This window comes from Amblyomma maculatum, chromosome 10 (assembly GCF_055883805.1).
Source record: "Amblyomma maculatum isolate TAMU_Amacu chromosome 10, ASM5588380v1, whole genome shotgun sequence".
Classification (NCBI taxonomy): domain Eukaryota; kingdom Metazoa; phylum Arthropoda; class Arachnida; order Ixodida; family Ixodidae; genus Amblyomma; species Amblyomma maculatum.
In genome coordinates, this window is record NC_139353.1 from 10,975,676 (window position 1) to 11,029,432 (window position 53,757).

The 53,757-nt window shown below is 46.0% G+C and overlaps 1 protein-coding gene across 1 annotated transcript; it reads right to left on the bottom strand.

Moving 5' to 3' along the window:
* Positions 1-7,700: 7,700 nt before the first annotated feature.
* On the bottom strand, positions 7,701-51,851 carry LOC146175587 (protein Skeletor, isoforms B/C-like). Its single transcript, XM_084580831.1, has 16 exons — positions 51,791-51,851; positions 50,444-50,605; positions 49,481-49,553; positions 45,696-45,804; positions 41,900-42,062; positions 40,463-40,535; positions 35,779-35,959; positions 32,475-32,610; positions 30,802-30,944; positions 27,408-27,531; positions 24,135-24,254; positions 21,377-21,571; positions 17,285-17,484; positions 14,241-14,298; positions 11,996-12,156; positions 7,701-8,009 (listed from the first exon to the last, which is right to left on the bottom strand). The coding sequence occupies exons 1-16, from the start codon at positions 51,849-51,851 to the stop codon at positions 7,701-7,703; spliced, it is 2,268 nt and encodes a 755-aa protein (XP_084436957.1).
* Between the last annotated feature and the right edge of the window lie 1,906 nt (positions 51,852-53,757).

A 53,757-nucleotide genomic window follows, 5' to 3' on the forward strand; every position in this document is an offset into this window, starting at 1 on the left:
GAGGAGTGCGTTCGGAGCTCTTTGGTCGCCTCGACTGTTGGCTCGGTAACATTTTCAGTGGAATGATAATTTCGCTATATTTTTTTTGTTAATGCAAAATACGTTTTACCTCATAGTTTCAAATAATAATCACATACGTAAAACAATCTTCAGTTTTCACGGAATCGTCCTCGGTTCAAACAAATGGACATATTTTTTTTTATTAAAGATGGCACACAGGTCGCTGTTCATGACGGAGTGCTCTTGAAACGTCATCACGCGCAACTGAGCGATGCAAAAACCCGTATACTTGCTGTATTCCTATTAAGGAAAAGAAAAGCGAAAATGACCATAACTACGAGTACTTCCAGGTTAAAAATTTCCATGTTATTCATTTTTTTTTTAATCAGGTGGACATTTAGAGCAAGAAAAAATCCGCGTAGAACTAAGCGTGGGCATATCAAGAAATACAAAATACTCGACGAGCTAAGATCTGAAGAACTAAATTTGCAGTAAAGAAAAAATAGAAAGAAAGCAAGGGTCAACATTGAAACTATATCTACGAACTTGGGACAAGGTTGTCCTCAGAAAGAAGCGCGGTATAATCATCTTTCAGCCCGCGGAAGCAGCGCTTGTGAAAGCGGCAGAATATTTCACAAAGGAACCCTAATTCTCAATCATGTGTTAAATTCTTCGAGAGTGATGTTCTCTAAAAATGCCTCAAAACTGCTAAAGTAACGGACTCGCATTACTTTTAATATATATGAATTGCAATTAGCTGCCTGGTTGACATGATGGGATAAAATTATTTAGTTCTCTGAAGGGAAACGCCTTCGGTGCGGTGATTATATGGTTGGATAATAAGGCAATGAATGTTTGAAGAATAGTTTCTGAAGAATGCTTAAGAGAGCGCTGTCAAACGCTGTGGTCAAATGCATCATTATGAGCCATATATTACAGCTTTCGAACAAAAATAACTTCCGTAAAGAACATCGTTATTATGCAATTTCAATTTTGTTACCATATATGCTGGCGACACATGTGCGCGCATTCATTACACTGTAGGTAATTGTTTTAAATTTTTTTTTTCGTTTGCCTTGCCCCATGCAGTGCTGTTGATTTTTTTATTTATCTTTTACATGTACACTACTTTTTGGCAGTGTGCGATTTACGTCGCATTAGAATACGAACCATTCCAGGACAGTTCAGATTTGTTTTCTTGTCAAGTGAATTAGCTTGACATAACGTAGAATATATGTTGCTTGTATTTTTTCTTTTAGCTGAAATATTTTATGCGCTGCTGCACCGATGGCCAAAGTCGTTCAGTCTTTGTCTGTTGCTGAAGCCCACAGCAGAGCGCAAAAGAGTACAGTGCAAATTTGTGTTTAGTAGATATTAGAACTCGAAGGCCCTGAAAGCAGCCCAACATATCTGTCTATAAGAACAGCTAGTACTGAGGCGTGGTATAGTCGGTGCTTATGCTGAATGCCGGAAACAGCTAGGGTAATGGCGAATCATGCAGTGCGTGTTTGATTGGCTAGCGCGATCAATCTCTCCCACCTCTGCTTAGCTTGAACATGTTGGGTTTCTTTCCATCACGTAAAAAAAGACGGAAATAATGATGCTACGCGTGCGTGTTTCCAATCATGGACAAACGTTTACAGGATGTGGATTCACCGGATATATTCGATCGTTTCTGCGTTTCCTATCCAAGCGTGACCCCTGGTGTTTGTTCAAGCGACACACACACGTTCTGTTGCGTTCTTCGCATTTGAGTACCTTGCGTTTCTTGACTGCGCAGGATTTTTTTCGCGGACACGCATCTATTAAACATTTGCTTGTCAGATCAGATGTGTGCTCGAGCGTGCGCGTATGCTTGTAGTCGTATGCGTATAAATAGGCCCATGGAACGAAATCCCGTGCGCGAGAGCTGTGCGCGAGATTTGTTCGAGATCTGTGCATGGATATATCTGTGCATCGGATCTGTGCATTGATGTGTCAGTCACTTTCAATCATCCTGATTTGACGAGATCAGAAAAACAAATCGTCTCCACCGGGAATCGAATTCCTGCCTAGTTAACGCTTTAACCAACTGCGCTAAACCCTGGATCGCGAAACTAGCACCATACGTAATTCTCATTGTCTACCGTGAGGATAGCGACGAGAATGACGCTCCAATTAGTGATAATGACAATGATGACAGTATCAATGGTAATGACGCTGCGTTTAGTTGATAACGATAACGATACGTGATGCACCGTATGCAGTAGCATTAATCTCGCCTTCGCTAATTTCTGCAGTGTAGATTCCACGTGCTGTCAGAATTTTTTCAACACTTGGCTAAAGTTTGGAACACTATCTGTGTTAGCTACGTCCACGCGTGATCGACATCCGGGCCTCTTGTCTGCAGGAATTGTCTCGAAGATATTATATGGAGAATTTTGCATAACAATTAATCGTGCCTAAAGTCGTAAATAAAAGAGTTCTTTACCAAAATTGTCAAGTATAATCGCAGGTCATCCACAACAATTAGCGAATCACGAAAAATGTATTCAGAAAAATATATTCTACATTTTCCGTGATGGGCACTTCTGTTCATTTTGTCTGGTCAGCTCAGTCAAACATATTTAGGACAATCTATACATTAATCCCAATAAACATTATATATATGGTGGCCCAAATTACGTATGGCGTATGAATATCTTCTACAGTTGAACGTAAACTGACGTCCGGGCCAGCGAAAAATTTAGCTGCGACGAAATTAGCCCCAACACACTGTCATATTGAGATGCAAGCATTAGAAATGTCTCTGTCGGTCAGAGCTGCTTCTACTGTTTTTTTAGCGCCGCTGCAGCCTGAAATGTGCAAAGGTGGCCAGCCATCAAAGCTCGTTAGACAATATCGACCACTAGAAACCATGATATATACAATGTTGGGATGCCATCAAAGCTGATGGGACAATATTGACCAATCTATGTCAAGATATATGCAATGTTGACAAGCCATCCATATTGGCAGAACATTATTCCCCAACCTATGCCATTAAGGTGCAATGCTGGCTAGCCATCACAGTCCATCGAACAATATTGAACAATATAATGCATATGTATACATTGTTGGCAGGCCGCCATGACAGGCGGGTCACTATTGACCAATATATGCCATGATTTATTTATTGCTGACAAGACAACCATAATGGCCGGACAATATTAACCTATTTATGCCATTATATGTGCAATGCTGGCCAGCCATCAGACCTCTCTAGGCAATATTGACCACTATAATCCAAGATATATACAATGTTAGGATGCCACCAAAGCTGGTGGGGCAATATTGACCAATGTATGCCAAGATATATTCAATGTTAACGATGCAACCATAATGGCAGGACAATATTAGCCAAGCTATGCCATGATATGTGCAATGCTGGTCAGCCATCAAGGCTCATTAGACAATATCGACCACTAGAAACCAAGATATTACAATGTTAGGAAGCCGGCAAAGTTGGTTGGACATTATTGACCACTGTATGCCTAGATATATTCAATATTGAGAAGCCGTTGTTATTGACCGGACAATATTTACCAGGTTATACCATGGTGTGGAAAATATTGGCAAACAATTGCAGCTGGTTGGCCAATAATGACCAGGCTGCCTCATTGTGTATACGATAATGGCAAACTGTTCAATATGAATGGGCATTATTGACCGCTCTTAGCCGGTTGAATGCCAATAACGGATATGGGTGAAGTTCACTGGGCCAATAATGATTATGGTATAGCGTGGCTGCACATTATTGGTAGCTCAATGGCACCATTGGGCCACTTGTGGGCCAGTAATCCCCAATCAATCCCCATTATTGGGCCGATGAAATGTGCTGCCTGGGTCGGTTCAACATTGCGTGCTGCCTTTTGCAAACGACTGTATGGAACGTTGGTTATCTGTGTCAAACTCTCAGTGTTTCGTTGTGCTGGTCGTGGTAAAGCTTTACAGCAAGGCGAAAACGGTACATATTCATTGGAAAAACAGCGCGACAGACGAACACCACTGCAAAGGAACACAAGACGAGCGCTGTTTTCTTTTTTTTTTTTAACACTTTTAAGCTTTTAGGTGCAGAAAAAACAACCTCTATGCCATATCGTTTTGCCACATTTTTAAGATTTGTGACAGGCGGTGTACATAAGGCAGAACGGCAAACGTTTTCCTTTCCTTTCCTTTTTCCGCACAAGGTATACCAAGGCTGGACTTTTAAGCTTTTTGGCTATCTTGTTACAACCCAACAATAAAACATCATCCGGGTAGCCAGATGCCTCGAGTCTTCCAATCTGATCATTGAAGATGCCGATTACCCTATGCTCACAAGATTTTGATAAAGCAGACATCAAAGATGAAACCACAATTCCTATTTTTACTATCTTTGAGTGATGCGATTTAAAATTTAACAATGATTTCTCTACCCTAGGTAGGTATTCCCAGCAGATATGGCCCGTCTCGTCAAACGCATATCCAAAAACTGTAGCTTGCTATCATTGGTGACCTCAGTGGTGAAAGTTAGACCTCAGCGCTCGTCTTATGTTCCTATGCTGTGGTGTTCGTCTGTCGCGCTGTTTTTCCATCCAATATGTTCTACCAACTCGCCCGTTTGGCTATAGGGGAGAAACCTGTACGTGCGGCTCGTTGAGAAATTAATTGCTGCTGGGTGCACTCATTTTCGGACAATATGCTACAATGCTTAGTTAGCACTCAGCCTCCCGGACACGTCGTAAAAGTGGCGGCTTGTTGTGCGGATACTCGTCTGCATGAACGCTCTCTGCATTGCGTTTTCACTGAACGGCGAAGATGATGTTCCATTACCCTTCAGACCCGTGTCACATTCTGCAAAGCCTTCGGTTCGCTCCGTTTTCTGCGTTTTTTACTTACTGCGTCACATTACCGCCCCAGTGATAGCTGAATGTGTTCTGTCAGGTATCATAGTGAGGTTCTTATTGTCAGCGGCATATTTCTTTGCAGATATATCGAAAGCTGAAGTTGGGGGTATGAATTAGTATACTCATATTGACACCTCTCAGCGACACACGAAACGCGAGCAAATCAATAGAATTGCGCACACCGCACTGGCTGATATACACACAGTGAGGAGGAAGAAGTTGCGCGACCATAGCATTGAGAAGTCGGAATTACGCTAGCCAACAACCATCCACCGTTCACAGGGCACTCGGCAAGAGTGCTTCCAGCATCTTAGTACTATAGACATATTGTACACGCTTTAATGCATGTAACATCTTGATACGCACGCCAAGCAGATATATGACAAAGCAGCAATGGGGGCTAGTTGTTTTAACATGTCAAGAATTTTCGCGCTGCGCTATACACAGACACACACACACAAAAAAGCAAGAACCACGTACACAGGACAAGCGCTATACAAAGACACACAAGAAAGCCAGAATCACGTAAACAGGACAAGCGCGCTTGTCCTGTGTACGTGGTTCCTGCTTTCCTGTGTGTCTATGTATAGACGAGCATCAGCCCGTGACGTCAGTGGAGATGCGGCGGCGCTGGCGACAGCAGTGACTTTTGTGGTGCAGGCAAAAGCTCGGGTAGTCTGCATTGGATGCGCGGCGCTTGCTGTGTTTTCGGACATAATTACCGATATTCCTGCAAACTGTGGTGCGGTTGGTTGCGCCACAAGGAACAAAAAAACTAGCACCTGTTTTCACATCTTTCTTGCAGTCGGATAAATATGAGAGTGAAGAAGTAGCGGCCTTCGCGGCTAACGTGTGTTGCACTTCTGCACTGAAACTTCATCAGTTCATTTGCAACTCTTAATTGTCGTAACTCCTTTTTGGCCGCACTACGAATGGCGCAATAACAAACGCCTGCAGCTCGAGCACGTTTTGTTGTATATACTATATCAAGTCATAAGAAGCCGCGCTGTGAGTTCCGTTCACCTGTGTCTGTGCACATGTTCGCACAGAAAAGGACAACAGCTGCTGCGAAGGTAACTGCAGTTACCTTGAGCGGTCACTCCAGCGCGATATTGCCGAAACAGGCCCGGTCTTGTGAAGTAGCTAGCTTTTCTCTGTTTTTACTTTCGCGAGTTTCAACGAGTGACTCTTCATCACCGGCCCTAGAAAGCGAGTAAACATCGTTAGGATCCTGCCAAAGTTAAGCAGCGTTATTTCTCAGATTATTAAATTTTCTTTTGAATGTCATTAGAAACCCGAGGAACGAATTAAATACCCACGTAAACTATAGCTCTGATCGAGCAGGATATTTATAAGTATAGTATACGTTTCAAAGTGGATTAGGCTATGAGGGGTTCAAAATAAGCAGTATAGATGACGCGCGTTTGAATAAAAATGTCCCAAGTATATTATAAAAAATCAGAAGATCGCTTAATTTCGCGCGATCGTGGAGAACGTTACATTTGCGTTCTTGCACTCATGCACCTCTCCTATAGAGCGAAGAGAACAAAAAGCATTTTTAAAAGCCTTCATGTATATATATTAACCATCTTGACGCGTCTACACACGTGAAACGTTTTTTTTTTGTTTTTGTTTTATCGACCAGGATAATAGTTGGCACCGCACTATATAAGCGAATGTTACAAAGAACTATACGATGAAATTCTGTCACTTAAGTTGCAGGTACAGTGGGCTAGAAATATGATTTCTAGTTCCCTATAGTTGCCGGCAGTTTGTTCGTTAGAGTGAAGGTGCTTGGAGCAGCCGAAAGTCCATCAAAAGAGTCGTCGTATAAAAAACACACTTCCAATCACCCATATTGCTGTCCTTTCATGTGCTAGCAATAGGCCCGCGAGTTCAACAGTTTTGACTATTAGATTTTCTTATAGAGTCACTACAGCCGCCCACCGTAGCCGCGCGCTATTGAAGCCACGGCGAAGGAAGCCAGTGCAGCTCTTCGCCGGATAATTCCAGCAGTAACCGCATGAAAAAGTGGTGAATTACCCTCCAGACATAACCCAAACCATTTCTACGCACAAGCGAAACTTATCGCTTCAGAATATTCGCACGCGCGAACTGATTTCGAAGGCAGCGTCGCTTGGCGCTGTGTAGGTGCACGCTGCGTTTTTGCCTACACCACATGACGCTGCCGATCGCAGCGCCACCTTTGTTTACAAACATGACGCTTAATGAGATATATGACGTCACAATATAACTGACCGAAGCCACTTCACCAGCCCCCATACGCTTCTCGCAAAGCGCAGCTTAGTCTGGCAAACGACACGTTATATAAAGCAAGAGAGGTTTCTGAAATTTTTATTATACATAGCATAAGCTTCAACGTCGCATTATAATTACCTTACTCAGTGTTCTATGAACCATAGCCGTCTTCAAGAATGGCCTGTCACAGCCTCCAAAAAATGCATCAGCTTTTTGTTATACGTTCTCCGAGGCATCGGCTGAGCGTTTGACCGTGTGACTTATCTGCTCATCGTCGATATTTTTTTTTTCGACAATGCGCTATGAAAACCTGTCATCGATCAGCGTTTAGCAAACGTCGTAACCTGATACGCATGACGTCATAATAGGACACCACAACATCGTTAACATTTATTGCGCACTGCTTCCGCTGCGCCAGATCACCTTACAAAGCACAGCTCAGCTAGCGAGACGTTGGATAATCCGCCAGTGCAGTCGCACACTGTCACGGGCGGGATGACCCGCCTCCCTCCACCGTGGTGCTAGGCCAAACTTTCACTCAGGAGGGTCATTCCAGGGCCCTAGTAGGAGCAAGAACAGCGGCGGAACGAGCAGGGCAGTCAGCGACACCAGGCTGGTGACGCTCCACGACCCTCCCTTCGAGCCTCCTCCTGCCGGTCGGGGCGCCGGTGGCGGCGGAGGTGGCCTTGGCTGTGGCCTTGGCTGTGGCCTTGGCTGCGGCCTTGGCCTTGGCCTTGGCCTTGGCCTTGGCCTCGGCTTCGCCGTAGTAGTAGCCAGTGGTTTGTCCTCTTGACCCGGGTTAGTCACCGAAATCTTCCACCCGAGGTAGTTGTGGGTCCAGCACTGCGAAATGTGAAGCGCGAGGCGAAAGTATACAGCTGCCCGCTCTTAACGGGACACAGAGGACAGACTTGAAGCAAGCGCGTGAGAAGAAATTAATAATAATAATAATAATAATAATAATAATAATAATAATAATAATAATAATAATAATAATAATAATAATAATAATAATAATAATAATAATAATAATAATAATAATAGTAATAATAATAATAATAATAATAATAATAATAATAATAATAATAATAATAAAAATAAAAATAATCATCGCCCCCATCAGCCCGACAGGTCCGCTGTCGAGCAAATGCATCTCCCATATCCCCCTGTCCTCTTGATTACTCGGACAGATTACTTCAGTTTAGTATAATGGCCAGCGGTTTCCCAGAACCTACTAATAAGCCAGCAACGCTAAAAAAGGACTGAAATACTCGTACCGGCACCCCTGGTTGGCATTTCAAGGAAATTGCGACGAGGGCTGTACGGTATAGTAGATTCCTGCATCCTTGAGGCTAGTCTATACCACCGTTAAATTTTAGCAGTGATGACAGAAATGATTATGGCCTCAAAGTTTGGACTGCGTGACGTGGGAAATGATGCCCTATGTTAGTACGAATATTTTCTGAGCCGCAAAAATGAACACTTTGATGCCAAACAAACGTCAGCATAGACACAAAGAGGCACACAATCTATTTTTAATAAGAAAGAAGTTTGGAATTAATGCTCTTGATTGCTGGTGACAATTCCGGAAGGAACGAATGCGGCTTTCCAATAGTATTTGGGCAACTGCGCTCGAATCAGCGGAAGTATGCCTATGTAGAAAAAGTGGTTGTGGTTTAGCTCTGGTCCTGGTAGAGTAGCGAGAGCATTAAGTCCCCGCGCATTGCACATGCGCATGCGCACAACTGACGAGGCGGGTGGCGTCGTTCTGTGCAGCGGCGCACGGTGCAAACACCAGCTGCGGGCTATGACGTCACTCCGCGCATGCGCACAGCTGGCAGAGCGGTGGTGCCACGGCTCAGCAGCAGTGCCCGCAACCGTAACGCAACACTCAGTCAACGCCATTTTTTTTTTTGAAGAAATGGACTGGGAGGCCCTAGTATACCGATGTAGAAAAATTGGCTATGGTTTAGCTCTGGTTAAACCTGGTAGAGTAGCGAGAACTAAATACCCCTGGTTAAGGTTAGGTTCCGCTTGAAAGTAAGACACACGGTTTATGTAACGGCTTGAACTTTATTGTTTATACCGATGGAGACGCTCCGGTGGTCAGTAAAGTAGTGTTTTCACTTTGTCGATAGCATGGTTTGAATCAGCAGTTTCGCTGGAGCAAATTAAGTCTCCGTGCATTGCACATACGCATGCGCACAACTGACGAGGCGGGTGGCGTCGTTCTGTGCAGCAGCGCACGGTGCACACACCAGCTGCGGGCTATGACGTCACTCCGAGCATGCGCACAGCTGATGGAGCGGTAGTGCCACGGCTCAGCGCGCAGCCACGCTACCTTGAGAAGCGGCTTGCGTAGTGTAGCTCTCGCTACAAATGTATCCCCAGCGCTAAAAATAAAATTGTGCGGACACTCAAGTCACTTTCAGGGTGGTTTCTTTCGTTCCATCCAACGTGCTGATTGTCGCTCGTTGTGTTGTTTTATTTTTAAACACTTATGGGAGGTCGGGGATCCAAGATAGCGTCACTGATCTCGACGCCTGCGAACTTGGTCATGTCACTTGGCCTCATGACGTAATAAGACACCGCCGACCAATTTGCGGTTGTCGCTTGTTAGCTGACACCTGCGAGCGCCCCTACCAACTCGACCATGTGTCATATCTTCTCACGACGTCACACAATTATTCAGTAAATCGCCGCCCGGCCATGTCACCAGCAACTACACACTACACAGCAAGTACCCAACAGGGGATTTCCTGTCCTTCCCTTTGCCACTTGACAACCGGGGCAGACAAAGAATGGCTTATTTAATTCAAATTTCATTCACTTCAGTGACTGATTCAATTGCGTGTAGCTGGTGGTTTTAAGGCGTAACTTTTTTATGGGACGCTAGCTTTCTCTGCCAATGAGGCTAGTAATGTTTTCGACCTAAAAATACAGCATAGCGCAGCTGTAGGCAGCTTTCCGCATATGGTAAACTGCGCGATAATGTCGAGCACTTTTTGACTGATAATCTCTGCCCGACTGCACCGACCATACAAACTCCTAGCTTCAAACCCTGAAATCCAATTATCTCATCAATACCGTCCAAATCATCAAATACCCCAAGTTTGACCAATGGCAGCTGGGAGAATATTCTGTTTTCAACATAAGTTCCTCACCAATAACTGGGTTAATTGTGCCCCAAGAACATCCAAGAAAACCGCAAAAATCTAACATTATTTCGTTTTACAAAAAAAAATAGTAGAACTAGCTATCGTTTCAAGATTTTTTTTTTCCAGGCCTCAAATACTCTTACAAGTTTCAAGCCATTTGCCGCCAGCAGCAGTAAGGCGACAGACGGAGAAAGCCAAAACTAGGAGTAATTACCTCAAAAGAAATAAGTAGACGTATTATTTAACCAATCAGATGCATCGACAACAGAGCGGACACACGCGTGACTTTCTATTTAACTGCGATCCTGTATTATCCGAGTTAAGGATAGTTTATAGTCTGTAGGGTTTAACGTCCCAAAGTGACTTGGGCTATGAAGAACGGCGTAGTGGAAGGTTCCGCAAATTTGGCCCCTTAATGTTCTTTAGCGTGCACTGACATCGCACAGTGCCCTGGCACCTTGCTTTTAGACTTCGTCGATAGAGGCCTTCTGTCTTTTTTTGACTAAAGATTAGCCATTTCGGGACTAACTGCGCTGCCACAACTATTACTACTTTTCCGTATGGATTGTTGACCGTTAGTCTGCTATGAATCACCCATTTAGGTGCTACTGTTAGTCCGAGGATAGCGACAAAGCAGTGCAATCTTTCAACCATTCTGATGTCAGTTTATACTGCTGCTGGCGTTGAACGGCTTAAAAGGATACTTGCGTTTTAGAAAAGGATCCTCACGAAAAGACAGTTCTATCCGAGTTTAATACCCGTGTGTAGCATCAGCTGTTGAAATACACCATGGAAACCCAGCTAACCCGTCAGCTTACCCTATTTAATGCGAAACCATTTCTTGGCTCGTTAGTGGCGCGGATAGCAAAAGTAAATAGTGTGTGTTCCCATGAACTGTCAACAGGAAAAAACAATGCCGCGACTGGGTTTCTAGAAGTGCCAGAAGGAACAGAGCCGCTTCTCTGGGCCAGGCACGAGATCACTATACTGTCGCCGCAGTCGATCACGCCTCGTGTAAAACTGCAACACACTCTCGCGTTGTGCAGTAAGCATCGTCGTCTTCATTAAGTTCCATCTGCACCTCTGCTTCATTTAACCTATGTAAAACGCCATACAATTCCGCCGTGCGGCCGAGCGCGGTCGAGGTCCGCTAGCCTAGTGTCGGGCGAAGCCACCAGGCGGCGTGAAAGAACTCACAATACTTTCACATTCCGGGATATAAGGAGACTGAGAGCACCCTCTGATTTTTGTAGCCATAGCTTCACTCTGATAGGTAGGGCCGGGTATCGCCGTGTGTCCAACAATCAGGAGCATGACGCTGGCAGGCGGTAGCTGGCAGCTGACACGACCGAACGCTAAATAAGCGTGGTTGCCTGACATTACGTTTGACAGAAGCTGCCAACTCGGGTCTCTCATTTCGCAAGGGAGGATGATATAATCAGCCTGCCAAGGTCCTTGCATTCACGTTACCACGCAGTCACGTTCATACAGCCTGGTTAAAGTGGGGCTTTATATGTTGGGCGGTAGCCTACGCTCTCCCGTCATACTCTGAAGGCGGAGCTTAAGTGTCCATATTTTTTTTTAAACGAAATATGCTGCATATTCGCGGCTCTCCCATTTTTTAACAGCACTGCGTCGCGCATACGAGTGTCTGCAGCCGGCATGACGTACCTGATAGTAAACTAGGTCTGGCGTGTCCTGGTCGGGAGTCCAGGTGAAGTTGCCGGAATCCCCCGGCTCACACTCCTCTGTGAGTGCATCTATGTACTTTTTTCTGGACTTGGCTTGCTCAAAGGTGATCCCTTGTTTGTACCTGCACAGCCGTCCCACTCCTGCGCCGAAGTGAAAGGGGAAAGTCCAAATATACAACGGTTGCGAAAGTTACTCAAAAGTTGGAAACTTTTTTTTTTCGTTGAATATAAACGCAAATAAATATGGACTATGAAAGCACTGGAACATGACAAGGATCATAATGCGCCTTCCTTCAATATGGAAGACTGATAAATCTATATTCAGTTCAGTTCAGGCGTTCAGTCGTGTCCGACTCTTCGTGACCCTATGGACCATGTCACGCCACGCTTTCCGGTCTCTCACTATCTTCTTAACATCACATAGCTTCATCTATATTAGGTAGGGTCTTTATGCTTTATTAACTCGAATATAGGCCATTGGCCTCGATTCTGAGCCGACAACCGCAAGTTGGAAGGCAGAAAACTAAAATTTTAGATATATGAGCCGACCAAAAGATAAGAAAATTTAGAAAAACAGCTGTTAAACGCAAACGACGTTTGTTTGCAGCACTTGCCCTCGTTCACTCATCGTCGTCAGTGTCTTTGTCAAGGCCCTCCTAATTCGAGTAAATTCGAAATACACAGTTTCAGGACTAGTCGACCAAATTTTAACAGGATGCGGACCCAGCCTGCGGCAATCCAGCTGGCTTCTACTCCCAGCAGTGCGGATTTGATGTGGCCTGTTGGGATTAGCTCCCGCGTTTCAATCACGTAGTCTGCACACAACTTGGCATTTCGGTAGTCCTAGCACTTTTTTTTTTCACTTCTTGTTGCAGGTGAAAAAAAATACTGAATATGAAATTTGGATTTACCAGCCTTTAAAAGACTTTTTTATGCAGACATCAAGGCTCAGTAGCTGGCCTCTCAAGCAAAAAAGTATGGTCGCGAAGTCTGTACGAGCTTTTGCGAGAGCAGCTTTTACTCGTCGATCACGTGTACACGGTAAAAGTCGGAGACGGAAGAAAAGAGCGGTGCGAGGCTTGTAGCACTATACGTGTTAAGGAAAATAATTACTGAGAAGTTCAAAAATTGCAGTCATACTTAAAGCACAGCGCTAAATCCTCGCATCGGTGCCTTTTGGAGTTTTAACCGTCGTCCTTCACTTCCAGCTCTCAGCGCAGGTTGCAAAGTAACATGGCTGAAGGAAGCTCCAAGATGCGCGGTATTCCGGCCTGAAATCGGTCGTGAAATCTTGCTTGTAAATCTCTGGTTGCCATAGTAACTGTGACGTCGGTCGTTGTCGAGTCGCCGAGGTGGAGAGAGGACGGTGGCATGATTGCACTTAAAATACCCCTGTGGCAATTCCTTCCCCCTCGTCGCATCTGCGCGTCATTTGGTCTTAAAACATCACTAACGGACCTCCATGTGGCACCAGGTTTAGCCTGCTTCGTATAATTATGATACAGACATTCTTACCGCTGCGTTCAGGGTGGTGTCATCATTTCGATTGCCGTTTAGCATCCATCTGCTAGCCAATTTGGAGGCCGGTTTGCGACAGAGATTTGAACTGACAACGTATGTAAAGGGTCGTCCACTTTTAGAATGTCGCTCTGTGCTCCCGGCCCTCCGCGGAGCGCCTGTGGCGGGCGCCGTAGTAATTATTGCGCAGGAGGGCAATCTAGCAGACGACACGCGAAGTTCCGCCTATGGCTCCAACTGCTCCTGCGCAATGGTTTCTACGGCGCCCGTCAGAGGCGTTTCGAGGAGGGCCGCCAGCACGGAACGACATTCTAAGAGTGGGCGACCCTGTACGTATGTGCCTCCAATTCTATAGAATGTAATAAAAATCACGAGCACTTTTCCAAACTCTGTACCTGTCTCTATGTGCTAAACTGCCAAGAAAAACATGCATTCCAAACCCTGCCAAGGAGTGCTTTTGTATATGTCTTAATCGGTTTAGGCAGAGTTAAACCGCGGCTAGTCATTTTTTATGCGCTTTGCTAAGACCTCCATGCTGTTTTTTTTTTTTTTTTCAGATTCAACATGTTCTCGTCGCGTATTATGAACTATATTTATAGATATTCTAATCTAAGTCAGCTTAAGAGTTTTGTATCTCGTCTCCTTGAAACAAAACCTATCGGCCTAGATTCGGACATGTATACGGAATAAACAAGGCTGGCACGTACCCTTCGTTATATCAGGACCGTCGGGGCCCATAACGACCCCTGCGTACAGCATGTGACCCTGTGTTTGGAGAAAAGAAAGCGCGTATGCGCGAGTCTCGTGAGGTCGAAATCTACACACAGATCTAAACAGAACAAAAACCTCGCCAGTGCACAACACTAGTAGCAGCGACAGCCGAACAGAAACAATGGCATCATTAACTTAAAGGGCTACTCCATTCAATATTTGTTTCTCTCTCTCTTTCTTGGGACGTTTGTGATCGTTCCGCAGCGAAATGGGAATTGACTGTTTGGAAAATGGCATTTCAAAGTTTCCTCTGGCCGATTCCGTGATCACTGTTTAAGAAAAAAAAATACTCCTTGACCAGCATTATGGCGGCGTAAGTTTAATTACCACTGGAATTCGTGCGAGGAAAGAACTTGCGAGATCAACCGATGATGGCGACACGGGCCTTTTGTAGCTCCGTTTTCAGATGACGTAATGTCCTGGCTGTAAGAAGGCGTCATCTGTCGGCATCGACCAGCTTTAGTTTGTCCTGAAGGGTACCTCGAAAACAAGCCCCGCGACCCAGTTTAAATATGTGGTTGTTATTCCCTGTTTCGTTACGCCACTACAGTTGCCAGCGAGTACTTCAAAACCATGATTACTGATACGTGTAATTCCCCCCCCCCCCCCCCTACTATGATTACTGATACGTGTAATTCCAAAAAGGAATGTCCATCAGAATGGTGGCGTCGAAATAGCGGTGGTTCTGGCAATAGATAAAGCGTGGCAAAAGTAAGTGACCTTAGTGGCTGAGTATGCGGAGCCTATACCATTAAGCCTCTTTAATTCCTTTCACTTTCTAGTCGCTCACATCCCCCCATTATTTATTTTAAAAATTGCATCGCACCCCCCCCCCCCTCCCCCCGCTTTTTTTTTTTAATTTACTGGTACCAAAAACATTATGGAGCATCAAGAAAGATGACAGGACTACGTGCCACTTTCAACTGCTTTCGTTATACAGACTACGCCTAAATATACCCGGCGATTTTTTAACTGTTTACAGATCGTTATTTTAAACCCCGCGAGAGATAGGTCGGTGTGGTTTGCGCAGGTTAAGTTGTACATCGAGACGGACATTATATCCGCCTTGCGTACAATCCACCTGCTCAAACCGCACCGATGTATTTTCTCGCCAGAGAGACAGCAGTGCAATGCAAGAAACGATTGTCTTTTAGAGCAATTATATCAATTATTTAATTAAAATAACGCCTTATTTCAGAAGCTTAAGTGTTACCGGAATTTATAAAATACCCAGCGTGCTCCAACGTGCCCAGTCTCTCACGAACTGCGTAACAACAGGAACGTGCATCAGGTTTCCGCTTTGGCTTATATCTGTCTAAATTAGATTTGTGCCACAGATAACCAAATACTCTCGAGTATCGCGCATTAAAAATTAATTTTATCGGGCATGTATTTATTTATAGGCCCAGCAGCGAACGAGACGAAAATTCGCAAAGGAAGAATGTTGGGCTCACTGTTGAAAAGGTGTATATCCTCAACGTAAACAAAAGGGGCACTCACGACTTCACAGCTGACTCGTCACATATCGTGAACGTCACGGTCGTGTCACATATCGTGGACACCCCCCGAACTTTCTCATCTAGAGTCCTCGACACCCACCCTACGGTCCCCAGTATCGCCGTATCGAAAATAGAAAACCGGCAACAGGAACCCCCAAAACCAGCAAAGAAACGCTAAATTCATAGTCAAAAAGAATTTTTTTAGGGATTTTATTTTGTTATTTGGTCTGCAAAAAACATAACCAATCAGTTAAATATAATAGAAAGCGCGTTTTTTCTTCTCACTTGACTAAAAACTAAGACTACGAGTGATCTTAGTCTCACAAATATCCGGCCTGCTGTTTGCGGGTGTACATCGAAGTTGCAAATTCACTTTATTTCCTTCCCTGACTATAAACTGATCACTGGAGGCAATTTAACTCGCGAAAACACGTCATTTGCTTCATTATGGTTTGCCGAGCACTCTGTGGGCGATTGCCCGCTCGCAGCGTCAGTGGTGTAGGGGGTATTCCCTTCCTGTAATGCCGGTCTTCTGTATCACACTTGCGAGGAGCTCGTAGTTTGAGCAGAATTTACTTAGCCTTCCGAAGTCAGGATCGAATATTTAGGTGGAATTCGTCATATCTGTTCACGTTATGTTCACTTTAACATTTGATTATCCTTAGTTGAGTGAACGCGCGTACAACTGTGCATTCTGCCAGCGCAAAATCGGCATGGAGAGCAAACTCGGTCAGCTCGAAGAAGGGAATTTTGTCGAAAGTATCCATCTACTCGTTCACTTTTTCGCAGAGTACAGCTACGCTCCGACGTTTGTTCCAGCTGACGAGACTGTGCTTCTTTCATTGCAACTGAATGACAGTCATTTTTTTTTTTTGTGGTCGCAGTGATGAATTTCATATGGTATGCCAGAAAACGAAGGTTTAATGCATCGACGCTGGCCTAGCGTCGACCCAGAGCGCCCAGACGACGACTATTTAACTACACAACGAGCGTTAATTTTCATTTGGAACTTCTAGCGCCCTCTCGCGATACAGAGTCCTGAAGCCACCTTTTCTTAAATTTCTGCGCGTATTTCACAGGTCCCAATCCAACGGACCACACATTAGGTAATAGAAGACTGCGTGATTGTATTGAGAAATGCCTCACAAATCAATTCAAGGCGTATTAGGCATTTTGAAATCTTCAAATGTAAGTGACGTCATGCGTTCTTGCAGAAAAAAAAAATATGGTTTCAAAAAACTTGCACCATTCTAAACAATGTATGTCGGACAATCGTAAGCCGGAAAAGAAAAAAGAAAAAAAAAACGAGCGAACGGAGCTAAAAACAGCTAAAAGAGCCTCGCCTACCGCAATACTACCCCCCCCCCCCCCACTTGCCAAACAATGAAAAAAAAAAAAAAAAAAGAAAAAAGAAACAACAACTAAATTTAACAAGAAAACCGTTAACTTGGCATCGCTGCAGCGGCCGCAGTTACAATCACCTTCTTGTTGAGCTTGTCAGGGCTTTCTTTTGAACCGCCGCCCCTGGGGCTATCGGTGATGTAGAAAGGGTGGTACGCGGCGGGTTTCGACGGATCGCTGCCGCCTTCCACGATGAAGGTGTAGGTCTTTCCCCTCTCGACGTGAAGCACTGGAATGAGCTCCTTGTTGATCCACCAGGCTATGCCCCAGCCGGCTCCACCTGGGCACATAACGTCGTTTTTCAAAACAAGCCCGTACGATCCAGCGCCAAAAATCACTACGAAGGCCAAGTTTATCAGCACATGATCGAGTTCCGCATTCCTGCATTCCATGCCCCTGTGGACAGGCATGTGACTCTTCTAGGCGGTAGATTTATGAACGCCTCTGATGACGTCCTCGTCCAGCCCCTTCTCCCCCCCCCCCCCCCCCTGAAATATCTTGCGAAGCTGTCTACAACATGGCACAACTTCTAATTATTTTTAGTGGGTTAGCACTAGGTTTCCATTCTACTAAAAAGTCGTTGTTCGTGGGTCCATGGCCGCTTGCATGTGACATAGCTGGCGGGTATTTAGAACTCGCATTCGCTGATTTCGCCGATAGTCGTCATCCAGTTGGCAGTTTATATGGCCAGGCGCTAATTGGTAGATGGGTTACGTTAAGTCACGAGACCTGATGACGTGGTACAGTTGGCAGGAGCTGCCAATTCGAGTACACTTTTGAGGTGGGAATGGAATACATATCGCGACTCTTGGAACCGTAAGACATGCTGTTGAGTTACGTTAAGAGGGCTCGAAATTTCAGGCGTTCTACCACTAAGGTCACTAATCAATTCCAGTTCAAACCGAGCAAAAACATAGAACTGGCCAGATAATTTAGGGGAATCCCCCAAGGTGGAGTAGATTTCTAATAAGCGAGTAATTACTCATTGTCATCCACCCAAGCGCAGCCATATGGCTACAAAGGAAGGCTATTTTCATTTTTTTGACTACGAAGGTTCTGAGAAAGCTGTATAGATTTCCTTTGTAGCCATATGGCTGCGCTTGGGTGGATGCAATGAGTAATTACTCCCTTATTAAAAACATAGAACGTCAATATATTCCATGAAAACCCAGGGATAACCATGGCACGATAATTTGTGATTTGCCCTAAACTAAATCTCTGCGTATATTTTTAAGACCTATACTAATTACTCTGAATACCGCTTTCCTAGCGCCTCACTAGGCCATTGATTCAAACCAAACACCTGTTAGCCTCCTCCAGATTATCAATTCCAAGTTCACACCTGACTATGGCACTGTCGGAACTGTCCCCATCATATCAAATGCTGCATTTCCATGAGCCCGTTGGTTCAGAATCCGCCACACAGTTTGTTCCTTCCAGTACTCCTAGCAATGCATACCATCGAGTCAAGTCTGGCAGCAAAATTAACTAGTAAGAATTTTACAAAGACAGCAAGAATTATCTATAACAAGAATATCTGAAGCTAGCTAACGTCAGAGATCGCAGCAGGACCATAGCGTCCGTATACGGTCGCGAACCATACGTAGCCTCTAACGAAAAGGCTAACGAAAAGGGTTCTACTTAAGTTGAGGACAACGCAGAAGACTATGGAACGAAAAACTGTAAGGGTAACGTTGTGATATAGGAAGCGCGCAGAGTGGGTCAGAGAAATAACCAGTGTTAATGACAATCTAGTGAAAATCAAGAGGAAATGACCATGGGCATGGGCAGGGCATGGAGCGCGTAGAGAGGACAACCGATAGTTACTTAGGGTAAGAAATTTAATTCCAAGGGAAGGAAAGCATAGCAGGGGGCGGCAGAAAGTTTGGTGAACGGATGAGGTTAAGAAGTGCGTAGGAGTCAAGTGGATGCAGCTAGCACAGGACTGAGTTAATATCAGGAGTATGGGACAGGCCTTCGCCCTTCAGTGGGTATAATCAGGCTGATGATGATGATGATTATTATTCTCGACCTGGAGTTCTGAAACCACTACACTACTACACTCGTAAGCGGCATGGCGGGTTAAGCTATTGCATAATAATGAGAGCCAAGGACGAACACAAGACAACAGTCCTATTGCCTTGTGTTAGTCTTTGTCTTATTCGCTCTGCCTATCGTCATTGTGCATTCTGACCAACAGGCCTAAACCAAGATTCTAGTCAAGCTATCGGGCCTACGACCTATCTAATCATACGAGACCGGTGTGACAAAAACTTGAGAAGGAAAATGTGACCCCTACCGGTAGCAAAAGTCATACGGTGACCCACATCAGGAGATATACACAACGTAGGAAGGTATAATATACCACTCCCTTTGCGCATAAATCATGATAAATCAATGACTTCCATGGAGGGAAAGGAGAGCAGCCGGTCTGCGTCAAAGCGTCGACGACAACACATAGACAGGGTGCGATTAGAAATAAACCGAGCCCAAGAAAGGAAGGCAACACTAACGTGGGAAATGCGCGCAACACTTTATCTTCCTTCTAAAATTTTGCAGTGAACACTGGCCTGTGGGGTGAGTCTAAGTGACAGTTGCATGCGGAAGTGTAACGCCTCCCCTAACTTCCCTTTTCCCGTTCAAGATGCGGACAATCTTAAAAGATTCATTCATTCTTTCAAGTGGTTGTGTCACCCTTTTTGTGGCCCCGAAACTTTTCTGGTGTTATGTTTACGAAGGCTCCCGTGGGTTCATTAACGCCAAGGGCACCTTAGAGCGATTCAGGATCGATCGCATCCGTGGCTGTACTGCGATCCGCCCGTAAACGAGGGCTGCCCTCACGAATTGCCCTATATTGAGTGCCAGTTCGCGCCGTATCAGATATTAGAACCCTGAAGATGCTACCGAGAAGACGCGGCGTGAGTGAGTTGATAACGCCTTGAAACGGCCATTTACCAAGATAGTTTATTAAGGCGAAAACCTTTAATGCCTCATACTGCCGTTAGCAGCCGTGTCGGCAAATGTGTCCGCGTTTAGGGTGCATGCCTTATATGGGCATATACCAATCATTACTTAAGCGATGGCATTCGAATGATATCGGAACACGATTTAAGGCAATTCTATGACAATTTCGTGATAATAAATGATTAATTGAGTAATAGTTAAGCAGTTGCCCATAGCAACACATGTATATGGAATGGCACTTCTAACTAGCACTAACCATGCACTTACTAGTTAAGACGACCTTAACTAATGCAAACCAAACATTATCTAGTACTCCACAACAATAATTAATTAAATCATTAATTAACATTGAATAGCTAAGCAGTTGCCCATAGCAACACATCTATATAGAATGTCACTTCTAATTAGCACTAAACATGCACTTACTAGGCTTTCGCCTTTCACCAGTTTAGACGCCAAAGTTTCTCGTAGTTTTTATCGACACACAAAAAGAATGAAGAAATCTCCGGCGGCCGTATATTTACCATTACCCGCCGGTTGCAGCAATAATACCAGCTGCGAGCAGGCGGCGTACACAGCTCCCGTCAAACGAATGAATAGGCCGCCAACCGGTCTTCAATTCCGTAGCGTAAGAAAATGTGATCGCCTCTGCAAGGACGATGGTGTGCGTGTCTGCATACTTGCAGTGGCGCACGTGCAACAATTACGGAGGCAAGTCTTCGTGGGGCCGTGCGCAAAAATGGCAGCTTATGCTTTACGGTTTGGCCATACCAAAAGTAAACAGGTGCCCGGTCTGTCTAGGCTCCCGGAAACACCTCGCAAGTATAGTGCAGAGGGCGGGGTAATTATGTAAGAACAATCGCTTTAAGAAATAAATTATTTCTGCATTTACTGCAAACGCACTCCTCGTCTCCGCAGTGCATTGGTTCAATGAAGCCTCACTGGTTTTTGCTCCCCACGGCTCCGGTCCTCCGTCGAGACCCCGTACCAACTGGCCCAGGTATCAGACCCCGTGCACTAAGCACATTGTTGCTGGCAATGCTCTTTCGATAAAAAAAAAAAAAAAAAAAAAAAAAAGAAAACAGGAAGAAGAGCCTAAAATCCAAAAGCCAGCCGGATGCGTGTTTGAGGCCATTCCAATGACGAGGCTGTGTATTAGAAATGAGAGTGCAGAGCAACAGGACACGTGACATCCTACAGCGACGCACCGGTGATCCTTTCGTAGCCGTTCCTTCCCGCTGTGGGGCCGATGCGAGCATGGAAAACTTCCACGTTCTCACTTTTCATGATGTCGCGGCCGCCGGCCTCTTCCCCGCCCGCGCTGACGGGCGCTACTGGCTCGCGGCTCAGCGAAGGGCAATTGCGCCTCGGAGCCCGATCCATCTGCAGCTTGACCGGAGGATCTGCGTAAAGAAAACAGCGGCAGTGAGTTGCCGCACCATGCGGTATTCTCTCAATGTCCACTTAAGTCAAAGCAATTAGTGCCAGTTTTCAAACCATTTACAGAATGCGAACTCCGAACTCCTTAATGTACTGTAATGAAAGGTAAAATGTGGGCCAAATAGTGACTTTCCTTTTCCTGAAGCTCATTTATTTCTCTCCGAAGCACTGAAATTGGCACAGAGACGCCCGACTTCTCGTTGTCAGTGACATTGAATGACAATTTGGGCTAGTTGGCTTATTGAATATAAAAGTAAACATTTGCGTATTGAACAAGGACGACAAAAATGACAGGGGTGCATTAAGTCTGCTGACAATTCGAAAATCATTGCGAGTTCCTCGTCCAGTTCTACTCTGAATTCTGCCTTTCATTGCTCAGAACCATTGCTCAATTGCTGTTTCTAAAAGGACAAATTCAGACGGTGTCAAATGTAAGGGGTGAAGGGGCGAAATATTTGGGGCTACCCACGCGTGTTTGAAAGCGAACATCCAGTTGGCCACATCCAAATTAGGTCAGACACCAGTTTTGGTCAAATTCGGAAGATGTAAATTACGGGGGTCCAGGGGAGGCCACATTTTGGCGGTGGTACGCCTAAATATTCATGTCATTACTGAGTTGGCCACACTCTAATTAGGTTATACACCAATTTTCGTAAAATTTAGACGAAGTAAAATTTCAGAGGTCCAGGGAGGCCCACTTGACTTTGGAGGTCGCCACGTCCATACTCGAATTAGGTTACAAACCATTTGTGGTCGAATTCTGACGAGGTCAAATTCTGGGGGTACATAGCACCAAATGTTTGGAGTGGCCCATCCCAATTTGGAGGCCACTACTGAACTGGCCATACCCGATTGGGTTAAACATCAGTTTTGGTTCAGTTGTGATGAGGTCAAATATTGGTGGGTGACCCATCCGAATTCAGAGGTCACCATCGAGTTTGCCATACTCTAAGACTGGATACCAAATATTATACTATTAATTACCCATGCAGTTAATTATTAACAGATCATGATGACACGCTCTTATGTTTTTGCAATTTTTGTTGGGTTACAACATAGGGCTCCAATTTTCGTAACGAAATATGGTCCCTAAAATAACTAGAACTTATCAAGCCTCAGTTCGCAGGTCGAACCAACGTTTCGACAAGTCGAAACTTCTCTTGTCGGAACGTTGGCTCGACCTGCGAACTGAGGCTTCCCCCCATCTACCCTTGTTCAGTGCTCTTTCATACCATGTAAGCCATCTTCTTCCTCTTGTTCTACCCAGAACTTATCAAAGCATTTTTGTTAACTGTCAGGCATCTTTTTCATAATGCGAGTTTGTAGCGGCTTTTAGGTCCGATAGCATGGAGTCGTGTACACATGAAAAAACCACGAGGGGCACTCTTTCTTTGAGAATTTGCTACATAAAAATATACTGCATACCTGCGACACACCTACACCTAGGAAAACAAGGAAGGGGGGTGTGAGTAGTGGCAGAAGGGAATGCACAGAGTAAAGGAACCTGTGCAAGCGCTCAGACATACTCCCTTTCTCCATCAAATACCTCAAAATACCGGTAGCATCCTGGGAACACTCTTTTGGTTTTATTTGGCATGATATTTAAGGTTTAACGTCCCAAAGCGACTCAGAATGAGTGAGCCGTAGTGGATGCCTCCAGTGATTCCCGTCACCTGGGATTGATTAACTTGCAATGACATCACACACGAGCGCCTTACTTTCTGCTTGCATCTAAAATCGGCCGACGCGGCCGGGCGGCTTCTTTCAGTTCGAGCTGCGAGCACTTAATAAACTTCAACAACAAATGTTGGCTAGGCATAGGAAGATTAAACCACTTATATCAATGTGTTTATAAAGGTGTTTTAATATATTTAAGAGTTCTCTCACAATTAGTTTAAAAAACGGAGCCTACAGTTGTGTGTGTGTGTGTGTGTGTGTGTGTGTGTGTGTGTGTGTGTGTGTGTGTGTGTGTGTGTGTGTGTGTGTGTGTGTGTGTGTGTGTGTGTGTGTGTGTGTGTGTGTGTGTGTGTGTGTGTGTGTGTGTGTGTGTGTGTGTGTGTGTGTGTGTGTGTGTGTGTGTGCGTGTGTGTGTGTGCGTGTGCGTGTGTGCGTGTGTGCGTGTGTGCGTGTGTGTGTGTGTGTGTGTGTGTGTGTGTGTGTGTGTGTGTGTGTGTGTGTGTGTGTGTGTGTGTGTGTGTGTGTGTGTGTGTGTGTGTGTGTGTGTGTGTGTGTGTGTTTCCAAACAGGCGGCTGAGGCCGTGGAACAACGAGAAGCCAGGCTAGTCTGTTGCCATTTTCTTTTTCCTTTTTCTCCCTTCTATTTTTTTGCAGTTAATGCCATGGTTTGCTCTTTTACAGGCTACGAAGAAAAAAATGTGCGACGAACTCCATACATTCCGCCATATGTGCCTCCGTAGCTGTGTATGCGCAACCTAAATTTGGCCAGAAAAATTACTGGAAGTTGCTGGTACCAAACTAGCCTGGTACTGATCTCGTCGTTCTTTTCAAGTTTGCCATATTACTCACCCCTGGTTACCACCATGGTGTGGTACAGCACCAGATCCGGCTGCAGCCTGTTGACCGGACCTTGGGCTGCTACCACGGTCAGTGACCCTGAACTCGGAAAATCTTTGTCCCTGTTGTCACCTGCGCAGTAGTAATAAAGGCAGTTTCAGCTCAGCGTTCGCGTCTTCTACTGCCTCTGTAATGCCGTCATCCCAGACATTCACCCATGTAGAAATCATTTAGAGGTAGAAACTTGAAGTATTTCCTTGCAAATGATACAAATAAAAGTTTTCGCTCTGTAATTGTTCGCGCACTACAATGATGACACGTACAAGGTCATCTACTGAAACAACGTTAAACATGCCAGCGTGCGGCATGGTGACCTCGGAGCGCCAATACGTGCAACCCGGCCGCACAAAACAGGCTACGCGAAGCACATCATCATCATCATCATCATCATCATCATCATCATCATCATCATCATCATCATCATCATCATCATCATCATCATCAAATATGGTGAGGCAACCAAAAAGACAATAAAATAATATGCCTCTGCCCGTGTCACTCTAGGTATAACAGGTTCAATCCAATCGAATATAAAAGAATTGGTCCCGAAGGACAAGCTTGGTCTGTGTTTGCACCCGTAGGCGAAAGAACCCGAAGGTTCCAAAAAAATGAGGGAATCTCTACGCAGCGGCCCACAGCCGGAGAGCGCGCCCGGGGAGATCCCCCGTGATCTCCCCTGGGAAGTAGAGGGAAGAGATGGGACAAGGGAAAGGAAAATGGGATATAGGGAAAGGGTTATGGGATTGTAGGAGGGATCGGGGCAGCTTAGGGATTTCTCAGTCTCGAATTCCCTGGCGCCTGCGCCATGTACTTCGCTTGAAGTGCGGCCTGGTCGGAAGCACTGGCGCTCTGGAAACGCCGGCCGCCGCACGCTGTCGTGTTCACTCTTAGAGCGAACGATATTGCGCATGGACCTACAAAGAGTCCGATACATAAGTTATTGTAACTATATGTTTGCTCCCGTCCGGTCTAGTTGTCTTGTACCACCTCAACGTATGCGCGTGTCTCTCTCACATTGGTGCCGACGCACAATCGAAAAAGTTGTAAGCTTTGCTGTTTTGCATGAATGGCAGTGAATAGTCATATCATTTTTTTTTATAACTGTAAAGATTACAGTGCGCAGTGAGTAAATTAGAAGTATAACTGTCGAATGTGTAGATGACGACGAATCAAAATTGCTCCAAAATGCTTGATATAGATACGTCTACGGAACTTTACCGGTGCAAACTGTATCAATGATTAATCACTTCTAACCATTCCCAACCAAAAACACCGGTTGGTGGGGTTTATCTCTGCATCGTATTACATAAACAGCAAGTTGTGAAAAGACAATATAAGAGATGTCTCCAGTCGTTGAGACCATGCCCGAGAAATGCGCAATGATGATTTCCCACATGTACGCCACAGCGAACGAAACGAAACGCAAAGGAGCATTCCTAGTTAAAAAAAAAAAAAGACATGAGATCACTGACACTGCCCAGCAGATAATTAGATGAGCTGGTTGTGACAGCTAGCCCGAAACTAATGTGGCGAGCGACGGTGCTTCATTGTAATGATGTTGTGTCACTTTCTGTCTTTAAGCCTTGTAAATTGTTGCCTGCTTATCATTACAGAATATTGTTACGTGGTGGCATGACAAGCGATGGAACACGGCGACACAACAGAAGCAGAACGACGTGATGACATGACGATGAAATATGCTTTAACGGCCAGCGGGCCTGGCGCGAGCGCTTCGCCCCGCGCCGCGCCACTGCCCGCTTCGTCATCTTCGTAGCAATATTGAATTACAAATGTGCTCGCAAAACTGCCGTATTCAATGCTTGCAGGTTGACTCACCGCGTTTGCTAACTTCCCTAAAATTCCAGTAACGCTCCAAAAATAATCTGCTCGCATTTTGGGACGTTTAACTGCTCCCTTATGATGTCAAGCGAATTTCCAGTGAACGTCAAGCACCCTTTCGGCAGATGGCCCCATGCGTCCCTAGAACATTCGAATATCCGCAGCAGATGTCCACAGGACATTCGGAGCAATGTCAGTTTGTATACGCATCTTACAGTCCCGTGGACATCCGGCGTAGATATTCGGCTTTACGCGGACGGATAGAGGATGTTCGAAATGTCCGGGACCAGTAGTTCATTGAACGTTCAAGGGAGTTTCAATGTCCATTAGGAGCACTAGGTCACGTGTTAACTCTCTGGTCAGGAAGGTAAAAACACTGAGTAAATAGTAATTAGAGGCAAGCAATTAAGTGAGCTGTTTTTCAAGATCTACAACTTCTGAAGTGGTTGTTTGCTGTAGTATTCAACAATTTAGTTGATTGCTCTTTACCTGCTTTCGACAGCCAATAATACTAGTACATATATACTAGGCCCCGCTATTCTCAAAAACCATCAGGTAGTTTTACAGGGCTAAGATACTACGTCTGTTTAGAGCGCACAAACCAGACGCCAATATTTGGCTTCAGCGGTATCTATAGAAGCCGGCGAAGAGGATGAGCAGCTACCATCTCTATTAAAATGATTTCACTCACTACAAGGCAAAGCCCTCCAGTTAACCCTGGCCTGTGCCAGCTGTATAGATTTGATCCCCTCGTCCACCCACCTAAATTCCTGCCGCCCTCTGCTACGATTTTCCTTCCCGGAATCCAGTCTGTTACCCTTAGAGGTCACCAGTTGTCGTGTCTTCGCATTACATGATCCGCTCATGCTTATTTATCCTCATATATTATCGCTATAGGCTTGCATTTGTTCACCACGCTTTCTCATCTCCTAATGTTACACCTACCATTTCGGTGGATAGCTAAAGTGTGATTCAAGGGGCCACCCTATCAGAACTGGCACTGGCCAGTCACGAGCACGAGGTTCTGCTCGGCATCCCTCAAACAGCCACGGTTATTCGGAACGCAGACGTCTCGGACAGTCTGGCAAATGGCAGCGTGTGGATCCGGAGGAACCCGTGTGAGACCGAGCGAGCGCGAGCTCGCACGCACGCACGCACGCACGAACGCACGCACACACACAGACACACACACACGCGCGCGCACACACGCGCACACACACACGCGCGCACACACACACACACACGCACACACACACACACACACACACACACACACACGCACGCACACACACACACACACACACACACGCACACACACACACACGCACACACACACGCACGCACGCACGCACGAACGCATACGACAGGAGAACTGGCGTGTTATACCGGTCCGCAACTTGCGCTCGTATTCCACGGTGACGATGCCGTTAGAGTAGCTGGACTTCTTGAGCGTCAAGTCATCTTTCCCACGTCCGCCTTTGTCGGTACACACGCCTTGGTCACCAGAGCACTGCACGCAACCGCGTAGATGAACAGATTTTTTTTTTTTTTTTTGCTGAGGTAAGCCAAATAAAGAAACCTACAATAAGTCAAGTTGAAGTAATGGAAAGAAAACCTAGACACCTATCCTTGGAATAACTATGACAAAGAAAACTGTCTCCTGGCGCGAAAAAAAAAATTACAAATCCTATATAAAGTAACAAATTCCAAGATCCGGCAAATGTATGGATGAAAATGAGCAAAATACGCTAGACAGTCCATTCTTCGTCTCCTTGAGTCCTATAGCTTGAACTACTTCGAGCGTATTTCATTCATTGTGCATTGCATCGACTTCGCATGATAGGGAGAGATCGGCGGAGGAACGAACGCACCGTTACATTGAAAGCAGGAACGCGCCTCTGCAACATTCGACTTCTTGTGTTTATTTGCGCTAGTTCATACTTTCTTTCCAAATGCATTGTTACTAGCGAAAGCATAGCCGCAAGCAGGAACCGACGGGACTATACTGGTCGCACTGAATTGCTTCGCACCCTCTCTGCGTCTACCATTTTACTACTAATCCACCGAAAAAGTGAGAAAGATACTGCGCTTTATCTTTTTTTTGCTTATAATCCAGTTTATAATTGTAATTAAGTGCAGTTGCCCACCGAAACGCAAGATAAATACGAGAAAAAATATCGCGGAATGAGAAGGCAGTGTTAAGGGCGCTATCGCGTCTACACTAAATGTGCAGCTTGAGCATCCCCTTAATTCAAGCCGTGTACAACCTTAATAAATTATGTAAATTCACGCATTAACCAGAGGTTTCGCTCGTACAATTAGGTTCAAGTCATACTTAAACACCCACTATTTTTTTCTAGTGTGTGTTTTGCTTTGGAATGATGTGTATGCCATTAGTAAACAATATGATCAGCATGTGGAATTTGCTAGCCCTCACCAAATAATCTGTAAATCATTTTTTTTTATTCTGTAGCACCAGTTCCAGTTTCAGGTTGCTGCACGATGGTTGCGGCGCCACAAGTAAGCATACGATTATGTGGTGAAGCGTACAAAAGCTGCAGTGAGCATAATGGCTGCTTTGTCCTTTTTCAGTGCATGCCAACATTTATCCTAGCGACAGCTACTGCAATGGACGAAATATTTGTTAATTTTGTTCAAGTTGGCTTTGAAGGAAAGGAACGTTCACTATCTGTCTCATTTCTCGTTGGATATCTACGCTTACAATTAATTGTGTACAATTGGAGGCAGATATGTCGTCGGTTTGAATTCGTATCGTAAACTAGCCCCCAATTTGACCATCAGGTGTATGCTAAATGGGTAGCAAAATGGTATGACGTCACCATGAACACTGCACAAAAACGATTGCGACACCAATTTGATACGAAATAACGCGTATTTTTTAAGACATGTTTTCCATGCATTTTATTTCTTTTTTTTTTTTTTAAGTGGTACCTTAGCTCTGGAGGACGGATTTTCAGCGGAACGAGTCCGATAAGCTAGCGCGCAATAGGTGCTGCATTGCAGGTACTGTATGCCCTCCGTGACCCCACATTCAATTGTGACGTCGCAACCATCGTTCACTTCCAGAAACTGAAACCGTATGGAACGAGAAATTCAAATATGTATTATCTACAAAGCCTGGGAAATTTATCTTTGCTAATGTATTGTGAATGATAGACGGCAGGAATACGCTAAAAAATATGAACCACCGGATCAGTGGTTACGGCGTTCGAGCTGTCGAAAAGGGAAAACAGCTCCAGAATCGTCGCCTACCCGTACTCTTAACCTGCACGGCGCTGCGGCAACAGCGGGTGGGCGAAGGTTGTGCGACACCACGAACACTGAGCGTCCATATTTTGCCGTTCGTGGCAGCGCCTGCCCAAGTGTAGCACGTCTGTCGCCCGCCGTAATGCATGCATAACGTCGATAAAAATACATCAGCTGGATGAATGTTTTTCTCGTGGAAGTGTCTGTACCGTTAATAGAAGTTTAGCTGCATACAGCTGATTTGAATTCATTACACAATGTAGCAGGCGCAAAATCAGCGTATGGTCTACGCCTTCGCTGTGGAGAACGAGCGCTCGCATGAAATGCTTGAGAATCCGACCTTGGGTGTTGGCGTGCATGCATGATAGCTCACACTGGTAAGATTTTCCCTTTAATGAATCGAATGAGACTACATTGAAAGTGTCATATGGCTCAGAGAAGCGCATAGAGTACTTCCTGACCAGCAATATGAATTGGAGTGCTTGATGAACTGGTGCTGTTGAAAATTTTTTTAAACCTTTCACATCAGTAAATGTGTTGCTGACGTGTTCTGCCATTACGTTTTGTACCTGTCCCACGCCAAAGTCGGTAATCATCATCATCATCAGCCTGACTATACCCACTGCAGGGCGAAGGCCTCTCGCATATTTCTCCACTTAACCCGGTTTTATGCTAGCTGCATCCACTTGACCCCCGCGAACTTCTTAACCTCATCCGCCCACCTAACTTTCTGCCGCCCCCTGCTACGCTTTCCTTCCCTTGGAATCCAGTTTGTTACCCCTAAGCGACCATCGGTTATCCTCTCTTCGCACTACATCGGTTATCCTCTCTTCGCACTACATGTCCTGCCCATGCCCATTTCTTCTTCTTAATTTCCACTAGAATGTCGTTAACTTGAGTTATTTCTCTGCAAAGTCGTTAATAAAGGAAACAAAAGGTGAAAGTGAATCCATGTGGTACTTATGAAATATTTCTGAGCGTTTTCCAAAGCACTTCCGCCTTTCCATTGCGCTCGGAAATGAAAGACCTCACGCTTGCAGCGCGCTCCATACGCTGGCGATGTGCATGCACGCATTATTAAACGTGCCTGAGCACATACTGGGAGCTGGGATCTGCGGCCACGCCCGAGAAGGTCCGCGAAGAGCATCGTAAAATAAGCCGAGGCTACGTACTCAACAGATGAAACAATTGGCTGTCTAATCCGTGCTACGCCTAGAATATTCCCGTGTAGGAATGCATGTGTGCTGGCCCATGTTCTGTTGGCAACTTAGCATAGACAAAGTGCAGATTATAAGGAAACCTAGTTTTAATTACGCGTGTGCTCATGTGCTATCGCTAAATACAGTTAGTAGGGGCATGTGATAGGTAACACAGCACCTGAGAAACAATTTGCAGAGCGAGTCATGGCGTTCTAATACTGCTGGCAGCCGCTGCCGGGGGCCCGGGCACCCATCTGACACGCGGCGAGTTGCAGTGCGCTGATGAAGACCGCGAATGTGCAACACGTCCAAACCTGCGCCTTTGCCGTGATGTAGTGGTCGACGAGAGACACCCTGCTGCTCCTTTGGTCGATGAAGACCACCGCCACGTCAGAGCCCTCCATCATGCTTCTGTCCTGGGATCCACTGATTCCAAACGCCGTCCACATGCCGGGCACTGCGCCAGGAAAGCACGTCAGCTCATAACATCATCATCATCATCATCAGCCTGATTATACCCACTGCAGGGCGAAGGCCTCTCTCATATTTCTCCACTTAACCCGGTTCTGTGCTAGCTGCATCCACTTGACCGCCGCGAACTTCTTAACCTCATCCGCCCACCTAACTTTCTGCCGCCCCCTGCTATGCTTTCCTTCCCTTGGAATCCAGTTTGTTACCCTAAGCGACCATCAGTTATCCTCTCTTCGCACTACATGTCCTGTCCATGCCCATTTCTTCTTCTTAATTTCCACTAGAATGTCGGTAACTTGAGTTATTTCTCTGATCCACTCTGCACGCTTTCTATCTCTTAATGTTACCCCTACCATTTTTCGTTCTATAGCCCTCTGGGTTGTCCTCAACTTAAGTAGAACTCTCTTGGTTAGCCTTTACGTTTCAGCCCCATAGGTGAGTACAGGCAAGATGCAACTGTTGTATACTTTCCTCTTGAGCGATACCGGTAAGCTGCTAGTCATAATCTGCGAGTGCTTGCCAAATGCGCACCATCCCAATCTTATTCTTCTTGTTATTTCCTTTTCATGGTCCGGATCTGCGGTTACTACCTGTCCTAAGTAGATATATTCGCCTACTACTTCCAGTATTTCGCTACCTAATGTAAACTGCTGTTCCTTCCCGAGGCTGTTGAACATTACCTTAGTCTTCTGAATATTGATTTTCAAGCCTACCTTTCTCATAACATATTAACACTTTATTACAGAGTGGCCTATTAGGCGCTGAAAATACAATGAGCATAGAGCGTCCGAGTGCGCATGGTCGTCTAATCGGTTCTGCGGCAGCAAGGCATTTCACATAGGGAGAGGAGAAGAAGTTGATTCCGCTGGTTACAGGGCACTGGAAGAGAGGGTGCTTTAGATGGGCATAAGGTGAGAGCCAGCGGCGGCAATAAGAGTCAGACCTCATGTAGGATAGGTGAAGGCTAACTGGGATTAGAATTGCGTTGGTGTGAAGCTTGAAGAGAATATGTGTCCGATCAACCTTTAATTTGGTCTCTGGAAGGTGTCTGAAGTGAGTCACGGGGCGGTGCATAGTTAGTATGTGCTTGGAGCGCTTTTGTAGCGTAGAACCTAGTCAGCGTTGGAAGGCTTGACCGGGGTATCGAAGGCGCTCGGATAGATGGATGCCACCTGCCCCTTGCAATCATGGTATATGTTCTCCGAAAAAGTATGAGATCGTTAAAATACCTCTAAGCGGGGAGGAATTCGCGCTGGAAAGAATAACTGCAGTGTCAGGATACCACACACATTTGGAGCACACACGGAAACTATTGGCTTGTATACAATCTCTATCGTAGGCGTTATCCACGCGGCCATTGTAAGCCTCGGCACATCAGCTGCTGCTCAGTTAAGCCTGTCATTGCATGCTTCTACATGTAGACTGTGCAACACATGTAAGGTGCCAATTACGACCACTGAGCCGGTTACGCGCCACCCCTGGTAACATCACAAACGCATCAATGAGCCAGACTCACTCGCATCAGAGGTCAGCTGGATGCTGATTTTGTCTCCTTGAATTTTCCAACCCACTTGTATCTTATCTGCGACGATGGTCTCGCAGTTATCATACTGGACGTTTTGTTTATGCATCTTCACCATGCTTTTTTTCGGCTAAACGAAAGAAAGGAGGAAATTACTGAAAAGGTTAAGCACCCGATACGGTTTTATCGCTACACTAAAACACACGCACTCACGCACGCACACATATACGCATGCAAATGAAGGCGAACGGTGTGATTTTTTATGCATGAAATACCGGGTGTTTCAGCGAACAATTTCAAAAATTCCTAAAAAGAGTGGGTTCAAAATACAAAATAAATATTTTCAGGAGCAAACTCACTGCCATAGAGCGGGCACAGTATGTGCTGCAAACTTCCTCTAATTATACCGCCAATTAACGAAAACCGGCTAATTCACTTTTCAATTATCGCAGTTCGGTGGTTCGTCCCAATGGGACGCTCGAAACCACGAACAAGACGACGCCATATCAGTTTCTGAAACGAAGGTAAACTCATTTTCCAAAGCCCTGCAGTGCGAGGAAATCTTTTTTTCTTTTTTTTTTCTGTGCGAAACCGAAATACAGCGCTAGAGACGAGCAGGAAGCGCGGTACAGAAGCGACGTTCAGTGATGGCTACAATGTCTGACGTGCATAGACCCCACTAGCAGCGACGGCACCATGCCAGCAGCTGGTCACGTAGCTTTTTCTGGTGGCCAGTGATTAGTGCTACAGCTAAACATTTTTCTAGACGATCTACAACTTTTTGCTCTGGCAACTTGTTCCTAAGGGCAATAATTTCAATATGAATAGTTAATTAATCAACCCTCCAAACCAAATCAAAGATTAAAGTTTAAGAGCATTAGCTCTACTGCTCTCATGCACAAACCTCAAGGTCAATGGATGGTGCAGCTGTTACTTTGAATTCGCGCGCTGTGCAGCAAACATTGTCTTCATCGTCGTGGCCAGGCACGAGAACACTATGCTATCGCTGAAGCCGATCACGCCTCGTGTAAAACTGCAACGCACTCTCACGATGTGAAGTAAACATAGTCGTCTCCATGAAGTTCCTTCTGCACTGCTCTTTCATTTAACCTAGGTAAATACGCCATACACATGCGCCATCTAGCTAAAGATAGATTGCAGTTTTGCCAGAGAGAACATCGAGACCATCAAACAACGAGAAGCCAGACTAGCTCGTTTCTGAGAAGCTTACCCAGCGCGTAAGAGAGCCAAGATCGAAGTGGCAGCAAAGACTGCGCCTGCGGCCGAACGGTAACGCCCCTGAAGCTTGGCTGAAGGATAGTTGAACCTCTATAATTTTTTATGCATGAGGTTTAACATCCCAAAGCGACTCAGGTTATGAGAGACGCCATAGTGGAGGGCTCCGGAAATTTCGACCACCTGGGGTTCTTTACCGTGCACTGACATCGCACAGCACACGGGCGCCTTGCTTCTCGCCTCGATCGAAAACAGGCCGCCGCGGCCGGGACAGGAAGAAGAAAAATATTGAGTAGACTAGAATAGACGACTCTCAACAACCCTCATTCGGTTTCACTAGAGTAAGGGCACACCCTGCTTATTTAAACGCTTGAACAGATTTTGATGGAGTACATAGTGTATGTAGAAATGCCATTTATAAATAATAGAGAAATAAGACCTAAGATCTGAGAACTGCGGAACATTACAGGTCACGCACATGCATTTAAACTCGTATCGTCAAATACTACACACGGCTTTTCTTTCATGAAGATAAGGTTCAACCCATTTTACGAGTGCGGCAGTAATGTTTAATGGTGCAAGTTCATGCAGCAAGAGGTTATGAGCGACTAAATCAAAATGTTTCTCAGAAATCTACAGAAATTAAGTTCTACCTAATGAGAGGAGTTAAAGGAGACAGAAATGTATTGGCTGAATACTACGAGCTCTTTTTCACATGAGAAATCCGGCCTAAATTCGTGTTACATTGACAGCAAAAAAACTGCTCCGCAGATGGCTAACAGACTATGAGTAGGTCCAATGCTTCGCAAGACACGCTCTTCAAAGACATGGGCGTGTATAGCTGATTAGGAAACCTTTCAGGGTCACCCGAGTCGCACATTGAGGGACGGGAAAGGAGGGGATCAATGGTTGCAGAGAAAAAAAAAAAAGATACGGGGCGGAGTATGACAACAAATTTCTCTACCTTGCTCTCTTTTTTTTTCTGTTGCTCTGACGCCTAGATCATGTACTATATAACTACGACCACTACCGCTTGTAGCTCCCCTAAGCCCTATCATCACTAAAACAATTACCTTCACCTGCTACACACAGACGCCAACGCCGCCGACGGCGGACAGTATTCGCCCTCGCGGCAAGGACTAATGATGCCGTTACTCCTAATACCATATCGCATTATTATGGGAAACCGTAGTGAAGGGCTCCGCGCCAATTTTGACCCTCCGGGCTTGCGCTGGCATAACAGCGGCCCAAACAGGCATCCTTTGAGCATTTCTCGAGGCTCAGCCTCGAGGAATGGGCACCTCGGACATTGTTCAACCTTGTGGTCATTTGTATACAAATCGCCTTTGAAGCGGGTGCCATCATGGCTAGATGGTAGTAGCTCTGATAATTAAGCACAATGAAAAATCAACAACTAATTACTCCTTAGGGCAAATCAGATGGCTGCAAGGGAAGGCAAGCAGCAATTCAGGTGGCGTGAGATTAGGAAGCTTGCGGGTACATAGTTGCGGGTGTATATGGTGACTGCATTGACAGCTGCGAAGATGGATTAAGACGAGGTGAATAGAAATTTGGCACACTGACTCATCCAACCTCTATGGTGGCGTTATTGTGGACAAGTGTAATCATCAGTAGAAGGGACGGCACTTATTTTTAATAACTTACCAGTGCATCGGAAACACAGAAGCGTCAAAGACAATGCGTCTGTTCCATTTTGCCTGCAATTACGGTGCACTGCTCTCCACTACCAAAATGGCCAAAGAACTAGTCCGCACTGCAGTATTAACTCTGTCCCTGGATACATTCTATGGCAGAAAGGATAGTATAAACTAATTTATAGCGTTGACAACTATGGCCAAACAACTAGTCCGTACTGCAGTATTAACACTGTCCCTGGATACATTCTAAGGCAGAAAGGTTAGTATAAACTAATTTATAGCGTTGACAACTATGGCCAAACAACTAGTCCGTACTGCAGTATTAACGCTGTCCCTGGATACATTCTACCGCAGAAAGGTTAGTATAAACTAATTTATAGCGTTGACAACTATGGAACGCTCACCCTTCTCCTGAGCGACTGTCTACTGGGAGGCACGTTGAGGTTCTTGGGCATCCTGATCTCCATCAGGGGATCCGTGCATTTCTTGCAGTAGAGCGAGAACCAGTCGATGTCATCCACGGTCAGGTTGCCAGGCAAGGACAGGCGCTGATTTTGACCGGAAGTCTTTTCCACCTTCCGGATTCTGCGAATATCCGGGTAGGGCTTCACATGTTGTAAGTGTAAACCCAGTCATCCAAGTTTAGTACAAGTGTGTGCGAGTATTAATAATATAGAAAATAAGAAGATCGGTGAGCTCTGTACGGTCTTGCAGTGGTCGCTACTGCTGATGATATCCAAGCATGCGCATCAAACACCACAGAATCTGCTTTGCATGATATTATCAATCCTGGGCATCCCTGAAAATATTCTCGGCTGAATAAAAGATTATCTACACATGCGCAAACAACAGGTTATTTTAAACGGGTTGATATCGGCTCCAATGCATGTCTTATCGGGAGTGCCTGAAGGATCTGAGCTTGGTTCATTATTATTTCTGGTTTATATAAATGATTTAGTTGCAGGCCTTGAATCGACCATTATACTGTATGTTGATAGTTGTGTCCTGTATCGCCCGGTTAAATGTTGTGCTGATATGTCTGTTCCGCAGGGCGACTTAGAAAAAATGTCTATCTGGTGCAACCGGTGGCAGATGACTATGAATAGCGAAAAATGTTACCATGTGAAATTCACAAAAAAAAGAAAAGGTTCCCCAGTTCATATAGCATAAATAATAGTGCACTCAATACCGCCGAACATGTCAGGTACCTCGGAGTAACGTTTTTCAAACGCTTTACTGGTCCAATCATATTACCCAAATTACCACGAAAGCTTACCGCCTTCTTCATTTTTTCCGACGAAATTTTAAGCATTCCCCTCCTTCACTGAAAGCGAACTTGTATCTGACTATCGTTAGACCTGTTTTATAATATTCATGCGTAACATGGGATCCATACACAAAAGAACCTAATAGATAAAATGGAACGGGTGCAGAAACAGGCAGCACGCTTCGTAAACGGAAATTATCGTTACACTGTTACAGGGTCTGATATACGGGAAGGCTTGGGCTGGAACCCTCTCTTCACGCAGAAAAATCCTAAGGCTAAACTTTCTGCACAATATACATCAAAATAAAACTGGTATTGATAAGAAAATGATTATTAAGCAGCCACATTACTTGTCATCTAGAAGAGACCACAATAATAATATCAGACCCTATCAGTGTCGTACTAATGTGTTTAAGTATTCATTTTTCCCTTGCACGATTAACGATTGGAATCAGCTCCCTAGTGATGTAATGGCTGCAACTAATATTGAGAATTTTATTCATTGAATGTTAGTTTATTCATTTATGAATTTATGCTATTGTGTGCACTTTAGTTCTGTTATTATGGAAATTTAGTTTTGTTAATTTTCAAAAATACTGTATGCTGTGTCAGTTTGTTTTTGCTGTATTGCTTTATTGTTGTTATTGTTGTTGTTGCTTGCATGTTGGATTTACTGATGTATTTCCTCGCGCCACCCCATGTATCTATACCCTCCTACAATAATGCCTCCCAGGCGCTGTAAGTATACTGAAAAAAATAAAAAATAAAATACGCGCGTGCGCAGCGGCGCCTAACGCTAAACACTTATCCGCGCTCCGTTATTATTATCAGCAAGCGGGGAATAAAACCAGATTTGCACACGTTACACAAAATAAGTGACCAATTACAATTGCGATTGCTGTTACCGAAATTTAATTGATTGCAGGCGTCAATTACAGCCCCGCCAAAGTAAATGAACAATTACAGAAAAGTAATCAATTACTTTTTGCGTTACCTTTCTTCGAACAGTTTATTCATTTAACGCAAGTGTACAGAGACGACAGAGAAACTGCAGATTGCGTGGTATACCGTTAAACATCGTTAATTTTTAAGTGGAGACGTTTTTTCATGTTATCATCGCTAATCCTCGCGCGTTTTCTCGTGAAGAGGTCCGCAGATACGCTAAACATTACTGGAGGGAAGGGTGGTATTTAGCAAATGAAAACTTTGCGCACAAACTTGTGGTTGCGCAAGCCTTCGAGGCTGGTGTCTAAATCATCTAAGAAGTGCCGCGCTTCGCTGCTGATGGCGCTCTGGTTAGGAATTGCGGGTAGGGCAAACGAATAGCTGAAAAAAAAAAAAATCGCCTGTAGGCGTCAGGAACATCAGAAGCGCTCTCTGGTGTGAAGCCACAGCATGGACGGCTCAATTCATCGGCTAATAGCTGACCGACCTCCTGGCATCGCTCTTTACTAGGCACCTACTTAGCCTTAAATCGAGGAATCGCAACGGATGAATGCAGAAGTTCTCGTTCCTCGAAGAGGTGGCGCACCGGAATAATAGTCCCGACTTGCAGTAATGAGTTTTCTTATTAAACACATTATATAGCCGATATAATTTAAGGCATATTTTCAACCCAACTGCCAACTTTCAACGTTAGAAAGTCAATAAAAAAGCGACTTTCTTGATTGTAAGAAATTCGCTATTTATGTGTTGTTACGAAAAGCATCCAGAGATGGATATATCACCAAAGGCAGGCGCATGCGGCCGTACTATTTGCTGGAATGGCACAGTCACTCGCGCTTCGCCTTATGCACAAGGAAAGCTTTCTTCCAGTGAGATCACCGTATCAGTGCACCCCTCTAGCCTGTCAAAGGGACCTGCTCAAAAGCAGCTGCGCTATTGTGCTGGGTTCACTCACTTTTCATCATCATCATAATCACCTGACTGTATACCCACTGCAGGGTGAACGCCTCTCCCATATTCCCCCAATTAACCCGGTCCTGTGCTAGTTGCATCCACTTGACCCCTGTGAACTTAACCTCACCGCCCACCTAACTTTCTGCCGCCCCCTGCTACGCTTTCCATCCCTTAGAATCCAGTTTGTTGCCCTGAGCGACCATCGGTTATCCTATCTTCGCACTACATATTCTGCCCAGGCCCATTTCTTCTTCTTGATTTCCACTAGAATGTCAGTAATTTGAGTTATTTCTCCGACCCACTCTGCACGCTTCCTATCTCATTCATTTTTCGTTCCATAGCCCTCTGCGTTGTCCTCAACTCACTCACATTTGCTTGTTTTTAAGTTTAGAAAGAAATTGATTACCAGTAATCAATTACATATAAAGTAATTGAATTACCCAAAGCGGTACAGTATGAAAAAGTAATCAATTAATTACAAAATTACTTAAAAACTAATTGATTACGAGTAATCAATTACCTTTAACGCGTTACGTACAAGTCTGAATAAAACCCACTGTAGGCGATATTAGGCCGCATTTGTTTTGAAATGTCACGCCGTACACACCTACGTTTGTCCCAATCATTCTTCCTTTCCTTGGTACGAGCTATGTTACTCCTTCAAGGAAGGGGGCTGAACAGGAGCACGGAGGGGGGGGGGGGGGGGGGGGGGAGGCTGGTGCAGTTCGCAAACCAAGCAAACGTTTCGACAAGTTAAGGGAGTCTCAGTTCGCAAGCCGAGGAAGACCGGATAACCGCTAGTAGTGCCACGAAGCACGACCATGCTGCTGCTTCTTGTCAACCTCGGTGGGAAGCTGCTCAGATTTCCACTTGATTCAGACTGTTTTGAACGCCGTATAGTGGAGAGCTCTGAAAATTTCAACCTCTTGCGGTTCCTTAATGCGTACTGATATCGCACAGCTACACGGGCGCCTTGCTTTTCACCTCCACCGAGAAGCGACCAAGCGGGTGGGCCGGTATTTCGATATTGAACCCGAGTGCTTGGATTCAGCAGCCGAGAGTCCTAACCACTGAGCCATCGCCGCAGGGGTTCAGCAATATATCATTATCACTAGACCAACTGCTTTAATTATCTTAATATTTTAGTCGTAGTGATCAATGTAGGGATAGTGATCGCCATAAATAAATATGAAGATAGCAATCTTCTCTCTTCTTATTCAAATATCGTTACCTAACATGATTATCTCGGAATACATAGGTTTAATTTATGGGATCTAACATCCCAAAGCGACGCGGGCTATGAGAGACGCCGTAGTGCGACTCCGGAAATTTCGACCGCCTGAGGTTCTTTATAACGTGCACTGACAGCGTACAGCACACGGGTGCCTAGATTCTCACCCCTCATTGAAAAGCGGCAGTCACGGCCAGGATGCGATCCCGCATGCTTGGGCCCAATAGTCGAGCGCCTAGCTTAACCACGACGGGTCTCAGAAAACATAGGATTTATCCTTTGCGACTTCTGACCTTGGACAGTGATCTGATGTAGTGATAGTTTCAATAATTATTGGTATAGATATCTAATGAGCTGATCCAACCGTGCACTTGCGGGCTCGCTCTCAATTTACGGCGATGGCAGTTACTCGCAATTTCCACCACTTACATGTTTTCGCCAAACTAACCAGACAGCGAGGTCTGCTTCTGGCCCTTGTGTAGTGGGGCCCTTGCGTCATCCCTTTAGGCCGAAAAATCTCGAAAAGCGGTGACAAGGTTTCTCCTTATCTTACGCAGATTTAGAGTTGAAAGGTGCCATGAAGGCTCCACCACATGGGTTGTAACAAACCCTAGTGTCTGGTTAAATATGGCTAGCCCGGTACTCTGCTTATACTCCGAACGGCGCTTGGAAGTCAGGCGATGGTACGCACTTTCCCTTCTCGTCTGGAACCTTGACCCCCTGAAGTCCAGGATGGTCCCCTTTTCCAGCCATGAAGTAGGCGTCTGAAGGAGGAAGGTTGGTTGGTTGGTTGGTTGGTTGGTTGGAGGAAGGATGCATATCGTAAGGAGTTAGTTGAAAGCGGCGTACGGAAAGAAAATTAATACGCGTGTAGCGGATATTAGGAAATCTTTTTAGTCAAATGGAGGAGAGAGAAAACAAACAAGTTAAAATAACAAGCGGCAGAAGAGCTATGCATTTGGTGTTTTCGCGTCGTCACGAATTAATGAAAAGGAACTGCATTAGCAAAAGTATAAACAAAAGCGCCGAGGGAAGGAAAGCAGCATTCTCTTGTTTTTTGTAGTTCCCAAAACGTCCCCTGTTTCTTAATTTCATCCGCCGTTTTTTTTTTTTCCTTTTTTTTTCTCCTAAAGCCTTACGCAATATCACCGTAATTGCTTCGTTGCACTACAATTCTTTTACACTGGGCTCAAAGGTAGTAAAAGTCATATGATCGGAATTCGCCATTCGCCGGAATTCGCCTTCCAGTAACAAGGAGTGCCTATTAATTCTTTCTGTAATCTACCTTTTCCTTTGGCAGTCAGGCACAAACCATTGCCGCAAATTATTGTAACCTTTATTGTTGCTGCAAAAAGCCGCGGGAAATCTTATCGGAATGCATGTAACGGGCGGAATTAGTTAACACCAATGTTTTGTTCTGTTTGTTTATGCAGGCTCAAAGCCGTTGGGCGTGTCTTTATCGTTTCCTTTGTCGCGCAAAATGCACCGAAATGTATCTGGAACGATTTCAGTCACTCGCGCTCGCTTCCACATTGTTTCTTGTTAATTTGGCAGCTTCAACTAAATGTTTCTTTGCCGAATTTAAATTAAACGCTTAAGGCCACTTGCTGCTATCCCCGGAGTCAAGTTGCTTAATTATTTTGCAGGCACAAGTCAAACTAATAAACAGTTCATTTCAGTGCAATCCCAGTCTCTTGGTTTGCTGCTTTCGCCATTATTATCGCGTTAAAACTGGATAATTATAATACTTAGAGGTTTTCAGTGACCTTAGTTTGAAGGTTAGTGAAAATCCTTGAAATTGAATGACTATAGGATTTTAGAGCTCTCAAGGGCGGCAAAATTGGAATTTATATGTTTGAATAAAAATTTCCGGAAGAAATGACAAAGCTACGACAAAATTCATGCTGATAACATTAGAGCATATACCCCAAAAAGCATGAAGCTAATTACTCACTGGTGAACTCTGTAAAATAAGTCCTTAAATGCTCTTCATGCTCGCCCTCAGAACTCCTTTGCCTAAGAGTATTTCCCTAAATGTTTCTTTCTCTGTCATCAACACAGGAAGTATTTCTGTTTTGACATTTCCTCTAAACACACGCGAGGTGGGTGAGGCAAAGTTAGGACTAACCTGGCGCCCAGCCGTCGTAGTTGAATTTCACCAGCAGCAGGGTCTTCTTATCTTTCACAATGACGGCCGTGGCATTGGCGTGCTTGCCGTGGATTGCTGTGGCCACTGTCGCTGACCGTGGATAGTCCAAGTCTGCCGGGATTTTCACGTGCGCGAAGCTTCTCTGCGTTCGTCAAGCAAGCACACGATATGAGAATTTTATGTATACAAGGAATACTCGATATGTTCTGCCTCTATGACCGTGTAACCTTTTAATTCTTACTAGAGCTTAACGATGTTACATGCAGCCAAAAAGTATGCAGCAGGGACTCTGATGGGTTGACGAGATTACGAGGTTTGCCGGGGTGCAGCTGCACAGAACCGGATTAATTGTATGAACATGGAAGAGGGCTTTGTCTTGCAGTGGGCGGGGGTAGACTCGTAACGATGATGATGATGATGATGATATTCAAATCAAAGTAGTGTTCTTTTTATCATTACCGCTTCTATGTTTCCCCGTGCTCACGAGAAAGACCAATATTGCATAACGTGCTGTGAGAGGTGCACTCTTGACCACGTGATTTGGGAATGTGCTGGCAGCCCGGGCGCCGAACTAAAGATAGAAGATAGAGAAGCCTGGGAGACCTTGCTGCGGAGCGAGGACCCCGCTCAACAGCAGCAACAAGCCATCCGCCTGGCGGCTGAGGCCGTGAAGCGACAATGTATCTTCACCAGACCTTAGTTTGAGGAGCTCCTGAGTATAGGCTACCTTAGGCCTGAGTGCCGGGGGATCCAAAAAGGAGTTTCATTTCGGTGGACACAAAAGTTTTGATGATGCTGCTGCTGCTGATGATGATGTAGTGTGCTGCCCTAATGGCGCGCATCACTTTTTTTTTCAATACATCCCCGCCAACGGCGGTGCACTTACGCCACCCGAGCACCTACAGTCCCCGCACGCTGTCGAAAGTAGAGTGAGGGTGGCTGCTTTGCCTCAGCCGGCAATTAACAAATCCATTAACCTCGAGCCATCAGAATTTGTGGTGCTACTTAAGAAAAGGAGAGCATTAAAAGGATGCATGCTTCATGCCTGCAAACAGATTGCAAATTAAGTGCGCTGGTTTGTCTAGAGAGTTGCCTCTTGGCACTCTTAGATGTTCTTTGACAGCATCAAGAATTAATTGAAGAAGGCTTGTGAAATGTGTGCACCTGATTTCGGTTCTTCCAGTAAATTTAAAAGGGTGAGAATCCCATCATTTTGTCGAGCACGAGATGCACTAGATGAGACCGATAGGACACCTTTCCAAAGACGACAAACAACTTTTAACACAATAGCGTTAGCCCCGCCGGGGTGGCGCAGTGGTTACGGCGCTCGACTACTGTTCCCAAGGATGCGGGATCGAATCCCGGCCTCGGCGACCGCTTTTCGATGGAGGCGAAAAGCAAAGCGCCCGTGTGCTGTGCGATGTCGGTGCACGTTAAAAAACCCCAGGAGGTCGAAATTTCCGGAGTCCTCCACTACGGCGTCTCTCATAGCCTGAGTTGCTTTGGGACGTTAAACCCAACAAACCACCACAACCACAACACAATAGCGTTAAGGGCCGCGTGTCGCAGAAAGGCCGGTGTTGGCGTTATAGTTGTAACGCGAAAATCATGGTAAAGAAACAATGAAAGTTTTGTGGAAACCCCAGAATCGAACACGGTTCTTTCGCAGTGCGAGACGAACACGCAACCACTCTGCCACAAAACTTTTTTTTCTTTATTACCGACTTTGGCATAGCAGGCACAAGATGTAATAGCAACACATTTACTGACGTGACGGGCTTAAAAGTCTTTCAACAGCACAAGTTCATCAAGCACTCCAACCCATGTTGGCTGGTCAGGAAGTGTTCGATACGCTTCTCCGAACTGTATGACACTTTAAATGAAGTGCTCACGTACAGATCGCACTTCGATATCTGCGTTGTTGTACTGCATCCTCGCGATTTTGTCATTCCTCAGGAGCTCCTCGCTGCTCATCTCCGACAAGAGCGAATCCCTGATACGACTGACATGTACACCGACGCTTCGATTACAAGCGAATTTGCATCTATGGGCTGGGTATGCGATGACAACCCTTCCCTTTCAGGCGCTTATGCCTGCCACCTACCTCAAGGTACCACTCTTCATGCTGAACTCCTCGCGATTTGAGGAGCCACGTCAGGAGTGCCTTGCAACGTAACTGGTTCAATACGTATTCTTACTGATTCCTATGAATCTTACAAGTAAATCGCTACTCCGGGTTCGCAAGATGCAACTGCTACGGCCATACAGCGCCTCCTTAAACGGCACAAACTCACGACCAGAACTGCCGTTATTCAATGGACCCCAGGTCACTCGGACGAATCAGGGGGCAATGCGGCGGCATATGACGCGGCTGCCTTGGCAGATGGGATGTCCACATTTACTTCCCCACCCCCCTTGCTTCATCCTTACTCGACCTTGGGCGGGCAACACACCCCTTCTCTTGCCCTTTTGCACTATACACGGACCAGTCTTCGTAGCCTCAGTCAGCATCGCATGCAGGTGGCCACACCAGACCCACCTTTTACGCGAAAACCCCACCTCACCTGAAGTCAAGAAGTCTTGAATAAGCTCATCGCCCATGCGGCTTACACGCCACGTATTACGGCCCGCTGGAGTCAGTATACAGAGGAAATGACGTGCCCCCATTGTACGACTCTAACGCGCGGCGGTATATTTCATCTACTCTGGGATTGCCCTGCTTTTTCTACTGGACGCTCCGAAATCAAATCCTACCGCCTGAACTACCGTTCCCTTCTAGAAACTGATGATAACACATAGATGATATTTGCCAAGTATGGCTCCCTTAGTGGCCTGGTCAGAGCAATATGATTTGAGTGACGACCTGTGCAAACAATGAAGATTCTGACTACTCCCCTTTACCCCCATCGATGGCCATGAGCCTTCCCATTCAATAAAGGATATTCAATCAATCAATTCTCATTTTCCACAAACTGTGTAGACCCAGGAGCATAATAGAATCAAAAGGAATGTCATCTGTTACCACAAGACCGCATTGATTCTCTTCGATTAAATGCATTGTCTATGACTGTCAGCTAATGTTTAGGTGCGCCATTAGAAACTAATTACGAAAGTAATTCAGTCGATATTGTCGACATAAACCCTGACTGCTCATTGGAGGGTCAGATTCTAAAGTTAAAGCTCAGCTACTTTGGTCATCTGATGAGAAGAGAGGTGTCGCTGGAGAAAGATTTGATGTTGGTAAAGGTTGAGGGTCGCCGGAGAAGGGGTAGGCAGCGAACGCGATGGTTAGATGGCATCCTCGAGGCGCTGCAGATGAAGTTATGTGATGTTAGGAAGATAGTGAGAGACCGGAAAGCGTGGCGTGACATGGTCCATAGGGTCACGAAGAGTCGGACACGACTGAACGACTGAACTGAACTGACGAAAGTAATAGTTAAGCGAGTAGCAAATAACATTTCCGCTTTGCTTACCTGCTATGCGCGCTCACTGGAAAATTCCTTCGATCGCACGGCGCTGCCGCAACAGATGGCGCAGACCGCCGCCTAAGCTTATACATCCACCTGTCGTCTTCAAAGCAATGCGGTTTTACTACAGCGAACGGGGCCCAATACCGCTATGCATTGAACCAACTTTTTTTTTCCCCTCAAAGTGCTCCAAGAGGCACATCATATGTAGTCTTCAGACCTCGCAGTTTCCTTCGACTCGAACCTTTTGACTCAAGCTTTTGAGTGCAGTACCCCCTGCCTGTCCTAAATAGATTATATTGGCTCACCTTGGATTTTTTGGAGTACACACTCAGCCATTTGAAGTCGGTGATCTTTTTGCCGGCCGGCAGCCTGAGTAGCATTCTTTGGTGGGAAGACGCCTTCAGCTGCTTCGTCCTAAAAGACAAAAAGTTCGTCTTCAATTACGTAAAGTTAGCATCCCGCCATGTTCGCCTTTTCAATCAGCTTTGTTCCTTCCTCAGTGTGGATATCCGTTGCTGACAATTACAGCCTCGCTTTACGCACTAATTATCAAAGTCTATGTTTTCAGGACGTTACAAGCTGCTCGCGGATGATCTCGACCGTATTAATTTAAGCTCTACGAATGGGAATACTTTATCGGCAGGCAATGAGCGCTTACTCCACACATATTTTTGTGACGAAGAATACCAGCAATGACGCGAGAGGAGCTCTCGCGCTAGGCCAGCCATTAAAATCATCTGAGTCACCCTGTCGCAATGTTGTGCTGTCTTTTCGCTTGTCGCTATGTAACATGTTGGTTGGTGCGATGTACGTCATCCCCATCCTCACTCTGGAGCGTCGACGTCATCCGTACGCCGGAACCATCGGCCGAGAGCCCGTGGATATCGCCGCTCAGCTTCGCCCCAGCCCTTCCTGCCCAGACCCGACCAGCCCCAGTCCGGATCTGAAGACAAGACGCACGGATGAACTGACCAGAGCAGAGACCAGACCAAAGACTCGAAGGAACCGAAGGACACGAACACGCAGCACCGCCCAAGCCGCCCGGCGCGACCTCGAGCCGTCGGTCCTATGGATGTTTTGACAGGGCGGATGATTGAAGAGTCCCAGGGGAGGCGGATCACATAAGCATTTTTCCTTCGACATCCTCACCGCTGCGTCATCATCGACTTCAACGAACCGATCGGGACGATCGCTTGGTGGCCCCGGAAATGTTTCGAAGACCGGCAGTGGTGCGAGAGGAGCCGTCGCTCCAGGCTAGTCATTAAAATCATCTTTCACCCTGTCGCTTTTATGTGTCGTCTCCTCGCTTGTCGCAGCGCAACAACATTATTGCGTAAGCATTAAGCGGCTATATTCGAAGGAGCTTGCCCCCAGAGTTTGTCATCACGATTGCGGTGAACTGAAAAGATACGAAAAACAACAATTGTATGCGAAGGAGGACCAAATAATCTCGCCAGACAAATCATGTGTTCGAAGTGTAGTCATTAGTTAATCAATTATAGCAAAAAAAAAAAGAAGCCAATGAAACGTCGAAATAGCCGAGCGAGCTAATGCCGACGTCAAATGGACGTGACGTCACGCAACCGCAGGAGGACGTGTGTTCTGACGTCAAGTCGGAAAGTGCTAATAAATTGTGAGATCGATCAAAAAGTTATTAATGAGTGTCAGTTATTTAAAAGAAAATATAACAGGCCAAAAGAGGGCTAGGAAGAGCAAGCAAAAACATAAATGGAGACGGGTATATGTTGACGTCATCTCCGCGAAATTGCCATGACGACCGCCAACGTTACTAGAATGACCGCGCGCCGCCATGGCGCGCACCCAGCAAAGGTGACGTCATAGAGTGCCGGAGGGGCAGCATAGAAGGCTTCGGAGTAATTTGACGGACATCTCACGACTCAGGGCTGCCCCTCCGTATAATAATAATTGATTCACAGGTATGGAAAGGCACAGTATCTGTCACACTTGTTTCTGTGGACACCTGAACTTAGCCGTAAGGGGAGGGAAGAAGGTGGGAGGGAAAGTGGAAACTGAGAAAGAGGAGCAGTAGTGGAGGGCTACAGAGTAATTTCGACCACCTGGGGATTTTTAACGTGCATTGACATCGCACAACCACGGCCGCTCAATGGAACCCAAGTGCGCCTCCATTGAGCGGCCGTGGCACAACACACGGACGCCTCTTCATTGCGCCTCCGTCGAAACGCAGCCGCCGGCGATCATGATCGAATCCGGTTGCTCCGGCGCAGTAGTCGGGCATCTTAACCACTGCACCACAGCGGCGGGGCGCTGCCTCTCCGTTTAAATTAGCTTTAATAATTTGTTCAGAGGAAAGGACAGGTGCAGTATCTGTCACACCTCTTCTGTGGACACTTGAACCGGGCCGTAAGGAAAGGGAGGACGGTGGGAGTGAAAGCGGAAATAAATGGGTGCCGTACTGGAGGGCTCCGGAGTAATTTCGACCACCTGGGACTCTTTACCGTGTACTGACATCGCATAGCACACGGACGGTACTTGGTTTCGCCTCCATCGAAACGCAGCCGCCGGCGGTCGGGATCGCGCCCGTGTACTCCGGCACTGTGATCAGGCGTCTTACCACTGCACCACCGCGGGGGGGAATTAAGTTAGGTTTAAGTTAGGTTTTGGGGAAAGGAAGGCGCATTATACATTCGGATGAACACCGCGAAATCGTGGACACCTCACTTAATTAGGTCAAGGCCACTTGAAAGGCAAATTTAATGTGACGAAGACCTATACTTAGCATAGTGAAGCTTTCGCTTTTGTAAAATGGTTTATAGAAAGGAAAGGCGTTGTATCTGTCAAGATCACTTGAAGGTGAAACCCGGCGCTGTGCTGACGGCTCGAATGAATGAATGGAAAACTTTATTTAAACAAAGGGAATTCTTCCGGAGTGGGTGGGGCCCTCAGTCCAGGGCCCCAGTGGCCTTTGCCGCCTTGCGCGCTTTATCGATCAGTTTGAGTTGGTCATCAAGCGTCAAGCAGGACAGCGCAGCCTCCAACTGCTCCTGTGTTGGTGTGGTGGTGGTGGTAACCGCTTTTATTGCCCCAAAAATGAAAGAATTATTTCGGGCTGGGGCGAGTCCAGGGTGGCCTCCAGTCGGGGGCGCCCTCTGGAGCTCGAGGGAGGGTGAAGGGTGGCTGATCCCTGATGGGGCTGCGACAGGTAGGTCAACGCCGCTTGCGGCGGAGGCTAGCCAGCCACCGAATTTTATCTGTTGTAGGCCGTCATTGCACCCGCCACTGCTTCGGTGGTGGACGACGGCTGTTGTTGCGGCGCGCGTCTTTCTCTCCCCTCTTCTCTTTCTTCTCCTCCGCTGTTCTGTCCGCACGAGGCAGCGGAGGGCCCCGCCGGGGTGGTGCAGTGGTAAGACGCCCGACCACTGTGCCGGAGTACCCGGGTTCGAACCCGACCTCGGCGGCTGCGTTTCGATGGAGGCGAAACGAAGAGGCGTCCGTGTGCTGTGCGATTTCAGCGCACGTTAAAGATCCCCAGGTGGTCGAAATTACTCCGTAGCCCTCCACTACGGCTCCTCTTTCTCTCTTTCCACTTTCACGTCTTTCCCTTCCTATAAATCAATCAGGCAGCGGAGGTGGACGACGGCTGTTGTTGAGGCGCACGTCTTTATCTCCCTCTTCCTTTTCTTTCTTCTCTATTTTCTCTTCTGTCTGCACGAGGCATCGGAGGTAGCTCAGCTACAGAGCCAGTAGTAGGCCTGTTCATTTTCTTTTCTGTCTTCCTACAGCCACAACAGGCAGCGGAGGTAGCTCATCTACAGAGTCAGTAGCAGGCCCATGTATTTTCTTTTCCTCCTCCACACTCCTCTTGTTTGCTATACTACGTAGTGCGTTGTCGAAACCAGCGTCGCAAGGAGTTTCCATTAGTTTCTTATCGCGTACGCGTGCGCCTCATTGCCCCTACATAGACTCATTTACACGCAAAGGATATATAAAGGCTCCTTCACACGACACCCTTCGTTTAACGCGATATAGCCTATAGCATCTCGAACCAAATGAGGTTTCTTGAGAGGCATCCCCTTCAAACTTCCTGTTCAGCGAATATACGAATGCTTACCTGTCGTAATCATTCATCAAGACCACGCCTTTCCCATTGGGCTTGTCCGCTGTGCCGACGACGATGTAGGCGCCTGGAAATTAAGATATATATAATTTACGAAGTACATCGAACATCGCTTTCTGCTCCGAATTTTACACAGAGCGTTAGGCCAAATTGAACAATTCGCATCGTCAGCAGACCCTATATTCTGACAGCGTGCAAAATATATCTTGGCGTTAATTTCGCAGTGTCTGCAAAATCGGCGACGAAATTCATGGCCAAGGATTGCAACGTTCCCATTATGCCAAGCTGCTGAAAAAAAAAATACATATATGCCAATGCAGTTGAGTTTTTGCTACATCGGTGTAACTCGCCACCACTTTATAGATGCGTTAACTCACGCCTGAACTTCTTGTCTGTCTACCTAACAGACGCTTCGACAAGTCTGAGTTTGCAAGTGTCGCTCATGTTGAATGACAGTGTTGATAAGAAGCCAATCGTGCAGCCTTTGTCAAAAGTTTAGAGCCCGAGAGATTTGATCCTAAGCAGTGCAGTGGGGCTCCGCTATCATTTGTGGAAAGCATACCGACTGGACAGGGTAGAACTCCCTCGACCACCCGGTGTGGACATACAAATATTAGGTCCTCATCGCCGGCCCTTGTAAGATTTCTTCTGAGAAGCCAGCTTGTATGTATATTAAATAACCATTTTATACTGCAAGACCAGCTATTGTGATGAAAAAAAAATGATAAAAGGTCACGAAAAATAAACGGGCATGGACAGAGCCGAGCAAGTGATGCGACGGCATATTCCTAAAGAGGGCAAGCGTAGCACGCGGTGACATTTAGTCAGGTGGTTGATGTGGTGAGGATGTTTGCGGGTTTAAGGTTGCCGCTATTGGCTCGTGACAAGGGTGAGTGGGAGTGGCCCTGCAGTGAATTCAGTGAAGACTGATGATCATAGAGATGGTGAAATATGTACCAGACTCGCGTCCATCATAGCTGAAGTCCTGTAGCACCAGCGTGTCCGCTGCGGCAGCGTACACTTTTCCGTGGACGCCGTGAACGCCGGTGTCCAAGCTGCCGAGGGGTTGTCCATCGTACTCGCCGTCCGCCGTCTGCTTTCTAGAACTGCCTGTGGCTCCTGAACACGAAGAATAGTAGTGTTGCAACGCGCATCGTCACGTGCTTCTGCAACGCCACAGGACAACCAGACACACCACGATCTGCTGCGCTACAATAACGTAGGCCTCCCCTGCTTCACTGAAGAATCGTTACACATTTCTGCTGTCCTGGGCCCGTATTGCGAGTATGCGTCGTTATCGAAAGTGTCGCTATCTCCCCGATCTCGAGTCATCTGATTGGTGGAAACGCCGGAACATGATGTTGCCACCTCTTCCGGTTTCGCAGTGGCAACACCCTGTTCCGGCGTTTCGACCAATCAGAAGACTCGAGGTCACGTAGGCCTCCCCTGCTTCACTGAAGAATCGCTCCACATTTCTGCTGTCCTGGGCCCGTATTCCGAGTATGCGTCGTTATCGAAAGTGTCGCTATCTCCCCGATCTCGAGTCATCTGATTGGTGGAAACGCCGGAACATGATGTTGCCACCTCTTCCGGTTTCGCAGTGGCAACACCCTGTTCCGGCGTTTCGACCAATCAGAAGACTCGAGATCACGTGAGATAGCGACACTTCGATAACAACGCAAATTCGGAATGCGGGCCCTGATCTGCGATGCAGCGTAGAGTTGAGTATTTAGACTTGACCTACACTCTAGCGACGGTTGCAACATTAGAAAGCTCGCACAAACATACTATAGTAACTCAGAACAGCCGTTTGTTTACTTTTTTATAAGATGCGCGCAGTAAAGAAAAACAAAACTGCAATAATAGAAGCTTCCTCATTCGGTGCCAACGGTGCACGGATGTCACTCGTAAAGAAACTGACATTTTAGGTTTAGTTTGGTTTGACTTGGTTTATGGGGTTTAATGTCACAAAGCGAGCGAGGGCGGGACGCCGTATTTGAAGGCTCCGGATAGTTTAGGCCAGCTCCGTGGGCTTATTTATAATGCACTGACATCGCACAGTATCCGGACATTTTTTGTATACTACTGAACTCCAGACTTCGCGCAAGAGTTGCTGCTGTAGACCTCCGCTTCAGATGACAGCTACACGAATTGTGCCAGCTCCGTCCGCCCGTGCGAGTGGCTGCACATCAAGGCGTATACGCGCAGAAGTCAATCCATCCTCGCGTCACTCCTCCTAAATAGAGTTTCCTGGTCCGGCTCTAAAACGCGCCGCGACCTCGTGTATGCGCGAAGGGAGCTTACCTACACCTTGGCAGGTGAGGGCGCACACTGCAAGAAGCAGAAACAGCGGTCTGTGAGCCATGGCTGAGCACGGCAAGGTACCGAATGACCGTTGGCCAAGTACAGGCCACCGTGAATTCAGAGCAGCGGTTTTTTCCTCTTCTTCGTGGCCATACAGCATGAATCCATTCTCTTTGGGTCTTCTTATATCATCGTGGGCTACCATAGATAGCGGAACCAGCAGTGATCATCTTCCTATTGCCTACAATTTAATTCTTTTAAAATCTGTCTACAAGGCTCATCAGAGGCGCTTTGTAAATTATGTTAATTACGAAACCGCTCTTCGAACTTCTTTTTCTTCTATTTCCCTTTCTGACGATCATTCACGGGTGGCGCCTGTGGTGTCATGGTTGCACGATGCGATTGAACTGGCTACATTTTCTGTTGCCTCATCTGGTCAGTCCTCAAATTCATCTTGGTAGAATCCGGACTGCGCTCGTGCTTATCGGTGCGGAAAAGCTGCATGGAAGAGTTGGCATCATAATCAGTCCCCCTCTAATTGGTTACAATACAAGTTTCATGCTGCCCTTTTTAAAGACGCTGTGTCATCAGCCAAGAAAAAACATGAGTGATTTACATTTTTTTTTTATCTGATAATAAGCACCGAAGTGCACTATTTCGTTTTCTGCGCCGTGCTAAATCTCAGCAGCAAGTCTGGTCTTCATCGGTGGTGCTGATCCCTAGCGAGGCGGCTGATGTATTGGATGATGTTGGTCGAGGTCTAGCAATTCGCTTTTCATCGCCATGCCCAAGGCCGCACTCGCATTCCCGGTCGCTGCGACAGATTTTTCCGAGGTGACTATGTCGAAATCGGCAACTGCTTTTCAAAAACAACAGCTTCAGCTCCAGGCCCTGATAGTATTACTGCTGGTATGTTAAAGATCCTATTCCAGATTTCTTCCCAGGAATTATTAAATATTGTTAATTGTTCGTTAAAGAAGTGGTTCTACTACTAAAGAATCAAAGCCTTGATATGTCCGATTTTTTTAACTTCTATTCTGGTGAAAATAATAGAGCGCGTAATTCATTCGCGATTGTATCCCCATTTCAAGACATAAAATTCTTTCTCCCAGACAGATTGGCTTCTGTCAAGAATGCTCAATATGGTCTGCTCACATTGTCCTGGAGAGCAGAATTCGTTTGGCTAGTCGGTCTCGTGAAATATCTGGAAAGATTTTCGCCATTAAGCTCTTAAGCGACGTTGTCAATCCTGTCATCTTTTGCAAGCCAAAATCTGAGCATGTGCAGCATCCGTTTGGGCAGCAGCTACGCGCCGCAGGAGCTAACGACTTTTCAGACTGCTTTATGCGTTGTTGATGAGGGAAAGAGCAGAGAGAGAGAACTTTTGTGCTGGCACACTCTGGATCCCTCGATGCATATCCTTCCTGTGGAGTGCAGGAGACCGCGGAACACATTTTTTTTTTTTTTTTGAGTGTATCCTCCCTACCTCACTCCCGGATCGCCTCCTGTTTAAGCTACCAGGAATACCACACCACCGTCGGGTATATCATCCCGCTGCCCAGCAAAGCACGAAAGCAGTTCACCTGACTCTCGTTGAAATAAATTATTAAATCTGGATCGCGAGATGCCGAGCAGTCTACAGCGCGAAAACACCCCGTCTCCTAGAGGTGAAGAAAATATTAGGAAGGAGCTGTGGTTCCATCTTGAACGCGAAAGACGCCACCTCGGCATGAAAAAGTTCTACGAAGAATGGGGACACCCCATGATAATATTCAAGGAAGAAAATGAAAACATCCAAGTAAGATATTAGATTATTTGCTCGCGTCAGGCTTTGACCCGCCGGAGTGGCGCGGACGTGGTGCACTAGCTGGCACTGCGCCTCCGCCCCGGCGGGGATAAGCCAGATTGCATACCCTTAATTGGCTGGGAAAATCCCGCTCCTAGAGCCCTGCCTGGGGTTGCCGTAG

Coding starts and splice junctions, on each gene's coding strand:
- LOC146175587 (XM_084580831.1), bottom strand. CDS start 51,851: ATGGCTCACAGACCGCTGTTTCTGCTTCTTGCAGTGTGCGCCCTCACC. Junction 50,606..51,790: donor CCTCACCTGCCAAGGTGTAG/GTAAGCTCCCTT, acceptor CTTCGTGTTCAG/GAGCCACAGGCAGTTCTAGA. Junction 21,572..24,134: donor CACCATGGTGGTAACCAGGG/GTGAGTAATATG, acceptor TTCTTTACGCAG/ATCCTCCGGTCAAGCTGCAG.